The 72089-nt window shown below is 45.6% G+C and overlaps 2 protein-coding genes across 3 annotated transcripts in view; both read right to left on the reverse strand.

The window, feature by feature from the left end:
• Nucleotides 1-456: 456 nt before the first annotated feature.
• LOC112235044 (multifunctional procollagen lysine hydroxylase and glycosyltransferase LH3) lies at nt 457-41653 on the reverse strand (the record flags this gene model as incomplete). Its single annotated transcript, XM_042314199.1, is given in 18 exon segments — nt 457-582; nt 2084-2214; nt 2217-2229; nt 2329-2505; nt 3399-3512; nt 4843-4984; nt 6719-6844; nt 13253-13357; nt 13513-13634; nt 15837-15939; nt 20211-20338; nt 23332-23429; nt 23599-23662; nt 27641-27753; nt 30162-30325; nt 32280-32416; nt 33174-33265; nt 41294-41653. Coding segments are annotated over 18 exon segments (2046 nt in total), but the record flags the coding sequence as incomplete, so codon positions are not given.
• A 15553-nt stretch (nt 41654-57206) lies between these two features.
• Nucleotides 57207-72089, reverse strand: part of LOC112235042 — a 21031-nt gene continuing 6148 nt past the window's right edge. For both annotated transcript variants that reach the window (XM_042314198.1, XM_042314197.1), the window contains exons 4-7: nt 70463-70509; nt 59867-60187; nt 59056-59220; nt 57207-57793 (exon numbers count right to left, since the gene is read on the reverse strand). In XM_042314198.1, coding sequence (XP_042170132.1) covers nt 57669-57793; nt 59056-59220; nt 59867-60187; nt 70463-70509 — 658 coding nt within the window. In that variant the 3' untranslated portion in view covers nt 57207-57668. The remainder of the gene's footprint in view (nt 57794-59055; nt 59221-59866; nt 60188-70462; nt 70510-72089) is intronic.

The raw sequence follows: 72089 nt of genomic DNA on the forward strand, positions 1-72089 counted from the left end.
ACATTAACCTGTTCCTGAGTAATATACTTTTATTAGTATGCTGTTACATAATACTTTGGTAATTGCATCTTAATAACTACATAATTATGCCATGAAGACATTTCCAAAGTCCTATGTATCAACTATGTTGCTATGGTAATAATGAAGTGACGAGACATGTAAAGCTGTTCTTAATGGGTTGTTTACTCAGTGTATATCTAGACTAATTCAACTGTTTTAGTTCTCATCAAATATTTGGCAACCATCAAATAAATATATATTTGTTTTGAAATAACTTGCATACCTTCAAAATACTTCCAAATATGATTTGTTTCTCTGAGACCTGTATTCGATATCAATAGAAACGTGAGTTGCCTTTAAGTGTAAACTCTATTAGATTACTTGAGTATTTGAAAATGTGGTATTTTCAAATAAACCCCAAACTACAACAATTCCCAGTCCAGGCCTGGTGTGTACCTGGTAATCCATTCCCTTGCTGTTGAGTGCTACGTTGATGGTGAAGGTGGAGGAGTCGTGATGCGGACGGAGAGACGGCTGTTCATCTGGACGATACCGGACTACAAAATTCATCACCGCCTGGGCCTGGGGGGGGTGTTATTCATACAAGAACCTGTACATACATGACAGTCTCGGAGGAAGCTGGTTAAATGTATTTGTGATATTTCAAAATGTTGGTAACCTGTTCGCCCTTGTCATGAACATACTGGTGAAGTCAGCTGCGGTGGAATGCAGAGGCCCGCTGACCAAGTCTGGTGTGCGACAACCTCCTATCAGAGCCTTCATGGACAACCTGACTGTGACAACATCCGTCCCAGGGAGTAGGTGGATTTTGAAGGGGCTGGAGAAGCTTGCCACCTGGGCACGGATGAGTTTCAAGTCAGCGAAGTCTAAAGCTTTAGATGGGGAAGACTGTGGACAAGTTCCGCTCGCCATTCGAGACACACAGATCCCATCCGTCGCAGAGAAACCGCTGAAGAGTCTGTTTGACAGCAGCCGAGGGATACAGCATTCATCAAGACAATCAACCAAGAGCTGGTGGTCAGCTGCAGTGGACAAGGCAAGTTCAAGGTCTGGATGACACCAACACTCCCACTGATTCTCTGGATCCTCCTTGTCTACGAGGCCCTGATCTCTACAGTCCAGAGACAACAGCTACCTCAGAAAATGGCTGGGAATACCTCAAAGCAGCATCACCCTGTTCTGTCAGAAGAACAAACTGAAGATACCCATCAGCTGCCTGAATGATGAATTCATGGTAAGCCGTACAATATGGTCGTGCGACAATACTGGGAGTCAAGGGACCAGAAAGTCTCCTAGGCCGGGATAGAGGGGAGGACAGGAAGCAAGTGGAGCAGGCTGAGTCACGGTTACGGCACAGCGTGTTGGTGGGCATTACAACGCCACGCTACGACAAGGTCCAAGGGAAAGACCGACGGAAGCTGATACAGGAGGAAGTTCCAGCAGCAGTCGAGGAGGAGCAAGCCGGCAGGATGGTCGGAATGAGGCAACAAGGAGCAAGATGGGAGCAAGCGGTGGAGCGTAAGGTCATATGGACAGAGCTTTGGAAAGCCTCAGCGCATACATTTTTTGATCCAGGCAGTCTACAATGTTCTACCAAGCCCATCTTACCCGTTCTGCTGGGGCAAGGTCGATTCACCATCATGCCCTCTGTGCCTGAAGAGAGGAACCCTTGAGCACAGCCCCAGGTGAGAGTCGCTACCGCTGGTGCCACGACCAGGTGACTAAAGCCATTGTGGAAACAGCAAATCAAAGCGGGCAATCGTCAGAGCCAGGGGACAGGGACAGCCAATACCACCTACCAGAACCTCCACAAGTCTTCTCACAACAGCTGAAGACTGGGAGCTGAAAGTCAACCTGGGAAAGGAGCACATTGAGGGGGCCAACGAAAGGAAGAGGGCGAAGTACGAGGAGCCACAGGAGATCAAGGTACGAGTCATTACTGACGATATGTCTCAGGGCATCGCAAGACTTCCTTTTTTAAAGGAAAAACAAGTCTTCTTTACTGTTATGTGATTTGTGGATTCAGATAAAGTATTTAACATGTGTCTGTGATTGCGTGTACCTTGGGGAAGTAGCCTGGGTAGAGTTTCTCAGTAACAGGGCTGATGTATTCTTTTAGGAACTTGAGCCACTCCTTCTCAAAGCCAATCTGGTTCATATGAATATCTACAGTAGGGACGTTCTCATAGCCCCTGCAAGACGCTCATCCTGGAAAACACACAGAAGAAAACAGTTGACCAAAGAGACATAGTAGTCACAGATGCACTCTCTCTCCCTCTCATAGGTCCTCCTCCTCCTCCTCCGTACCGTATGTCTTCCTCCACTCCATTCTCCAAAGTCTTCCATGGTTTCCACCAGGTCATCACACATCCTGTCTGTAAAGGATGGGAACCAGTACACATCAGGACACGGCTGCTCCACGATGGTCTGGTTGTCTTCAAAGATCTTAGAGTAGTTTTCATGGATATACTTCTCCTTCCAGTCCTAAAACACATATATAACATATATTACCATGGTTAAACTTCTCCTTCCAGTCCTATAACATATATTACCATGGTGTGTGTGATGGTGTGTGTGTGTGTGATGGTGTGTGTGTGTCTGTGATGTTGCGTGTGTGTGTGTGATGTTGCGTGTGTGTGTGTGTGTGTGTGTGTGTGATGTTGCGTGTGTGTGTGTGATGTTGCGTGTGTGTGTGATGTTGCGTGTGTGTGTGATGTTGCGTGTGTGATGTTGCGTGTGTGTGTGTGATGTTGCGTGTGTGTGTGTGTGATGTTGCGTGTGTGTGTGTGTGATGTTGCGTGTGTGTGTGTGTGTGATGTTGCGTGTGTGTGTGTGTGTGATGTTGCGCGTGTGTGTGTGTGTGTGATGTTGCGCGTGTGTGTGTGTGTGTGATGTTTGCGCGTGTGTGTGTGTGTGTGATGTTGCGCGTGTGTGTGTGTGTGTGATGTTGCGCGTGTGTGTGTGTGTGTGATGTTGCGCGTGTGTGTGTGTGTGTGATGTTGCGCGTGTGTGTGTGTGATGTTGCGCGTGTGTGTGTGTGTGGTGTGTTGCGCGTGTGTGTGTGTGTGTGTGTGTGATGTTGCGTGTGTGTGATGTTGCGTGTGTGTGATGTTGCGTGTGTGTGATGTTGCGTGTGTGTGATATTTGCGTGTGTGTGATGTTGCGTGTGTGTGATGTTGCGTGTGTGTGATGTGCGTGTGTGTGATGTTGCGTGTGTGTGATGTTGCGTGTGTGTGATGTTGCGTGTGTGTGATGTTGCGTGTGTGTGATGTTGCGTGTGTGTGATGTTGCGTGTGTGTGATGTTGCGCGTGTGTGTGTGTGTGATGTTGCGTGTGTGTGTGTGTGTGTGTGATGTTGTGTGTGTGTGTGCTCTCACCAGAGGGTTGTCAAAGATCTGCCACATGTCCGGATGAAGTCTGCTGGTGTTGTAGTTGGAGGAGGAGACCAGACGACCAAACTCATCACGATTAGACACAAACATAAACACTCCCTGTAACACAACATAGGAAATATAGACTTTCATATATACAGTGTATATATATAAATATATAAATATATATATATAAATAAATAAATAAATAAATAAATATATATATATATAAATTAAATTAAATATTCTCACTAGAGACCCAGTGAGACTCTCAGCGACCCAGTGAGACTCTCAGCTCCTAGAGACCCAGTGAGACTCTCAGCTCTTAGAGACCCAGTGAGACTCTCAGCTCTTAGAGACCTAGTGAGACTCAAGAGTAGAAGTGTAGCTGCTGCCTATTCATTTTTATTCATTGAAAAAAATGTCAAAATACATAATTCCACAGGCCTGATCAACTTTATGTGAAGGAGATGTGTAAACTGTATGAGGCAAATGGTGGTCACACCAGATACTGACTGGTTCTCTGATCCAAACCCCTAAGATACCCCTTTAAGGTATCTGTGACCAACAGATTAATATCTGTATTCCCAGTCATGTGAAATCCATAGATTAGGGACTTTATTTCACTGATTTCCGTATATGAACTGTAACTCATAAAACCTTTGACATGAATGCGTTTATATTGTTGTTCAATATGTACAGCACCAGTCAAAAGTTTGGACACCTACTCATTCCAGGGTTTTTCTTTATTTTTATTGTTTCTACATTGTAGAATAATGGTGAAGACATCAAAACTATGAAACAACACATATGGAATCAGGTAGTAACCAAAAAAGTGTTAAACAAATCAACATATATTTTATATTTAAGATTTTTCAAAAGTAGCCACACCTTTCCCTTGATGACAGCTTTGCACACTCTTGGCATTCTCTCAACCAGCTTCATGAGGTAGTCACCTGGAATGCATTTAATTTACCCATCTACCAATATGTGACATTCTTTGCGAGACATTATATATTTTTTTGATTTTTACCTTTATTTAACTAGGCAAGTCAGTTAAGAACCAATTCTATTTTCAATGACGGCCTAGGAACAGTGGGTTAGATTTTTACCTTGTCAGCTTGGGAATTCGATCTTGCAACCTTTCTGTTACTAAGTGTGCAAAGCTGTCAAGGCAAAGGGTGGCTACTTTGAAGAATCTAAAATCTACAATGATTTGTTCAACACTTTTCTGGTTACTACATGACTCCATATGTGTTATTTCATAGCGTTAATGTTTTCACTTTTTTTTTACAATGTTGAAAACAGTTAAAATAAAGAAATACCAGAAAATGAGTAGGTGCCCAAACTTTTGACTGGTACTGTATATATAAACAAATCTCCCAGCAGACACCATATCAGGGTCCATATCATAATATAGCATATATAACATTACATATATAATATATACCTGGTCTCGTACGGCCCTGCAGAACACCATATCTGGGTCCATCCCCTCCTGACTGTACAGACTGACCTGAGACAGTCTACCTCTCAAGACTGACCCCTTTATCATGTAGACCTGAGTTATATAGGGAACGTTCCATAGACCACTACAGAGATAGAGAACATATAGAATATATAGGGTTATATAGAGAACATATAGAATATATAGGGTTATATAGAGAACATATAGAATATATAGGGTTATACAGAGAACATATATAATATATAGGGTTATATAGATAACATATAGAATATATAGGGTTATATAGTACAAAGTACAAATTCTCTGTTTTAGGTCAGTTAGGATCACCACTTTATTTTAAGAATGTGAAATGTCAGAATAATAGTAGAGAGAATGATTTATTTCAGCTTTTATTTCTTTCGTCACATTCCCAGTGGGTCAGAAGTTCACAAACACTCAATTAGTATTTGGTAGCATTGCCTTTAAATTGTTTAACTTGGGTCAAATGTTTCGGGTAGCCTTCCACAAGCTTCCCACAATTTGTTGGGTGAATTTTGGTCCATTCCTCTTGAGAGAGCTGATGTAACTGAGTCAGGTTTGTAGGCCTTCTTGCTCACACACGCTTTTTCAGTTCTGCCCACACATTTTCTATAGAATTGAAGTGGCCACTCCAATATCTTGACTTTGTTGTCCTTAAACAATTTTGTCACAACTTTGGAAGTATGCTTGGTGTCATTTTTCATTTGGAAGACCCTTTTGCGACCAAGCTTTAACTGATGTGTTGAGATGTTGCTTCAATATATCCACACAATTTCCCTTCCTCATGAAGCCATCTATTTTGTGAAGTGCACCAGTCCCTCCTGCAGCAGAGCACCCCACAACATGATGCTGCCACCCCGTGCTTCACGGTTGGGATGGTGTTCTTCGGCTTTCAAGCTTCCCCTTTTCCTCCAAACATAACGATGGTCATTATGGCCAAACAGTTATATTTTTGTTTCATCAGACCAGAAGACATTTCTCCAAAAAGTACCATCTTTGTCCCCATGTACAGTTGTAAACCGTAGTCTGTATTTTTTATGGCGGTTTTGGAGCAGTGGCTTCTTCCTTGCTGAGCGGCCTTTAAGGTTATGTCGATATAGGACTTGTTTTACTGTGGATATAGATACGTTTGTACCTGTTTCCTCCATCATCTTCACAAGTTCCTTTGCTGTTGTTCTGGGATTGATTTGCACTTTTCGCACCAAAGTACGTTCATCTCTAGGAGACAGAACGCGTCTCCTTCCTGAGCGGTATGACGGCTGTGTGGTCCCATGGTGTTTATACTTGCGTACTACTATACAGATGAACATGGTACCTTCAGGCATTTGGAAATTGCTCCCAAGGATGAACCAGACTTGTGGAGGTCCACCATTTTTTTCTGAGGTCTTGGCTTATTTCTTTTGATTTTCCCATGATGTCAAGCAAAGAGGCACTGAGTTTGAAGGTTGGCCTTGAAATACATCCACAGGTACACCTCTGATTGACTCAAATGATGTCAATTAGCCTATCAGAAGGTTCAAAAGCCATGACATCGTATTCTGGAATTTTCCAAGTTTTTTAAAGGCACAGTCAACTTAGTGTATGTAAACTTCTGACTCACAGGAATTGTGATACAGTGAATTATAAGTGAAATAATCTGTCTGTAAACAATTGTTGGAAAAATTACTTGTGTCATGCACAAAGTAGATGTCCTAACCGACTTGCCAAAACTACTGTTAGTTAACAAGACATTTGTGGAGTGGTTTAAAAAACTAGTTTTAATGACTCCAACCTAAGTGTATGTAAAGTTCCTACTTTAACTATATATAGGGTTATATAGTGTGTGTGTTTGTGTACTCACGCTCTCTTGCCCTGTACAATATCGATGTAGTCTTCAGATCGAGAGTAGAACCCCTCAGGACTCAGAGCTCCCCAGAAATTAGACCACAGTTTGCCATGTCTGGACAACATGGGGGCTATCACTGACCTGGAGACAGACAGAACATGTTTAGGGTGTAGTGTGTTAGACCACACTATCACTGACCTGTGGATAAAGAGAGGGTTAGGATATTGGGTTCAGTATTTTAGATATAATCAGGTAATTGTTTATATTTACCTTTCTTTAACTAGGAAAGTCAGTTAAGAACAAATTTGTTTTTAATGACGAAGGCCTAAGAACAGCGGGTTAACTGCCTGACGTCAAAAACTACAGACCCTGTATCCCTTCTCTCTATAAAACTACAGACCTGTATCCCATCTTCTTATAAAACTACAGACCCTGTATCCCATCTTCCTATAAAACTACAGACCTGTATCCCTTCTTCCTATAAAACTACAGACCTGTATCCCATCTTCCTATAAAACTACAGACCCTGTATCCCTTCTCTCTATAAAACTACAGACCTGTATCCCTTCTTCCTATAAAACTACAGACCTGTATCCCTTCTCTATAAAACTACAGACCCTGTATCCCTTCTTCCTATAAAACTACAGACCCTGTATCCCTTCTTCCTACAAAACTACAGACCCTGTATCCCTTCTTCCTATAAAACCATGACCCTTAGGCTCTTCACAGTAAAACCATGGTGCTTAGGCTATACACAGTAGCGAGGCTATACACAGTAGCGAGGCTATACACAGTAGCGAGGCTATACACAGTAGCGAGGCTATACACAGTAGAGAGGCTATATACAGTAGAGAGGCTATATACAGTAGAGAGGCTATACACAGTAGAGGCTATACACAGTAGAGAGGCTATATACAGTAGAGAGGCTATATACAGTAGAGAGGCTATATCCCATCTTCCTATAAAACTACAGACCCTGTATCCCTTCTCTCTATAAAACTACAGACCCTGTATCCCATCTTCTTATAAAACTAGACCCTGTATCCCATCTTCCTATAAAACTACAGACCCTGTATCAGTTCTTCCTATAAAACTACAGACCTGTATCCCTTCTCTCTATAAAACTACAGACCCTGTCTACCTTCTTCCTATAAAACCATGGTGCTTAGGCTATACACAGTAGCGAGGCTATACACAGTAGCGAGGCTATACACAGTAGAGAGGCTTTATACAGCAGAGAAGCTATAACAGTAGAGGCTATATACCTTAGAGAGTATATCTACAGTAGAGAGGCTATATACAGTAGCGAGGCTATATACAGTAGAGAGTATATCTACAGTAGAGAGGCTATAAACAGTAGAGAGGCTATATACAGTAGAGAGGCTATATACAGGCACCGGTTAGTCGGGCTAATTGAGGTAGTATGTACATGTAGATATGGTTAAAGTGACTATGCATATATGATGAACAGAGAGTAGCAGTAGCGTAAAAGAGGGGATGGCGGTTGGTGGGTGGCGGGACACAATGCAGATCGTCGGGTAGCCATTTGGTTACCTATTCAGGAGTGTTATTTCTTGGGGGTAAAAACTGTTGAGAAGCCTTTTTGTCCTAGACTTGGCACTCCGGTACCATTTGCCATGCGGTAGTAGAGAGAACAGTCTATGACTGAGGTGGCTGGGGTCTTTGACAATACTATGACTGTGATATGTGGTTGTCCCACCTAGCTATCTGAAGATGAATGTCCTGACTATGACTGGTCTACCTAGCTATCTGAAGATGAATGTCCTGACTATGACTGGTCCACCTAGCTATCTGGAGATGAATGTCCTGACTATGACTGGTCCACCTAGCTATCTGGAGATGAATGCACTGACTGTAATTCTCCCTGGATAAGAGCATCTGCTAAATGACTAAAATGTTATGGAAAACCTAAAAGGTCCAGAGTAAAAATGTGCTTAACAAGTCACATAATAATCTCATGATAAACTGTAGACTATCTACCTAGAGAGTTTATCTGTATAGCTGTCTTCATACCACCACAGACCGATGCAGGCACTAAGACCACACTCAATGAGCTGGATACGGTCATAAGAAAACAGGAAAACGCTCATCCAGAGGCGGCGCTCCTAGTGGCCGGGGACTTTAATGCAGGGAAACTTAAATCAGTTTTACCAAATTTCTATCAGCATGTTAAATGTGGAAAAAAACTCTGGACCACCTTTACTCAACACACAGAAACACGTACAAAGCTCTCCCTCACTCTCCATTTGGCAAATCTGACCATAATTCTATCCTCCTGATTTTTGCTTACAAGAAAAAATTAAAGCAGGAAGCACCAGTGACTCGATCTATAAAAAAGTGGTCAGATACTAAACTACAGGACTGTTTTTCTATTAGACTGGAACATGTTCGGGATTCTTCCGATGGCATTGAGGAGTACACCACATCAGTCACTGGCTTTATCAATAAGTGCATCGATGACGTCGTACCCACAGTGACCGTACGTACATACCCCAACCAGAAGCAATGGATTACAGGCAACAGTCGCACTGAGCTCAAGGGTAGAGCTGCCGCTTTCAAGGAGCGGGACTCTAACCCAGAAGCTTATAAGAAATCCCGCTATGCCCTCCGACGAACCATCAAACAGGCAAAGTGTCAAGACAGGACTAATATCGTATCATACTACACCGGCTCTGGCGCTCGTCAGATGTGGAAGGGCTTGCAAACTATTACAGACTACGAAGGCAAGCACCGCCATGAACTGCCCAGTGACACGAACCCTCCAGACGAGCTAAATTACTTCTATGCTCGCTTCAAGGCAAGTAACACTGAAACATGCATGAGAGCACCAGCTGTTCCGGACGACTGTGTGATCATGCTCTCCATAGCCGATGTGATTGAGACCTTCAAACAGGTCAACATTCACAAGGCCACATAGCCAGACGGATTACCAGGACGTGTGCTCTGGGCATGTGCTGACCAACAGGCAAATGTCTTCATTGACAAACTCTCTGTCTGAGTCTGTAATACCGACACGTTTCAAGCAGACCACCATAGTCCCTGGCCCAAGAACACTAAGGTAACCTGCCTAAATAAATACTGACCCGTAGCACTCACATCTGTAGCCATGAAGTGCTTTGAAAGGCTGGTCATGGCTCACAACACCATTATCCCAGAAACCCTAAACCCTAAACCCACTTCAATTTAAATACCGCACCAACAGATCCACAGATGATGCAATCTCTATTCACTCCACACTGCCCTTTCCCACCTGGACAAAAGGAACACCTATGTGAGAATGCTATTCATTGACTACAGCTCAGCATTCAACACTATATTGCCCTCAAAGCTCATAACTAAGCTAAGGACCCTGGGACTAAACACCTCCCTCCTCAATTGGATCCTGGACTTCCTGAAATGCCGCCCCCAGTTGGTAAGGTTAGGTAACAACACATCCGCCACGCTGATCCTCAACACAGGGGCCCTCAGGGATGCGTGCTCAGTCCCCTCCTGTACTCCCTGTTCACCCATGACTGCACGGCCAGGCACGACTCCAACACCATCATTAAGTTTGCCGATGACACAACAGTGGTAGGCCTGATCACCGACAAGACAGCCTATACGGAGGTGGTCAGAGATCTGGTCATGTGGTGCCAGGACAACAAACTCTCCCTCAACGTGATGAAGACAAAGGAGATGATTATGGACTACAGCAAAAGGAGGACCGAGCACACCCCCATTCTCATCAACAGGGCTGCAGTGGAGCAGGTTGAAAGCTTCAAGTTCCTTGGCGTCCACATCACCAACAAACGATCATGGTCCAAACACACTAAGACAGTTGTGAAGAGGGCACAACAACGCCTGTTCTCCCTCAGGAGACAAAATATTTGCCATGGGTCCTCAGATCCTCAAAAGGTTCTACAGCTGCACCATCAATAGCATTGCATCACTGCCTGGTACGGAAACTACTCAGTCTTCGACCGCAAGGCACTACAGAGGGTATTGCAAACGGCCCAGTACATCAGTGGGGCCAAGCTTCCTGCCATCCAGGACCTCTATATAATGAAAAATCAGATAAGGGGCCTACAAATTGCCAAAGACTCCAGCCACCCCAGTCATAGACTGTTGTCTCTGCTTCTTAACAGCTTCTACCCCCAAGCCATAAGACTCTTGAATAGCTAATCAAAGTCACTTTAACTCTACCTACATGTACATATTACCTCAACTAACCGGTGCCCCTGCACATTGACTCTGTACCGTAACACCCTGTATATAGCCTCCACATTGACTCTGTACCGTAACACCCTGTATATAGCCTCCACATTGACTCTGTACCGTAACACCCTGTATATAGCCTCCACATTGACTCTGTACCGTAACACCCTGTATATAGCCTCCACATTGACTCTGTACCGTAACACCCTGTATATAGCCTCCACATTGACTCTGTACCGTAACACCCTGTATATAGCCTCCACATTGACTCTGTACCGTAACACCCTGTATATATAGCCTCCACATTGACTCTGTACCGTAACACCCTGTATATAGCCTCCACATTGACTCTGTACCGTAACACCCTGTATATAGCCTCCACATTGACTCTGTACCAGTACCCCTGTATATTGCCTCCACATTGACTCTGTACCAGTACCCCCTGTATATAGCCTCCACATTGACTCTGTACCGTAACACCCTGTATATAGCCTCCACATTGACTCTGACTAACACCCTGTATATAGCCTCCACATTGACTCTGTACCGTAACACCCTGTATATAGCCTCCACATTGACTCCGCACCGTAATACCCTGTATATAGCCTCCACATTGACTCTGTACCGTAACACCCTGTATATAGCCTCCACACACCGTAACACCCTGTATATAGCCTCCACATTGACTGTGTACCGGTACCCCCTGTATATAGCAACACCCTGTATATAGCCTCCACATTGACTCTGTACCGGTACCCCCTGTATATAGCAACACCCTGTATATAGCCTCCACATTGACTCTGTACCGTAACCCCCGCTATTGTTATTTTACTGCTACTGTTTAATTATTTGTTACTTTTATTTTCTACTTATCTATTTTTTACCTAACACTTATTTTTTTCTTAACTTCTTAATTGTTGGTTAAGGGCTGTTGTATTCGGCAGACGTGACAAATACATGAGATTTAATTTTATTTGAAAGACATCCTTCCTAACTCAGTTGCCGGAGAGGACAGAAACCGCTCAGGGATTTCACCATGAGACCAATGGTAACTTTAAAACAGTTACAGAGTTTAATGGCTGTGGTAGGAGAAAACTGAGGATGGATCCAGAACATTGTATTTACTCCACAATACTAACCTAAATGACAGAGTGAAAAGGAAGCCTGTACAGAATAAAAATATTCCAAAACACGCATCCTGTTTGCAACAAGGCACTAAAGTAAAACCGCAACAAAAAATGTAGCAAAGCAATTCACTTTGTGTCCTGAATACAAAGTGTTATGTTTGGAGAAGATACAACACATTACTGAGTACCACTCTTCATATTTTCAAGCATAGTAGTGGCTGCATCAAGCTTGTCATGCTTGTCATCGTTAAGGACTGGGGAGCTTTTCAGGATGAAAGACACTGGGAGATGAATTCACCTTTCAGCAGGACAATAACCTAAAACACCAGGCCAAATAAACACTGGAGTTGCTTACCAAGATGACAGTGAACGTTCCTGAATGGCCAAATTACAGTTTTGACTTAAATTTACTTTAAAATCTATGGCAATACCTGAAAAGGGATGTCTTGCAATGATCAACAACCAATTTGACAGAGTTAAAGAATTTTGAAAAAAATAATGGGCAAAGGTACAATCCAGGTGTGGCAAGCTCTTAGAGACACAGGTGCTGCGAAATGTGCCTGTACAATGTACTGACTCAGGGGTGTGCATACTTATGTAAATAAAGATATTTCTGTGTTTAATTTTCACAACATTTCTGAAAACATGTTTTCACTTGGTCATTATGGGGTATTGTATGTAAATGAGTGAGAAATCTATTTAATATCTATTAAAATTTATTTGAATTCAGGCTGTAACAACATGTGGAATAAGTCAAGGGGTAAGAATTCATTCTGTTGGGTGTTGGGTGTAGTCTGTAGGGTTTAGGGTGTAGTGTGTGGGCGTAGTGCGTAGTCTGTAGGGTTTAGGGTGTGGAATAAGTCAAGGGGTACGAATACTTTAGGAAGGCAAGATGACAACATCAGGTGTAGTCTGTAGTCTGTAGGGTGTAGTCTGTAGGGTGTAGTCTGTAGGGTGTACGGTGTCATCTGTAGGGTGTAGTCTGTACGGTGTAGGGTGTAGTCTGTATGGTGTAGTGTGTGGTGTGTAGTCTGTAGGGTGTACGGTGTAATCTGTAGGGTGTACGGTGTTATCTGTAGGGTGTAGTCTGTACGGTGTAGTGTGTGGTGTGTAATCTGTAGGGTGTACGGTGTCATCTGTAGGGTGTAGTCTGTATAGTGTAGTCTGTACGGTGTAGGGTGTAGTCTGTAGGGTGAAGGATTCTTACTTGTTCTCTTCTATAAGGATACGGAGAACATCAGGGTTGACGATGACAACATCAGCATCGATACTGAAGTAGTAATCACACTGACTGTCCTTCTTACACGCCTCCCTACACACACACACACACACACACACACACACACACACACACATTACATGAATGGTTATGCAGGTATGGGACATGTTCTAAGCAGCTCATTGTTACAATAACAGTGTTCAGGGTTCCCTCATGTTCTAAGGAATAGTTCTAGGTGTAATCCTCACACAGCCATGGTTCTAGCCTGGTCCTGTTGTAGGTTCTCCTCCGGTCCGACCAGCCTGGCGTCAGGGAACAGAACACGATGCTTCTCCCAGAAGCGCTGAATGTTCTGCTCATGATACACCACCTAACACGCACAGCATGACACAGCATTAAACACAATCCCACAGCATGACACACAATCTCACACCATCTCACACCATCTCACACGGTTAAAACCTTTAAAAGTCTAAGCCGTGGGAGGGGGTTGCTAAACTGACAGGTGGAATTGTTTGAAGAAGGTCACAGATCATTTAACAATGCGATGTTGAATTGTAAGACCCCTTTAGGTATCGACAAACTATTTAAATTCATGATTTGATAACATATTGAATTGGTTCTTTCCTACTATAGCCCATAGAAACACATTGAATAACACATCCAGAAATGGCAAAAAAAGGACAGACAAATAACCATATGAAACAAGGTGTTGACGTGTTTGAAATGTCAGGAATTGTGAAAAACTGAGTTTAAATGCATTTGGCTAAGGTGTATGTAAACTTCCTGTATATCTCCATACTACCATTCATTTGTATGGGTTACCTTCAGATGAAGGTTAAATATCTATATACACTGCTCAAAACATAAAGGGAACACTTAAACAACACAATGTAACTCCAAGTCAATCACAATTCTGTGAAATCAAACTGTCCACTTAGGAAGCAACACTGATTGACAATAAATTTCACATGCTGTTGTGCAAATGGAATAGACAACAGGTGGAAATTATATGCAATTAGCAAGACACCCACAATAAAGCAGTGGTTCTGCAGGTGGTGACCACAGACCACTTCTCAGTTCCTATGCTTCCTGGCTGATGTTTTGGTCACTTTTGAATGCTGGCGGTGCTTTCACTCTAGTGGTAGCATGAGACGGAGTCTACAACCCACACAAGTGGCTCAGGTAGTGCAGCTCATCCAGGATGGCACATCAATGCGAGCTGTGGCAAGAAGGTTTGCTGTGTCTGTCAGCGTAGTGTCCAGAGCATGGAGGCACTACCAGGAGACAGGCCAGTACATCAGGAGACATGGAGGAGGCCGTAGGAGGGCAACAACCCAGCAGCAGGACCGCTACCTCCACCTTTGTGCAAGGAGGAGCAGGAGGAGCACTGCCAGAGCCCTGCAAAATGACCTCCAGCAGGCCACAAATGTGCATGTGTCTGCTCAAATGGTCAGAAACAGACTCCATCAGGGTGGTATGAGGGCCCGACGTCCACAGGTGGGGGTTGTGCTTACAGCCCAACACCGTGCAGGACGTTTGGCATTTGCCAGAGAACACCAAGATTGGCAAATTCGCCACTGGCGCCCTGTGCTCTTCACAGATGAAAGCAGGTTCACACTGAGCACATGTGACAGACGTGACAGTCTGGAGACGCTGTGGAGAACGTTCTGCTGCCTGCAACATCCTCCAGCATGACCGGTTTTGCGGTGGGTCAGTCATGGTGTGGGGTGGCATTTATTTGGGGGACCGCACAGGCCTCCATGTACTCGCCAGAGGTTGCCTGACTGCCATTAGATACCGAGATGAGATCCTCAGAACCCTTGTGAGACCATATGCTGGTGCGGTTGGCCCTGGGTTCCTCCTAATACAAGACAATACTGGAACTCATGTGGCTGGAGTGTGTCAGCAGTTCCTGCAAGAGGAAGGCATGGATGCTATGGACTGGCCCGCCAGTTCCCCAGACCTGAATCCAATTGAGCACATCTGGGACATCATGTCTCGCTCCATCCACCAACGCCACATTGCACCACAGACTGCCCAGGAGTTGGCGGATGCTTTAGTCCAGGTCTGGGAGGAGATCCCTCAGGAGACCATCCGCCACCTCATCAGGAGCATGCCCAGGCGTTGTAGGGAGGTCATACAGGCACGTGGAGGCCACACACACACTACTGAGCCTCATTTTGACTTGTTTTAAGGACATTACATCAAAGTTGGATTAGCCTGTAGTGTGGTTTTACACTTTAATTTTGAGTGTGACTCCAAATCCAGACCTCCATGGGTTGATACATTTGATTTCCATCGATAATTTTTGTGTGATTTTGTTGTCAGCACATTCAACTATGTAAAGAAAAAAGTATTTCATAAGAATATTTCATTCATTCAGATCTAGGATGTGTTATTTTAGTGTTCCCTTTATTTTTTTGAGCAGTGTATATCTCCATACTACCATTAATTTGTATGGGTTACCTTCAGACGAGTCCTGTGACACTTGTAGGATGGTGTGATGTGTCTGTTTTGGCGTGTGTGTGTGTGTGTGTGCGATGGTGTGTGTGTGTGTGTGTGTACTAACGTTGTTGTGTATAAACAGTCTGATGCGGCTGGTTGGGTAGTTGAGGGTGGTCAGTCTCTCTAGAAACTCTTCCAGGAAGGGAGTCGGCTATGAAACAGTCTGTCTTCATCCTACACAGAGACGGAACACAGAGACACACACCAGGGGGTTACACAGAGACACACCAGGGCGTGTCTTCATTACACAGAGACACACCAGGGGGTGTCTTCATCCTACACAGAGACACACCAGGGGCGTGTCTTCATCTACACAGAGACAACCACTCTTCCAGGAAGGGGCGTGTCTTCATCCTACACAGAGACACACCAGGGCGTGTCTTCATCCTACACAGAGACACACCAGGGCGTGTCTTCATCCTACACAGAGACACAGACACACACCAGGGGCCTGTCTTCATCCTACACAGAGACAGATACACACACCAGGGGCATGTCTTCATCCTACACAGAGACACACACCAGGGGCCTGTCTTCATCCTACACAGAGACACACCAGGGGCATGAACACAGAGACACACCAGGGGCATGTCTTCATCCTACACAGAGACAGGGGCATGAGAGACACACCAGGGGCACATCCTACACAGAGAACACCAGGGGCATGATCCTACACAGAGACACACCAGGGGCATGTCTTCATCCTACACAGAGACACACCAGGGGCATGTCTTCATCCTACACAGAGACACACCAGGGGCATGTCTTCATCCTACACAGAGACACACCAGGGGCGTGTCTTCATCCTGCACAGAGACAGAGACACACCAGGGGCGTGACACAGACACACACACCAGGGGCGTGTCTTCATCCTGCACAGAGACAGAGACACACCAGGGCGTGTCTTCATCCTACACAGAGACACACACACCAGGGCGTGTCTTCATCCTACACAGAGACAGAGACACACCAGGGACGTGTCTTCATCCTACACAGAGACAGAGACACACCAGGGCGTGTCTTCATCCTACACAGAGACAGAGACACACCAGGGGCGTGTCTTCATCCTACACAGAGACAGAGACCAGGGGCGTGTCTTCATCCTACACAGAGACAGAGACCAGGGGCGTGTCTTCATCCTACACAGAGACACACACCAGGGGCGTGTCTTCATCCTACACAGAGACACACACCAGGGGCGTGTCTTCATCCTACACAGAGACACACACCAGGGGCGTGTCTTCATCCTACACAGAGACACACACCAGGGCGTGTCTTCATCCTACACAGAGACACACAACAGGGCGTGTCTTCATCCTACACAGAGACACACACCAGGGGCGTGTCTTCATCCTACACAGAGACACACACCAGGGGCGTGTCTTCATCCTACACAGAGACACACACCAGGGGCGTGTCTTCATCCTACACAGAGACACACACCAGGGGCGTGTCTTCATCCTACACAGAGACACACCAGGGGCGTGTCTTCATCCTACACAGAGACACACACCAGGGGCGTGTCTTCATCCTACACAGAGACACACCAGGGGCGTGTCTTCATCCTACACAGAGACACACACCAGGGCGTGTCTTCATCCTACACAGAGACACACACCAGGGGCGTGTCTTCATCCTACACAGAGACACACCAGTGGAGACACACACCAGGGGCGTGTCTTCATCCTACACAGAGACACACACCAGGGGCGTGTCTTCATCCTACACAGAGACAGAGACACACCAGGGACGTGTCTTCATCCTACACAGAGACAGAGACACACCAGGGACGTGTCTTCATCCTACACAGAGACAGAGACACACCAGGGGCGTGTCTTCATCCTACACAGAGACAGAGACCAGGGGCGTGTCTTCATCCTACACAGAGACAGAGACCAGGGGCGTGTCTTCATCCTACACAGAGACACACACCAGGGGCGTGTCTTCATCCTACACAGAGACAGGGCGTGTCTTCATCCTACACAGAGACACACACCAGGGGCGTGTCTTCATCCTACACAGAGACACACACCAGGGGCGTGACAGAGACACACCAGGGGCGTGTCTTCATACACAGAGACACACACCAGGGGCGTGTCTTCATCCTACACAGAGACAGGGCGTGTCTTCATCCTACACAGAGACACACCAGGGCGTGTCTTCATCCTACACAGAGACACACACCAGGGGCGTGTCTTCATCCTACACAGAGACACACACCAGGGGCGTGTCTTCATCCTACACAGAGACACACACCAGGGGCGTGTCTTCATCCTACACAGAGACACACACCAGGGGCGTGTCTTCATCCTACACAGAGACACACACCAGGGGCGTGTCTTCATCCTACACAGAGACACACACCAGGGGCGTGTCTTCATCCTACACAGAGACACACACCAGGGGCGTGTCTTCATCCTACACAGAGACACACACCAGGGGCGTGTCTTCATCCTACACAGAGACACACACCAGGGGCGTGTCTTCATCCTACACAGAGACACACACCAGGGGCGTGTCTTCATCCTACACAGAGACACACACCAGGGGCATGTCTTCATCCTACACAGAGACACACACCAGGGGCATGTCTTCATCCTACACAGAGACACACCAGGGGCATGTCTTCATCCTACACAGAGACACACCAGGGGCATGTCTTCATCCTGCACAGAGACACACCAGGGGCATGTCTTCATCCTGCACAGAGACACACACCAGGGGCGTGTCTTCATCCTGCACAGAGACAGAGACACACCAGGGGCGTGTCTTCATCCTGCACAGAGACAGACACACACACCAGGGGCATGTCTTCATCCTACACAGAGACAGAGACACACCAGGGGCGTGTCTTCATCCTACACAGAGACACACCAGGGGCATGTCTTCATCCTACACAGAGACACACCAGGGGCATGTCTTCATCCTACACAGAGACAGAGACACACCAGGGGCATGTCTTCATCCTACACAGAGACAGAGACACACCAGGGGCGTGTCTTCATCCTACACAGAGACAGAGACACACCAGGGGCGTGACAGAGAGAGACACACCAGGGGCGTGTCTTCATCCTACACAGAGACACACACCAGGGGCGTGTCTTCATCCTACACAGAGACACACACCAGGGGCGTGTCTTCATCCTACACAGAGACACACACCAGGGGCATGTCTTCATCCTACACAGAGACACACACCAGGGGCATGTCTTCATCCTACACAGAGACACACACCAGGGGCATGTCTTCATCCTACACAGAGACACACACCAGGGGCATGTCTTCATCCTACACAGAGACACACACCAGGGGCATGTCTTCATCCTACACAGAGACACACACCAGGGGCATGTCTTCATCCTACACAGAGACACACACCAGGGGCATGTCTTCATCCTACACAGAGACACACACCAGGGGCATGTCTTCATCCTACACAGAGACACACACCAGGGGCATGTCTTCATCCTACACAGAGACACACCAGGGGCATGGGACACACACCAGGGGCATGTCTTCATCCTACACAGAGACACACACCAGGGGCATGTCTTCATCCTACACAGAGACACACCAGGGGCATGTCTTCATCCTACACAGAGACACACCAGGGGCATGTCTTCATCCTGCACAGAGACACACCAGGGGCATGTCTTCATCCTGCACAGAGACAGAGACACACCAGGGGCGTGTCTTCATCCTGCACAGAGACAGAGACACACCAGGGGCGTGTCTTCATCCTACACAGACAGACACACCAGGGGCATGTCTTCATCCTACACAGAGACACACCAGGGGCATGTCTTCATCCTACACAGAGACACACCAGGGGCATGTCTTCATCCTACACAGAGACAGAGACACACCAGGGGCATGTCTTCATCCTACACAGAGACAGAGACACACCAGGGGCGTGTCTTCATCCTACACAGAGACAGAGACACACCAGGGGCGTGTCTTCATCTTACACAGAGAGAGACACACCAGGGGCGTGTCTTCATCCTACACAGAGACACACACCAGGGGCGTGTCTTCATCCTACACAGAGACACACACCAGGGGCATGTCTTCATCCTACACAGAGACACACACCAGGGGCATGTCTTCATCCTACACAGAGACACACACCAGGGGCATGTCTTCATCCTACACAGAGACACACACCAGGGGCATGTCTTCATCCTACACAGAGACACACACCAGGGGCATGTCTTCATCCTACACAGAGACACACACCAGGGGCATGTCTTCATCCTACACAGAGACACACACCAGGGGCATGTCTTCATCCTACACAGAGACACACACCAGGGGCATGTCTTCATCCTACACAGAGACACACACCAGGGGCATGTCTTCATCCTACACAGAGACACACACCAGGGGCATGTCTTCATCCTACACAGAGACACACACCAGGTGCATGTCTTCATCCTACACAGAGACAGAGACACAGGTACGTACAGGCGTGTCGTTGAGGTATATCAGGTCGTCGTCACAGATCCCACAGCCGGTCTCGTGAGTCCAGGCAGTCGGGACATAGTTACCCAGGTAGTTCAACTGGAGCTGGGGGAGGGGGCCATGGGGGGGGGGTGTTGGATAATAAATGGAAATGAGCACAAAGTGTCAAAATAATAGTAATATAACTCCTCCTCTCAGTCTGTCTCTGACCCTAATATAACCCTTCCTCTCAGTCTGTCTCTGACCCTAATATAACCCTTCCTCTATCTGTCTCTGACCCTAATATAATTCCTCCTCTATCTGTCTCTGACCCGAATATAACCCCTCCTCTATCTGTCTCTGACCCTAATATAACCCTCTTTTACACAGGTAATGACCCTACATACTACATATATAGTCCACTACCCAACCCTACATATATAGTCCACTACCCAACCCTCCATATATAGTCCACTACCCAACCCTCCATATATAGTCCACTACCCAACCCTCCAAGTCCACTACCCAACCCTCCATATATAGTCCACTACCCAACCCTCCATATATAGTCCACTACCCAACCCTCCATATATAGTCCACTACCCAACCCTCCATATATAGTCCACTACCCAACCCTCCATATATAGTCCACTACCCAACCCTCCATATATAGTCCACTACCCAACCCTACATATATAGTCCACTACCCAACCCTACATATATAGTCCACTACCCAACCCTACATATATAGTCCACTACCCAACCCTACATATATAGTCCACTACCCAACCCTACATATATAGTCCACTACCCAACCCTACATATATAGTCCACTACCCAACCCTACATATATAGTCCACTACCCAACCCTACATATATAGTCCACTACCCAACCCTACATATATAGTCCACTACCCAACCCTACATATATAGTCCACTACCCAACCCTACATATATAGTCCACTACCCAACCCTACATATATAGTCCACTACCCAACCCTCCATATATAGTCCACTACCCAACCCTCCATATATAGTCCACTACCCAACCCTCCAACCCTACCCAACCCTCCATATATAGTCCACTACCCAACCCTCCATATATAGTCCACTACCCAACCCTCCATATATAGTCCACTACCCAACCCTCCATATATAGTCCACTACCCAACCCTCCATATATAGTCCACTACCCAACCCTCCATATATAGTCCACTACCCAACCCTCCATATATAGTCCACTACCCAACCCTCCATATATAGTCCACTACCCAACCCTCCATATATAGTCCACTACCCAACCCTACATATATAGTCCACTACCCAACCCTACATATATAGTCCACTACCCAACCCTACATATATAGTCCACTACCCAACCCTACATATATAGTCCACTACCCAACCCTACATATATAGTCCACTACCCAACCCTACATATATAGTCCACTACCCAACCCTACATATACAGTGGGGCAAAAAGTATTTAGTCAGCCACCAATTGTGAAAGTTCTCCCACTTAAAAAGATGAGAGGCCTGTAATTTTCATCATAGGTACACTTCAACTATGACAGACAAAATGAGAAAACAAATCCAGAAAAATCACATTGTAGGATTTTTAATGAATTTATTTGCAAATTATGGTTAAAAATAAGTATTTGGTCACCTACAAACAAGCAAATGTCTGGCTCTCACAGACCTGTAACTTCTTATTTAAGAGGCTCTTCTGTCCTCCACTCGTTACCTGTATTAATGGAACCTGTTTGAACTTGCTATCAGTATAAAAGACACCTGTCCACAACCTCAAACAGTCACACTCCAAACTCCACTATGGCCAAGACCAAAGAGCTGTCAAAGGACACCAGAAACAAAATTGTAGACCTGCACCAGGCTGGGAAGACTGAATCTGCAATAGGTAAGCAGCTTGGTTTGAAGAAATCAACTGTGGGAGCAATTATTAGGAAATGGAAGACATACAAGACCACTGATAATCTCCCTCGATCTGGGGCTCCACGCAAGATCTCACCCCGTGGGGTCAAAATGATCACAAGAATGGTGAGCAAAAATCCCAGAACCACACAGGGGGACCTAGTGAATGACTTGCAGAGAGCTGGGACCAAAGTAACAAAGCCTACCATCAGTAACACACTACGCTGCCAGGGACTCAAATCCTGCATTGCCAGACGTGTCAACCTGCTTAAGCCAGTACATGTCCAGGCCCGTCTGAAGTTTGCTAGAGAGCATTTGGATGATCCAGAAGAAGATTGGGAGAATGTCATATGGTCAGATGAAACCAAAATATAACTTTTTGGTAAAAACTCAACTAATGTGTTTGGAGGACAAAGAATGTTGCATCCATAGAACACCATACCTACTGTGAAGCATGGGGGTGGAAACATCATGCTTTGGGGCTGTTTTTCTGCAAAGGGACCAGGACGACTGATCCGTGTAAAGGAAAAAATGAATGGGGCCAGGTATCGTGAGATTTAGAGTAAAAACTTCCATCCATCAGCAAGGGCATTGAAGACAAAATGTGGCTGGGTCTTTCAGCATGACAATGATCCCAAACACACCGCCCGGGCAACGAAGGAGTGGCTTCGTAAGAAGCATTTCAAGGTCCTGGAGTGGCCTAGCCAGTCTCCAGATCTCAACCCCATAGAAAATCTTTGGAGGGAGTTGAAAGTCCGTGTTGCCCAGCAACAGCACCAAAACATCACTGCTCTAGAGGAGATCTGCATGGAGGAATGGGCCAAAATACCAGCAACAGTGTGTGAAAACCTTGTGAAGACTTATAGAAAACATTTGACCTCTGTCATTGCCAACAAAGGGTATATAACAAAGTATTGAGATAAAGTATTTGGTCAATAACAAAAGTTTTTTTCCACCATAATTTGCAAATAAATTCATTAAAAAATCCTAAAATGTGATTTTCTGAATTTTTCTTCTCATTTTGTCTGTCATAGTTGAAGTGTACCTATGATGAAAATTACAGGCCTCTCATCTTTTTAAGTGGGAGAACTTACACACAATTGGTGGCTGACTAAATACTTTTGCCCCACTGTATATAGTACACTACCCAGAATGACCCAAAGTTCTGATGCTGTGCCGGGATTGGTTACCTTGGTGGGTCCGTTGCCATGGATAATAACAGGAAGTGTGTCATAGGCCACGTTCCTCGCACGGACACGAGCCTTCTCAAACTTCAGCACCACCTCCTCTCTGTGTGTGTGTGTGTGTGTGTGTGTGTATGTGTATGTTTAGGTGTGTGTAGGGAGAAAATACCATGTAGGTTAGTTAAACACACTTCAGACAACACAGAGAAGATGGAGGCAGAATTGGGGTTCTAAGCAGTGGGAGTACTAGGTGTGTGTGTGTATGTATCTCACCGATGGCTCCGTTGAGGTTCTGGAAGATTCTAGAGCGATGGTCCAGAGTCATGTTGTACTTGGTCTGAAAGATAACATTACCACGTTACCACAACAACATTACAAGTTTACTACAACGTTGTTGAATGAGAACTTGTTCCCAACTAGCCTACCTGGTTAAATAAATAAATAAAAACAGTCTACTATACGCCACCAAAGCAAAGGCTACAGGTCAGGAGTTAAAGGTCAGGGGTTAGAGGCCAGGGGTCAGAAGGTTACTGTATCTCTCATAGATTTGTCCAAGTAAACACAAGTGGTAGCGTAGAATCTGTCTGGAAGGTGGATCTCCTCATTCCGGTCCCACTATTCGTCCTAGCAGGGTGGATCTCCTCATTCCGGTCCCACTATTCGTCCTAGCAGGGTGGATCTCCTCATTCCGGTCCCACTATTCGTCCTAGCAGGGTGGATCTCCTCATTCCGGTCCCACTATTCGTCCTAGCAGGGTGGATCTCCTCATTCCGGTCCCACTATTCGTCCTAGCAGGGTGGATCTCCTCATTCCGGTCCCACTATTCGTCCTAGCAGGGTGGATCTCCTCATTCCGGTCCCACTATTCGTCCTAGCAGGGTGGATCTCCTCATTCCGGTCCCACTATTCGTCCTAGCAGGGTGGATCTCCTCATTCCGGTCCCACTATTCGTCCTAGCAGGGTGGATCTCCTCATTCCGGTCCCACTATTCGTCCTAGCAGGGTGGATCTCCTCATTCCGGTCCCACTATTCTATTCCTAGCAGGGTGGATCTCCTCATTCCGGTCCCACTATTCGTCCTAGCAGGGTGGATCTCCTCATTCCGGTCCCACTATTCGTCCTAGCAGGGTGGATCTCCTCATTCCGGTCCCACTATTCGTCCTAGCAGGGTGGATCTCCTCATTCCGGTCCCACTATTCGTCCTAGCAGGGTGGAGCTCCTCATTCCGGTCCCACTATTCGTCCTAGCAGGGTGGAGCTCCTCATTCCGGTCCCACTATTCGTCCTAGCAGGGTGGAGCTCCTCATTCCGGTCCCACTATTCGTCCTAGCAGGGTGGAGCTCCTCATTCCGGTCCCACTATTCGTCCTAGCAGGGTGGAGCTCCTCATTCCGGTCCCACTATTCGTCCTAGCAGGGTGGAGCTCCTCATTCCGGTCCCACTATTCGTCCTAGCAGGGTGGAGCTCCTCATTCCGGTCCCACTATTCGTCCTAGCAGGGTGGAGCTCCTCATTCCGGTCCCACTATTCGTCCTAGCAGGGTGGAGCTCCTCATTCGGTCCCACTATTCGTCCTAGCAGGGTGGAGCTCCTCACAGGATGTTTTTGTGCTGGTCAAGGGCAGACAGGTCTGGAGTGAACCAAGGGCTATATCTGTTCCTAGTTCTACATTTTTTTTAAAGGGGCTTTTGAAACCAGACTAAACAATGCCACTTAATATAATGTTTACATACCCTACATTACTCATCTCATATGTATATACTGTACTCGATACCATCTACTGCATCTTGTCTATGTCGCTCTGTACCATCACTCATTCATATATTTTTATGTACATATTCTTCATCCCTTTACACTTGTGTGTATAAGGTAGTTGTTGTGAAATTGTTAGGTTAGATTACTCGTTGGTTATTACTGCATTGTCGGAACAAGAAGCACAAGCATTTCGCTACACTCGCATTAACATCTGCTAACCATGTGTATGTGACAAATAACATTTGGATTTGATATTTAAAATGGTGAGGAAATTACTTTTAAAGAACGACCAGGCGTCCTCAACTGACGGGATGAGGTCAATATCCTTCCAGGATACCCGGGGCAGGTCGATTAGAAAGGCCTGCTCGCAGAAGTGTTTTAGGGAGTGTTTGACAGTGATGAGGGGTGGTCGCTTGACCGCGGACCCATAGCAGATGCAGGCAATGAGGCAGTGATCGCTGAGATCCTGGTTGAAAACAGCAGAGGTGTATTTGGAGGGCAAGTTGGTCAGGATGACGTCTATGAGGGTGCCCGTGTTTATGGATTTAGGGTTGTACCTGGTGGGTTCCTTGATATTTTGTGTGAGATTGAGGGCATCTAGCTTAGATTGTAGGACTGCTGGGGTGTTAAGCATATCCCAGTTTAGGTCACCTAATATGTAGTTGGTAACAGCCTCCACTCTTATGGGAAGGCTTTCCACTAGATGATGGAACATTGCTGTGGGGACTTGCTTCCATTCAGCCACAAGAGCATTAGTGAGGTCGGACACTGATGTTGGGTGATTTGGCCTGGCTCGCAGTCTGCGTTCCAATTCATCCCACGGGTCCCAATAGGGTGTCCACATAATTTTGTATTTATAGTGTAAGAGGTTAGAGGTCATACTAACCAGTTGTACTTTGTCCAGGTACAGTTGAAGTCGGAAGTTTACATACACTTAGATTGGAGTCATTAAAACTCGTTATTCAACCACTACACAAGTTTCTTGTTAACAAACTATAGTTTTGGCAAGTTGGTTAGGACATCTACTTTGTGCATGACACAAGTCATTTTTCCAACAGATGTTTACAGACAGATTCATTCACAATTCCAGTGGGTCAGAAGTTTACATACACTAAGTTGACTGTGCCTTTAAACAGCTTGGAAAATTCCAGAAAATGATATCATGGCTTTTGAACCTTCTGATAGGCTAATTGACATAATTTGAGACAATTGGAGGTGTACCTGTGGATGTATTTCAAGGCCTACCGTCAAACTCAGTGTCTTTTTGCTTGCCCTCATGAGAAAATCAAAAGAAATCAGCCAAGACCTCAGAAAAGAATTGTAGACCTCCACAAGTCTGGTTCATCCTTGGGAGCAATTTCCAAATGACTGAAGGTACCACATTCATCTGTACAAACAATAGTACGCAAGTAGAAACACCACGGGACCACGCAGCCATCATACCGCTCAGGAAGGAGACACGTTCTGTCTCCTAGAGATGAACGTACTTTGGTGCGAAAAGTGCAAATCAATCCCAGAACAGCAGCAAAGGACCTTGTGAAGATGCTGGAGGAAACAGGAACAAAAGTATCTATATCCACAGTAAAACAAGTCCTATATCGACATAAGCTGAAAGGCCGCTCGGCAAGGAAGAAGCCACTGCTCCAAAACCACCATAAAAAAGCCGGACTACAGTTTGCAACTGCACATGGGGACAAAGATGGTACTTTTTGGAGAAATGTCCTCTGGTTTGATGAAACAAAAATGGAACAGTTTGGCCTTAATGACCATCATTATGAAAGGAGGAAAAAGGGGGAGGCTTGCAAGACGAAGAACACCACTCCAACCGTGAAGCACAGGGGTGGCAGCATCATGTTGTGGGTGTGCTTTGCTGCAGGAGGGACTGGTGCACTTCACAAAATAGATGGCATCATGAGGAAAGGAAATTTATGTGGATATATTGAAGCAACATCTCAAGACATCAGCCAGAAAGTTAAAGCTTGGTCGCAAATGGGTCTTCCAAATGGACAATGACCCCAAGCATACTTCCAAAGTTGTGACAAAATTGCTTAAGGACATTAAAGTCAAGATATTGGAGTGGCCATCACAAAGCCCTGACCTCAATCGTATAGAAAATGTGTGGGCATAACTGAAAAAGCATGTGTGAGCAAGGAGGCCTACAAACCTGACTCAGTTACATCAGCTCTCTCAGGGGGAATGGACCAAAATTCATCCAATTTATTGTGGGAAGCTTGTGGAAGCCTACCTGAAACTTTTGACCCAAGTTAAACAATTTAAAAGGCAATGCTACCAAATACTAATTGAGTGTATGTAAACTTCTGACCCACTGGGAATGTGATGAAAGAAATAAAAGCTGAAATAAATCATTCTCTCTACTATTATTCGGACATTTCACATTCTTAAAATAAAGTGGTGATCCTAACTGACCTAAAACAGAGAATTTTTACTGTGATTAAATGTCAGGAATAGTTCAATAGTGAGTTTAAATGTATTTGGCTAAGGTGTATGTGTAAACTTCCTACTTCAACTGTATATCTTATTGTAAAAGGTTAGAGGTCATACTAACCCGTTGTACTTTGTCCAGGTAGATCTTAGTGTAGAAGAGTTGGTCATCATCGTTGTCTTTAAGTTTCCACTGTTGAACAATCTCACTGAGCTCTGGAGCATACCCTATAAACCCTTCACACAAAGACAGACACACTCTAGGGTTAACACACTACAGCATACCCTAAAACTGATAAACCTGACTGATAAACCTAATGATGTGTCTGATAAACCTAATGATGCGTCTGATAAACCTAATGGTAACTGGTCCGGCAACAAATTTTCCTAAAGGAAACCATGGGTAGTGGTGTGTAGTAGTGTAGTGTGATAGTATGTAGTAGTGTAAATTGGGGCCGCATTGGTTGGCGCGTTGGACTAGTAACTGAAAGGTTGCTAGATGGAATCCCCCGAGCTGACAAGGTAAAAATCTGTCATTCTGCCCCTGAACAAGGAACCCACTGTTCCGAGGCCAGTTAACCCACTGTTCGAGGCCAGTTAACCCACTGTTCCGAGGCGTCATTGAAAATAAGAATTTGTTCCTTTTTTACCCCTTTTTTTCTCCCCAATTTCACAGTATCCAATTGGTAGTTAGTCTTGTCCCATTGCAGCAACTCCCGTACGGACTCTGGAGAGGCCAAGGTGAGAGCCATGCGTCCCACGAAACACAACCCAACCGCACTCCTTCTTGACACAACGCACATTCAACCCGGAAGCCAGCCGGGTTTTGTGCGTCGCCCCATTGACCTCGCGGCCGGCTGCGACAGAGCCTGGGCTCGAACCCAGAGTCTCTGGTGGCACAGCTAGCACTGTGCCACCCGGGAGGCCCAGAATTTGTTGTTAAATAATTGTAAAATAAATAAAATATATATTTTTTAAAGGGTGTGTATAGTAGTATAATTTTGTCTGTGTGTGTGTGTTTTACCTCCAGAGTTGGGGTATCTCTTCCCAGTGTGTAGTAATGTAATTGTGTGTGTGTGTGTTTTACCTCCAGAGTTGGGGTATCTCTTCCCAGTGTGTAGTAATGTAAGTGTGTGTGTGTGTTTTACCTCCAGAGTTGGGGTATCTCTTCCCAGTGTGTAGTAATGTAAGTGTGTGTGTGTGTTTTACCTCCAGAGTTGGGGTATCTCTTCCCAGTGTGTAGTAATGTAAGTGTGTGTGTGTGTTTTACCTCCAGAGTTGGGGTATCTCTTCCCAGTGTGTAGTAATGTAAGTGTGTGTGTGTGTTTTACCTCCAGAGTTGGGGTCTCTCTTCCCAGTGTGTAGTAATGTAAGTGTGTGTGTGTGTTTTACCTCCAGAGTTGGGGTCTCTCTTCCCAGTGTGTAGTAATGTAAGTGTGTGTGTGTGTGTTTTACCTCCAGAGTTGGGGTATCTCTTCCCAGTGTGTAGTAATGTAAGTGTGTGTGTGTGTTTTACCTCCAGAGTTGGGGTATCTCTTCCCAGTGTGTAGTAATGTAATTGTGTGTGTGTGTGTTTTACCTCCAGAGTTGGGGTCTCTCTTCCCAGTGTGTAGTAATATAATTGTGTGTGTTTTACCTCCAGAGTTGGGGTCTCTCTTCCCAGTGTGTAGTAATATAATTGTGTGTGTGTGTGTTTTACCTCCAGAGTTGGGGTCTCTCTTCCCAGTGTGTAGTAATGTAAGTGTGTGTGTGTGTTTTACCTCCAGAGTTGGGGTATCTCTTCCCAGTGTGTAGTAATGTAAGTGTGTGTGTGTGTTTTACCTCCAAGTTGGGGTATCTCTTCCCAGTGTGTAGTAATGTAAGTGTGTGTGTGTGTTTTACCTCCAGAGTTGGGGTCTCTCTTCCCAGTGTGTAGTAATGTAAGTGTGTGTGTGTGTTTTACCTCCAGAGTTGGGGTCTCTCTTCCCAGTGTGTAGTAATGTAAGTGTGTGTGTGTGTTTTACCTCCAGAGTTGGGGTATCTCTTCCCAGTGTGTAGTAATGTAATTGTGTGTGTGTGTGTTTTACCTCCAGAGTTGGGGTCTCTCTTCCCAGTGTGTAGTAATATAATTGTGTGTGTTTTACCTCCAGAGTTGGGGTCTCTCTTCCCAGTGTGTAGTAATGTAATTGTGTGTGTGTGTGTTTTACCTCCAGAGTTGGGGTATCTCTTCCCAGTGTGTAGTAATGTAATTGTGTGTGTGTGTGTTTTACCTCCAGAGTTGGGGTATCTCTTCCCAGTGTGTAGTAATGTAATTGTGTGTGTGTGTGTTTTACCTCCAGAGTTGGGGTATCTCTTCCCAGTGTGTAGTAATGTAATTGTGTGTGTTTTACCTCCAGAGTTGGGGTATCTCTTCCCGGTGTGTAGTAATGTAATTGTGTGTGTGTGTGTGTGTGTGTGTTTTACCTTCAGAGTTGAGGTATCTCTTCCCAGTGTGTAGTAATGTAATTGTGTGCGTGTGTATGTGTGTTTTACCTCCAGAGTTGAGGTATCTCTTCCCAGTGTGTAGTAGTGTGTGTGTGTGTATATATGTGTGTTTTACCTCCAGAGTTGAGGTATCTCTTCCCAGTGTGTAGTAGTGTGTGTGTGTGTATATATGTGTGTTTTACCTCCAGAGTTGAGGTATCTCTTCCCGGTGTGGACAGGGGGGTATTTGGGGGCTAGTTTCTGGTCAGGCCAACAGAAGCCCTCGGCAGAGAACACCAGCCGATGACCCAGTCTGGAAAACTTCCACAGCAACTCTTCTGGACCACTGGCTAGGATTACATCATAACTAACAGAGGAAGAGGAGGGAGCCTTCATCATCACCATCGTCATTCCAGGGCCCACCAGCCCACGTCATATTAGATCAAGCAGAGAGGGTGGGGCAACACCCAATCACAAACAGCTGATCAAACAGCCCCCTCCCCACAAAAACACACAGAGAGAGAGAGAGATAGCAGGGGTCTCAGGAGTGTGTGTGTCGGTAGGACAAAGAATCGTTTCAAAAGGGAGCGAGTGGAAGGAGGGAAGGCCAGAGGACAGGAAGAGAGGGAAGGCCCAGAAGAGGAGGGAAGGCCAGGAAGAGAGGGGAAGGCCAGGAAGAGAGGGGAAGGCCAGGAAGAGAGGGGAAGGCCAGGAAGAGAGGGGAAGGCCAGGAAGAGAGGGAAGGCCAGAGGACCGGAAGAGGGGGAAGGCCAGAGGACCGGAAGAGGAGGGAAGGCCAGAGGAGAAGAGGGGGAAGGCCAGAAGGACCGGAAGAAGGGGAAGGCCAGGAAGAGAGGGGAAGGCCAGGAAGAGAGGGGAAGGCCAGAGGACCGGAAGAGGAGGGAAGGCCAGAGGACCGAAAGAGGGGGAAGGCCAGGAAGAGGGGGAAGGCCAGGAAGAGAGGGGAAGGCCAGGAAGAGAGGGGAAGGCCAGGAAGAGAGGGGAAGGCCCAGAGGGGAAGGCCCGGAAAGAGGGAAGGCCCGGAAGAGAGGGGAGGCCAGGAAGAGAGGGGAAGGCCAGGAAGAGAGGGGAAGGCCAGGAAGAGAGGGGAAGGCCAGGAAGAGAGGGGAAGGCCAGGAAGAGAGGGGAAGGCCAGGAAGAGAGGGGAAGGCCAGGAAGAGAGGGGAAGGCCAGGACCGGAAGAGGGGAAGGCCAGGAAGAGAGGGGAAGGCCAGGAAGAGAGGGAAGGCCAGGAAGAGAGGGGAAGGCCAGGAAGAGAGGGGAAGGCCAGGAAGAGAGGGGAAGGCCAGGAAGAGAGGGGAAGGCCAGGAAGAGAGGGGAAGGCCAGGAACAGGGGGAAGGCCAGGAAGAGGAGGGAAGGGCCAGAGGACCGGAAGAGGAGGAAGAAGCTAGTTTAGACTTGCTAGTGTAGACGTGCTAGTGTAGACGTGCTAGTGTAGACAACACAAGCTAGTGTAGACGTGCTAGTGTAGACAACACGTGCTAGTGTAGACAACACGTGCTAGTGTAGACAACACAAGCTAGTGTAGACAACACAAGCTAGTGTAGACGTGCTAGTGTAGACACAAGCTAGTGTAGACGTGCTAGTGTAGACACAAGCTAGTGTAGACGTGCTAGTGTAGACACAAGCTAGTGTAGACGTGCTAGTGTAGACACAAGCTAGTGTAGACGTGCTAGTGTAGACACAAGCTAGTGTAGACGTGCTAGTGTAGACACAAGCTAGTGTAGACGTGCTAGTGGAGACGTGCTAGTGGAGACGTGCTAGTGTAGATGTGCTAGTGTAGACAACACAAGCTAGTGTAGACAACACAGTGTAGACAACACAAGCTAGTGTAGACGTGCTAGTGGAGACGTGCTAGTGGAGACGTGCTAGTGGAGACGTGCTAGTGGAGACGACACAAGCTAGTGGAGACGTGCTAGTGGAGACGTGCTAGTGGAGACGTGCTAGTGGAGACGTGCTAGTGTAGACAACACAAGCTAGTGTAGACGTGCTAGTGGAGACGACACAAGCTAGTGTAGACGTGCTAGTGGAGACGACACAAGCTAGTGTAGACGTGCTAGTGGAGACGACACAAGCTAGTGTAGACGTGCTAGTGGAGGAGAGTGTAGACGTGCTAGTGGAGATGTGCTAGTGGAGACGTGCTAGTGGAGACGTGCTAGTGTAGACAACATGTGTTGCAGACCCACCTGTCCACAAACATAATGACCATGTCCTTCTAGTGTAGACTAGTGTAGACGAGTGTAGATGTGTTGCAGTAGACCCACCTAGTGTAGAATCGTGTAGACTAGTGTAGACCCACCTGTCCACAAACATAATGACCATGTCCTTCTTGGCAGAGTGTTTGAGGAGTTCTGTCTTCAGCCAGCGAACTTTCTGACCTCCTCCTACAGTACGAGCAACGTCTCCTCCCTTCCACTGTTCACCTAGACCCAGCACCTACACACACCGTATCACACACACACATATTTTCCAGTGAATGTGTGCGTGTGTGTGTGTAGGTGTGTGTAGGTGTGTGTAGGTGTGTGTAGGTGTGGGAGTGTGTCTAGGTGTGGGAGTGTGTCTAGGTGTGGGAGTGTGTCTAGGTGTGGGAGTGTGTCTAGGTGTGGGAGTGTGTCTAGGTGTGGGAGTGTGTCTAGGTGTGGGAGTGTGTCTAGGTGTGGGAGTGTGTCTAGGTGTGGGAGTGTGTCTAGGTGTGGGAGTGTGTCTAGGTGTGGGAGTGTGTCTAGGTGTGGGAGTGTGTCTAGGTGTGGGAGTGTGTCTAGGTGTGGGAGTGTGTCTAGGTGTGGGAGTGTGTCAGGTGTGTGTGTGTGTGCAGGAGGCTGTGTAGGTGTGGGAGGCTGTGTAGGTGTGGGAGTGTGTGTAGGTGTGGGAGTGTGTCTAGGTGCGGGAGTGTGTCTAGGTGCGGGAGTGTGTCTAGGTGCGGGAGTGTGTCTAGGTGTGTGTAGGTGTGATCGTGTGTGTGTAGGTGTGGGAGTGTGTCTAGGTGCGGGAGTGTGTCTAGGTGCGGGAGTGTGTCTAGGTGTGTGTAGGTGTGATCGTGTGTGTGTAGGTGTGATCGTGTGTAGGTGTGTGTAGGTGTGTGTAGGTGTGTGATGGTGTGTGTAGGTGTTTAGGTGTGTGATGGTGTGTGGAGGGGTGTGTAGGTGTGGAGGGGTGTGTGTAGGTGTGTTGGTGTGATGGTGTGTGTGTGTACCTTAACAGTATAGTTGAACTCTTTGCTGGTTCTCATAAAGCGGGTGAAGCCATCAGTGTCCTCTGTAGCTACTGTTATTACCAAGAGATTCTCTATAGGAGAGGAGAGGGGGGAGAGGGGAGAGGAGAGGGGAGAGAGGGGGGGGAGAGGGGGAGAGAGAGAGAGAGGGGAGGAGAGAGAGGGGGGGAGAGGAGAGAGAGAGAGAGAGAGAGGGAGAGAGAGAGAGGGGGAGAGAGAGAGGGGAGAGAGAGGGGAGAGAGAGAGGAGAGAGAGAGAGGGAGAGAGAGAGAGGGAGAGAGGGGAGAGAGAGGAGAGAGAGAGAGAGGGGAGAGAGAGGGGAGAGAGGGAGGGGGAGAGAGAGGAGAGAGAGGGGAGAGAGGGGGAGGGAGGGAGAGGGAGAGGGAGGGAGAGAGAGGGAGGGAGGGAAAAGCAACACAATTAGACCCAACCAAATCATGAGAAAACAGTAAGATAATTACTTGAAACATTCGAAAGAATTGAACAAAAAACAGAGCAAACTAGAATGCTATTTGGCCCTAAACAGAGAGTACAGTGGCAGAATAACTGACCACTGTGACTGACCCAAAATTAAGGAAAGCTTTGACTATGTACAGACTCAGTGAGCATAGCCTTGCTATTGAGAAAGGCCGCCGTAGGCAGACATGGCTCTCAAGAGAAGACAGGCTATGTGCTCACTGCCCACAAAATGAGGTGGAAACTGAGCTGCACTTCCTAACGTCCTGCCAAATGTATGACCATATTAAAAGACACATATTTCCCTCAGATTACACAGATCCACAAAGAATTAGAAAACAGACCTGATCTTGATAAACTCCCATATCTACTGGATGAAATACCACAGTGTTCCATCACAGCAGCAAGATTTGTGACCTGTTGCCACGAGAAAAGGGCAACCAGTGAAGAACAAACACCGTTGTAAATACAACCCATATTTATGTTTATTTATTTTTCCCTTTTGTACTTTAACTATTTGCACATCGTTACAACACTGTATACAGACATAATATGATGTGTTACATCGTTACAACACTGTATACAGACATAATATAACATTTGAAATGTCTTTATTCTTTTGGAACTTCTGTGCGAGTAATATTTACTGTTAATTTTTAAACCAGGTGAGTGCTAACTCCCCCCCCCAGAAGACTAGGCTAACTCCCCCAGACAAAACTACCCCCAGAAGATGACTCCCCCCAGAAGACTAGGCTAACTCCCCCAGAAGATGACCAGAAGACTAGGCTAACTCCCCCCAGAGACCAGGCTACACTCCCCCAGAGACTAGGCTAACTCCCCCCAGAAGATGACTCCCCCCAGAAGACTAGGCACTCCCCCCAGAAGACTAGGCTAACTCCCCCCAGCTAACTCCCCCCAGAAGACAGGCTAACTCCCCCCGAAGACCAGGCTAACTCCCCCCAGAAGACTAGGCTAACTCCCCCCAGAAGATGACTCCCCCCCAGAAGACTAGGCTAACTCCCCCAGAAGACTAGGCTAACTCCCCCCAGAAGACACTAACCCCCAGAAGATGACCAGAAGACTAGGCTAACTAACCCCCCAGAAGATGACTCCCCCCAGAAGACTAGGCTAACTCCCCCCCCAGAAGACTAGGCTAACTCCCCCCCAGAAGACTAGGCTAACTCCCCCAGAAGACTAGGCTAACTCCCCCCAGAAGACTAGGCTAACTACTCCCCCCCCAGAAGACAGGCTAACTCCCCCAGAAGACTAGGCTAACTACCCCCCCCAGAAGACTAGGCTAACTCCCCCAGAAGACTAGGCTAACCCCCCCACCCAGAAGACTAGGCTAACTCCCCCCCCAGAAGACTAGGCTAACTCCCCCCCCCCCCCCAGAAGACTAGGCTAACTCCCCCCCCCCCACCCCCCAGAAGACTAGGCTAACCCCCCCCCCCCAGAAGACTAGGCTAACTCCCCCCCCACCCCCAGAAGACTAGGCTAACTCCCCCCCCCCCTAGGCTAACTCCCCCCAGAAGACTAGGCTAACTCCCCCCAGAAGACTAGGCTAACTCCCCCAGAAGACTAGGCTAACTCCCCCCAGAAGACTAGGCTAACTCCCCCCAGAAGACTAGGCTAACTCCCCCCCAGAAGACTAGGCTAACTCCCCCCAGAAGACTAGGCTAACTCCCCCCCAGAAGACTAGGCTAACTCCCCCCAGAAGACTAGGCTAACCCCCCCAGAAGACTAGGCTAACTCCCCCCAGAAGACTAGGCTAACTCCCCCCAGAAGACTAGGCTAACTCCCCCAGAAGACTAGGCTAACTCCCCCCCCAGAAGACTAGGCTAACTCCCCCCAGAAGACTAGGCTAACTCCCCCCAGAAGACTAGGCTAACTCCCCCCAGAAGACTAGGCTAACTCCCCCCCCAGAAGACTAGGCTAACTCCCCCCAGAAGACTAGGCTAACTCCCCCAGAAGACTAGGCTAACTCCCCCAGAAGACTAGGCTAACTCCCCCCAGAAGACTAGGCTAACTCCCCCCAGAAGACTAGGCTAACTCCCCCCCACCCAGAAGACTAGGCTAACTCCCCCCACCCAGAAGACTAGACTAGGCTAACCCCCCCCCACCCAGAAGACTAGGCTAACTCCCCCCACCCAGAAGACTAGGCTAACTCCCCCCCCCCAGAAGACTAGGCTAACTCCCCCCCCCAGAAGACTAGGCTAACTCCCCCCCACCCAGAAGACTAGGCTAACTCCCCCACCCAGAAGACTAGGCTAACTCCCCCCACCCAGAAGACTAGGCTAACTCCCCCCCCCCACCCAGAAGACTAGGCTAACTCCCCCCCCCCACCCAGAAGACTAGGCTAACTCCCCCCCCCACCCAGAAGACTAGGCTAACTCCCCCCACCCCTAGGCTAACTCCCCCCCACCCAGAAGACTAGGCTAACTCCCCCCACCCAGAAGACTAGGCTAACTCCCCCCCCCCACCCAGAAGACTAGGCTAACTCCCCCCCACCCAGAAGACTAGGCTAACTCCCCCACCCAGAAGACTAGGCTAACTCCCCCACCACCCCCAGAAGACTAGGCTAACTCCCCCACCCAGAAGACTAGGCTAACTCCCCCCACCCAGAAGACTAGGCTAACTCCCCCCCCACCCAGAAGACTAGGCTAACTCCCCCCACCCAGAAGACTAGGCTAACTCCCCCACCCAGAAGACTAGGCTAACTCCCCCCCCACCCAGAAGACTAGGCTAACTCCCCCCCCCCCCCAGAAGACTAGGCTAACTCCCCCCCCCCCCAGAAGACTAGGCTAACTCCCCCCCACCCAGAAGACCACTCCCCCCCCCCCCAGAAGACTAGGCTAACTCCCCCCCACCCAGAAGACAGCTAACTCCCCCCCCACCCAGAAGACTAGGCTAACACCCCCCCCCCACCCAGAAGACTAGGCTAACCCCCCACCCAGAAGACTAGGCTAACTCCCCCCCCCCACCCAGAAGACTAGGCTAACTCCCCCCACCCAGAAGACTAGGCTAACTCCCCCCCCACCCAGAAGAAGACCCCCCCACCCCCCCCACCCAGAAGACTAGGCTAACTCCCCCCACCCAGAAGACTAGGCTAACTCCCCCCCACCCAGAAGACTAGGCTAACTCCCCCCCCACCCAGAAGACTAGGCTAACTCCCCCCACCCAGAAGACTAGGCTAACTCCCCCCCACCCAGAAGACTAGGCTAACTCCCCCCACCCAGAAGACTAGGCTAACTCCCCCCACCCAGAAGACTAGGCTAACTCCCCCTACCCCCCCCCACCCAGAAGACTAGGCTAACTCCCCCACCCAGACAACTAGGCTAACTTCCCCACCCAGACGACTAGGCTAACTCCCCCACCCAGACGACTTGGCTATCGAGAGGAGGGGTGAAGGGGATAAGAAGGGGGAGAGGAGAGAGGAGGAAAGGGGTGAGAGAGAGGGGGGGTGAAGGGGAGAGAGGAGGAGGAAAGGGGATAAGAAGGGGGAGAGGAGAGAGGAGGAGGAAAGGGGATAAGAAGGCGGAGAGGAGAGAGGGCAGAAAGGTGGGAATCACAAACCCTCCCTTGTCTCTCCAGCCAGCTGGTCAGAGGATATTCCACACGTAGCCTCCATATGCTGCTGTATGTGCTAAGAGACATGGAGTGGCGTGTGTGTGGGGGGGTTAGGGGGTGCAGAAGGTTCTTTAACACCTCTCTCTCCACATCAGCTGAGTTGTCTCCGAGTGATGATTGACTCTCAGTAACATGCGAAGTAACACAGTTACATCAAACAGACCCAGTTTCAAACTGGAACGCTTTGTACTAATGTTAGCTAGTTACATGTAAATATCATGGTATCATCAGGACAGTTTACAAAGAGTAGTTTATGTTAACAACACACAGCACCAATACTATAATACAGCACATAGCTACTAGCTTCTAATTTCAAGGGCTCCTAGCTCCTAGCTTCTAATTTCAAGATCTCCTAGCTTCTAGCTCCTAGCTTCTAATTTCAAGAGCTTCTAGCTCCTAGCTCTTAGCTCTCCTAGCTTCTCAAGAGCTTCTAGCTCCTAGCTCCTAGCTTCTAATTTCAAGAGCTTCTAGCTCCTAGCTTCTAGCTCCTAGCTTCTAGCTCTAATTTCAAGAGCTTCTAGCTCCTAGCTCCTAGCTCCTAGCTTCTAGCTCCTAGCTCCTAGCTCTAGCTTCTAGCTTCTAATTTCAAGAGCTTCTAGCTCCTAGCGCCTAGCTCCTAGCTTCTAGCTTCTAATTTCAAGAGCTAGCTCCTAGCTCCTAGCTTCTAGCTCCTAGCTCCTAGCTAGCTTCTAATTTCAAGAGCTTCTAGCTCCTAGCTCCTAGCGCCTAGCTTCTAGCTCCTAGCTTCTAGCGCCTAGCTTCTAATTTCAAGAGCTTCTAGCTCCTAGCTTCTGCTCCTAGCTTCTAGCTCCTAGCACCCATCTACACTACTGTTCAAGTTTGGGGTCACTTAGAAATGTCCTTGTTTTTAAAGAAAAACACATTTTTTGGTCCATTAAAATAACATCAAATTGATCAGATATACAGTAGACATTGTTAATGTTTAATGTTGTAAATGACTGTTGTTGCTGGAAATGGCTGATTTTTTATGGAATATCTACATAGACATACATAGGCCCATTATCAGCTACCATCACTCCTGTGATCCAATGGCACATTGTGTTAACTAATCCAAGTTTATCATTTTAAAAGGCTAATTGATCATTAGAAATTACTTTTGCAATTATGTTAGCACAGCTGAAAACTGTTGTCCTGATTAAAGAAGCAATAAAACTGACCTCCTTTAGACTGGTTGAGTATCTGGAGCATCAGCATTTGTGGGTTTGATTACAGGCTCAAAATGGCCAGAAACAAAGACCTTTCTTCCGAAATTCATCAGTCTATTCTTGTTCTGAGAAATGAAGGCTATGCCATGTGAGAAATTGCCAAGACAGTCAAGATCTTGTACAACGATGTGTACTACTCCCTTCACAGAACAACGCAAACTGTCTCTAACCAGAATAGAAAGAGGAGTGGGAGGCCCCTGTTACACAACTGAGCAAGTGGATAAGTACATTAGAGTGTCTAGTTTGAGAAACAGACGCCTCATAAGTCCTCAACTGGCAGCTTCATTAAATAGTACCCGCAACGTCAACAGTGAAGAGGTGAGTCCAGGATGCTGCCCTTCTAGGCAGAGTTCCTCCGTCCAGTCTCACCGTCAACAGTGAAGAGGTGACTCCGGGATGCTGCCCTTCTAGTCAGAGTTCCTCTGTCCAGTGTATGTGTTCTTTTGCTCATCTTAATCTTTTATTTTTATTGGCCAGTCTGAGATATGGCGTTTTCTTGGCAACTCTGCCTAGAAGGGCAGCATCCCGGAGTCGCAAGGACATTTCTAAGTGACACAAAACTTTTGAACGGGAGTGTATCTCTATCCTCGGCCCAGTAAAAGTCAACAGCTGCATCTTTGATTGTGTCAACACATCCAGCTGCTGAAGGCCTCCTTGGACCAAACATCACACATCAAATCTTATTAGTCACATGCGCTGAATACAACAGAATACAACCTTACCATGAAATGCTTACTTACAAGCCCACAACCAACAATGCAGTTCAAGAAATACAGTTAACAAAATATTTACGAAATAAACTAAAGTTAAAAACAAACAAAAAAGTTACACAATAAAATAACAATAATGAGGCTGTATACAGGGGATGCCAGTACTTCTGTAACTAGAGGCCGAGCCTCCTCCCAGAGCAAAACGTATTGTCATGAAACAGCAGGGAGCAGGTCTCGAACCTTCGACCTTCTAGCCCGAAGTCCGGTGCGCTATCGGCTATGCCGAGTCGTTACAATATTATATTTTACTAACATCAGTGCCACTCAATTTAGGACGTTACTTTACGTTAGGTTACATTTTGACCCGTTTAGTATGATATATTACGTCCAATAAGACAGTAGGTTACATTTTGACCCGTTTAGTATGATATATTACGTCCAATAAGACAGTAGGTTACATTTTGACCCGTTTAGTATGATATATTACGTCCAATAAGACAGTAGGTTACATTTTGACCCGTTTAGTATGATATATTAAGTCCAATAAGACAGTAGGTTACATTTTGACCCGTTTAGTATGATATATTACATCCAATAAGACAGTAGGTTACATTTTGACCCGTTTAGTATGATATATTACGTCCAATAAGACAGTAGGTTACATTTTGATCCGTTTAGTATTATATATTACGTCCAATAAGACAGTAGGTTACATTTTGACCTGTCGGGTATGATATATTACGTCCAATAAGACAGTAGGTTACATTTTGACCCGTCGAGTATGATATATTACGTCCAATAAGACAGTAGGTTACATTTTGTCCAGTTTAGTATGATATATTACGTCCAATAAGTCAGTAGGTTACTGCAAACCCGAAAGGAGGGTGGTTGGTGTGGAGAATAACTCTAACATCTAGCAACCCCAAAGGTTGCGTGTTTTCATCTCATCTACTTTTAGCTACTTAGCATGTTAGCTAACCCTTCCTCTAATCTTAACTGTTTAACCTAACCCTTAACCTAGGGCCTAGCCACCTAGCCACCTAGCTAACATTAGCCACAACACATTGAAATCAATCATATATTATACGTATTGCAAATTTGTTTCATATTGTACCAATTGCAATTCGTAACATACTATAATTGTCCAACAGCTATTACATTGGCAGTACGTTTTGCTCTGAGACCAGTTTGACCCTTACCATAATACCCATAATAACAGCTAGCGACCCCTATTCCTACCACCACGACGTTACCCTGAAGTTGCCCCGCTACCTTCCGCCACTACATAGCTGGCCCTCCTAACCCCGGTCCCTGCCTACCCGGCTGGCCCTCCTAACCCCGGTCCCTGCCTACCCGGCTGGCCCTCCTAACCCCGGTCCCTGCCTACCCGGCTGGCCCTGCTAACCCCGGTCCCTGCCTACCCGGCTGGCCCTCCTAACCCCGGTCCCTGCCTACCCGGCTGGCCCTCCTAACCCCGGTCCCTGCCTACCCGGCTGGCCCTCCTAACCCCGGTCCCTGCCTACCCGGCTGGCCCTCCTAAACCCGGTCCCTGCCTACCCGGCTGGCCCTGCTAACCCCGGTCCCTGCCTACCCGGCTGGCCCTCCTAACCCCGGTCCCTGCCTACCCGGCTGGCCCTCCTCCCCCCGGTCCCTGCCTACCCGGCTGGCCCTCCTAACCCCGGTCCCTGCCTACCCGGCTGGCCCTCCTAACCCCGGTCCCTGCCTACCCGGCTGGCCCTCCTAACCCCGGTCCCTGCCTACCCGGCTGGCCCTCCTAACCCCGGTCCCTGCCTACCCGGCTGGCCCTGCTAACCCCGGTCCCTGCCTACCCGGCTGGCCCTCCTAACCCCGGTCCCTGCCTACCCGGCTGGCCCTGCTAACCCCGGTCCCTGCCTACCCGGCTGGTTAGAGTTATACATGCAGGGTCTGATACATGGTCCCGCTACTTGCTGACCCAATTCACCACCGTCACTATCAGATAAAGTCAATATAACTGGATCGATACATTTAGCTAACGGAGTTTGAGCTAGCGGTGTGAGTGGGCTGTGTTGGACGGAAACGGGTGCTCCTAGAGCGGGTTTACCTGGAGGGATGACCCGCTGCTCCGCTCCAAGGCTGCTCTGCATCAAACCGAGTAGGAGCACACAGACCACGGCGATCCAATTCGACTCCATGGCCTTGGTGGTGAGACTTTCCGGGTGTAATTTGGCTACTGTAGACTACAGTATATAATATGTCTCTCTCTCTCTCTTTTAGTAACGAAGATGATTCGCCCTGCGCAGTAGGAATATTCTGTCAACATACCGTTACCCCGCCCCTTTCAACCGGGTTCGAGCAATGAGAAGCAGCAGAGAGGTGATCGATGGGATGACACCCAATCAAAACACCAGACGGACCGAGTGTGGACCAATGGGAGCAGGACAGATGGAAGTTAGAAGCGGTGATTTTCCTGCCTTGCGGCCACAGAAAGTTCTTGAAAAGAAGTGAAATGTGAATCTCTCTGCCACGTCGTTGGAATTCCTGGCCCAGACAGAAGAGGGGGAGGAGAGGATGGGAGAGACTCTCTCTCTTGACACCCCCCAGTAACGATGTTAGTTTATAGCTCATGTTTAGTTAGTTAGTAGATGGTATATAGTGTTTAGTTAGGAAGCTTTAATGTGTCATTATAATCTACTGTAACATACTCTACTCGGTTCCATTGATAGGAACGAATTCAATCACATTTATTAACAATTGATACAGACAAATGAATCATGTTAAAGGGCAATTCCACCACTTTTCAACCTCATTTTCATTATCCCCAGCACAATGCCAGTGTCTGTCGGTAATCATTAATATAAAAGTCAAATAATCAAATCAAAAGTGGCAGAATATGTAAGATAATCTTTACAGAACAGTCATTATTTCATGAATAAATAATAATGATACTATTATTCATATTATTAGGTATAGTTAATGGTGTGTTTTAGATGGGGCGGCAGGGTAGCCTAGTGGTTAGAGCATTGGAGGTTGCAAGTTCAAACCCCTGAGCTGACAAGGTACAAATCTGTTGTTCTGCCCCTGAACAGGCAGTTAACCCACTGTTCCTAGGCCGTCATTGAAAATAAGAATTTGTTCTTAACTGACTTGCCTGGTTAAATAAAGGTAAAATCATTTTAAAAATGAGTAGCATTAAGGGTTCTTCAACAACAGGAGACCTGACTGACCTCAGGGAGAGAGACATCTCCCTAAAGCTGGTGTCCCAATGTTGGTTTTACTGTTAGCTATAAATGCACTAACTGTAAGTCTCTATGGATAAGAGTGTCTGCTAAATGACTAACATGTAAATGTAAACACACTGTAAAAAGTCGTTAGTTCTGCGAAATCAATTTTTTGGTGGAAACATTAAGGGGGCTGAATAATTTTTCACACCCAATTTTTCAGTTTTGATTTTTTAAAAATGTTTGAAATATCCAATAAATGTCGTTCCACTTCATGATTGTCCCACTTGTTGTTGATTCTTCACAAAAAAATACAGTTTTATATCTTTATGTTTGAAGCCTGAAATGTGGCAAAAGGTCGCAAAGTTCAAGGGGGCCGAATACTTTCGCAAGGCACTGTATGTCAGTGCGTACGTCAGTGTTCAGTACTTATGTCAGTGTTCAGTACTTATGTCAGTACTTATGTCAGTGTTCAGTACTTATGTCCGTACTTATGTCATTGTTCAGTACTTATGTCAGTGTTCAGTACTTATGTCAGTGTTTCAAATCAAATCAAATTTTATTTGTCACATACACATGGTTAGCAGATGTTAATGCGAATGTAGAGAAATGCTTGTGCTTCTAGTTCCGACAATGCAGTAATAACCAACAAGTAATCTAACTAACAATTCCAAAACTACTGTCTTATACACAGTGTAAGGGGATAAAGAATATGTACATAAGGATATATGAATGAGTGATGGTACAGAGCAGCATAGGCAAGATACAGTAGATGGTATTGAGTACAGTATATACATATGAGATGAGTATGTAAACCAAGTGGCATAGTTAAAGTGGCTAGTGATACATGTATTACATAAGGATGCAGTCGATGATATAGAGTACAGTATGTACGTATGCATATGAGATGAATAATGTAGAGTAAGTAACATTAAATAAGGTAGCATTGTTTAAAGTGGCTAGTGATATATTTACATCATTTCCCATCAATTCCCATTATTAAAGTGGCTGGAGTTGAGTCAGTGTCAGTGTGTTGGCAGCAGCCACTCAATGTTAGTGGTGGCTGTTTAACAGTCTGATGGCCTTGAGATAGAAGCTGTTTTTCAGTCTCTCGGTCCCAGCTTTGATGCACCTGTACTGACCTCGCCTTCTGGATGATAGCGGGGTGAACAGGCAGTGGCTCGGGTGGTTGATGTCCTTGATGATCTTTATGGCCTTCCTGTAACATCGGGTGGTGTAGGTGTCCTGGAGGGCAGGTAGTTTGCCCCCGGTGATGCGTTGTGCAGACCTTACTACCCTCTGGAGAGCCTTACGGTTGAGGGCGGAGCAGTTGCCGTACCAGGCGGTGATACAGCCCGCCAGGATGCTCTCGATTGTGCATCTGTAGAAGTTTGTGAGTGCTTTTGGTGACAAGCCGAATTTCTTCAGCCTCCTGAGGTTGAAGAGGCGCTGCTGCGCCTTCTTCATGATGCTGTCTGTGTGAGTGGACCAATTCAGTTTGTCTGTGATGTGTATGCCGAGGAACTTAAAACTTGCTACCCTCTCCACTACTGTTCCATCGATGTGGATAGGGGGGTGTTCCCTCTGCTGTTTCCTGAAGTCCACAATCATCTCCTTAGTTTTGTTGACGTTGAGTGTGAGGTTATTTTCCTGACACCACACTCCGAGGGCCCTCACCTCCTCCCTGTAGGCCGTTTCGTCGTTATTGGTAATCAAGCCTACCACTGTTGTGTCGTCCGCAAACTTGATGATTGAGTTGGAGGCGTGCGTGGCCACGCAGTCGTGGGTGAATAGGGAGTACAGGAGAGGGCTCAGAACGCACCCTTGTGGGGCCCCAGTGTTGAGGATCAGCGGGGAGGAGATGTTGTTGCCTACCCTCACCACCTGGGGGCGGCCCGTCAGGAAGTCCAGTACCCAGTTGCACAGGGCGGGGTCGAGACCCAAGGTCTCGAGCTTGATGACGAGCTTGGAGGGTACTATGGTGTTGAATGCCGAGCTGTAGTCAATGAACAGCATTCTCACATAGGTATTCCGCTTGTCCAGATGGGTTAGGGCAGTGTGCAGTGTGGTTGAGATTGCATCGTCTGTGGACCTATTTGGGCGGTAAGCAAATTGGAGTGGGTCTAGGGTGTCAGGTAGGGTGGAGGTGATATGGTCCTTGACTAGTCTCTCAAAGCACTTCATGATGACGGAAGTGAGTGCTACGGGAAGGTAGTCGTTTAGCTCAGTTACCTTAGCTTTCTTGGGAACAGGAACAATGGTGGCCCTCTTGAAGCATGTGGGAACAGCAGACTGGTATAGGGATTGATTGAATATGTCCGTAAACACACCGGCCAGCTGGTCTGCGCATGCTCTGAGGGTGCGGCTGGGGATGCCGTCTGAGCCTGCAGCCTTGCGAGGGTTAACACGTATAAATGTCTTCCTCACCTCGGCTGCAGTGAAGGAGAGACCGCATGTTTTCGTTGCAGGCCGTGTCAGTGACACTGTATTGTCCTCAAAGCGGGCAAAAAGTTATTTAGTCTGCCTGGGAGCAAGACATCCTGGTCCGTGACTGGGCTGGATTTCTTCCTGTAGTCTGTGATTGACTGTAGACCCTGCCACATGCCTCTTGTGTCTGAGCCATTGAATTGAGATTCTACTTTGTCTCTGTACTGACGCTTAGCTTGTTTGATAGCCTTGCGGAGGGAATAGCTGCACTGTTTGTATTCGGTCATGTTACCACACACCTTGCCCTGATTAAAAGCAGTGGTTCGCGCTTTCAGTTTCACACGAATGCTGCCATCAATCCACGGTTTCTGGTTAGGGAATGTTTTAATCGTTGCTATGGGAACGACATCTTCAACGCACGTTCTAATGAACTCGCACACCGAATCAGCGTATTCATCAATATTGTTATCTGACGCAATACGAAACATCTCCCAGTCCACGTGATGGAAGCAGTCTTGGAGTGTGGAGTCAGCTTGGTCGGACCAGCGTTGGACAGTACTTATGTCAGTGTTCAGTACTTATGTCAGTACTTATGTCAGTGTTCAGTACTTATGTCAATACTTATGTCATTGTTCAGTACTTATGTCAGTGTTCAGTACTTATGTCAGTGTTCAGTACTTATGTCAGTGTTCAGTACTTATGTCAGTGTTCAGTACTTATGTCAGTACTTATGTCAGTGTTCAGTATTTATGTCAGTACTTATGTCAGTGTTCAGTACTTATGTCAGTACTTATGTCAGTGTTCAGTACTTATGTCAGTACTTATGTCAGTGTTCAGTACTTATGTCAGTACTTATGTCATTGTTCAGTACTTATGTCAGTGTTCAGTACTTATGTCAGTACTTATGTCAGTGTTCAGTACTTATGTCAGTACTTATGTCAGTGTTCAGTACTTATGTCAGTACTTATGTCAGTGTTCAGTACTTATGTCAGTGTTCAGTACTTATGTCAGTACTTATGTCAGTGTTCAGTACTTATGTCAGTGTTCTGTACTTACAGTAATTAAGTGACATTTCCATCTCTTTAAGGTCTAAATACTGAACTGTTTTGTGTTTTAAGAACTAAATTGCATTATATATTCTGAACAACATAAAAATGTAAGGTCCCTTTTACTTAAATTTTAAAATGATTAACTTTTATTATAATTTTTTGTCAAGTGTAAGTAGTTCTTATTTGTGATTTCCATTCATGCCTTAATGTTTAACATTGTTTCATGTGTTTTTACTATTTGTCATTTGAACCACATTATCAGGCTAATCTGTTCTCACCTACACTGTTTGATATTTTATTCGGATTATTAGCTCCATTAGCTGTTGCAAAAGCAGCAGCTACTCTTCCTGGGGTCCAACACAAAACATGACATAACACAGAACATTAATAGACACGGGGATTCTCTGCCTCTAACCCTGTTACAGAGGCTGAGCCACTGGCTTACTGGTGCTCTTCCATGCCGTCCCTAGGAGGGGTGAGCCACTGGCTTACTGGGGCTCTTTCATGCTGTCCCTAGGAGGGCTGAGCCACTGGCTTACTGGGGCTCTTCCATGCCGTCCCTAGGAGGGGTGAGCCACTGGCTTACTGGTGCTCTTCCATGCCGTCCCTAGGAGGGCTGAGCCACTGGCTTACTGGTGCTCTTCCATGCCGTCACTAGGAGGGCTGAGCCACTGGCTTACTGGGGCTCTTCCATGCCGTCCCTAGGAGGGCTGAGCCACTGGCTTACTGGTGCTCTTCCATGCCGTCACTAGGAGGGGTGCGTCACTGGCTTACTGGTGCTCTTCCATGCCGTCCCTAGGAGGGGTGCGTCACTGGCTTACTGGTGCTCTTCCATGCCGTCCCTAGGAGGGGTGAGCCACTGGCTTACTGGGGCTCTTCCATGCCGTCCCTAGGAGGGGTGCGTCACTGGCTTACTGGTGCTCTTCCATGCTGTCCCTAGGAGGGGTGCGTCACTGGCTTACTGGTGCTCTTCCATGCCGTCCCTAGGAGGGGTGAGCCACTGGCTTACTGGTGCTCTTCCATGCCGTCCCTAGGAGGGCTGAGCCACTGGCTTACTGGTGCTCTTCCATGCCGTCACTAGGAGGGGTGCGTCACTGGCTTACTGGTGCTCTTCCATGCCGTCCCTAGGAGGGGTGAGCCACTGGCTTACTGGTGCTCTTCCATGCCGTCACTAGGAGGGGTGAGCCACTGGCTTACTGGTGCTCTTTCATGCCGTCCCTAGGAGGGTGAGCCACTGGCTTACTGGTGCTCTTCCATGCCGTCACGAGGAGGGGTGAGCCACTGGCTTACTGGGGCTCTTCCATGCCGTCCCTAGGAGGGGTGCGTCACTGGCTTACTGGTGCTCTTCCATGCCGTCCCTAGGAGGGGTGCGTCACTGGCTTACTGGTGCTCTTCCATGCCGTCCCTAGGAGGGGTGCGTCACTGGCTTACTGGGGCTCTTTCATGCCGTCCCTAGGAGGGGTGAGCCACTGGCTTACTGGTGCTCTTCCATGCCGTCCCTAGGAGGGCTGAGCCACTGGCTTACTGGTGCTCTTCCATGCCGTCACTAGGAGGGGTGCGTCACTGGCTTACTGGTGCTCTTCCATGCCGTCACTAGGAGGGGTGAGCCACTGGCTTACTGGTGCTCTTTCATGCCGTCCCTAGGAGGGGTGAGCCACTGGCTTACTGGTGCTCTTCCATGCCGTCACGAGGAGGGGTGAGCCACTGGCTTACTGGGGCTCTTCCATGCCGTCCCTAGGAGGGGTGAGCCACTGGCTTACTGGGGCTCTTTCATGCTGTCCCTAGGAGGGGTGCCGGACGTGCTACCTGTCTTAGACCTGCTGTTTTAAACTCTCTAGAGACAGCAGGAGCGGAAGAGATACTTTGAATGATCGGCTATGAAAAGCCAACTGACATTTACTCCTGAGGTGCTGACCTGTTGCACCCTCTACAACCACTGTGATTATTATTATTTGACCCTGCTGGTCATTTATGAATGTTTGAACATCTTGGCCATGTTCTGTTATAATCTCCACCCGGCACAGCCAGAAGAGGACTGGCCACCCCACATAGCCTGCTTCCTCTCTAGGTTTCTTCCTAGGTTTTGGCCTTTCTAGGGAGTTTTCCTAGCCACCGTGCTTCTACATCTGCATTGTTTGCTGTTTGGGGTTTTAGGCTGGGTTTCTGTCCAGCACTTTGAGATATCAGCTGATGTACGAAGGGCTTTATAAATAAATTTGAAGAACAGAACTACAAACATTTTTTTTAAAGGCACACCGTAGCCTACATTAAACATTGAAGATGGAGCCAGAGCGGATGGCTGCAGTTTTGTTGGTTCTTAACCAGCTGTGCTATTGTGTTTGTTTTTTCACGTTGTTTGTAACTCATTGTGTACATAATGTTGCTGCTACCGTCTCTTATGACCGAAAAGAGCTTCTGGACATCAGAACAGCGATTACTCACCTTGAAATGGACGAAGAATTTTTCTTTTATGAGTCGGGCGAGAGGGATTTACTCCAGACACCTGACAAGGACCTCATCCCAATAATTCGCAGGAGAAAGAGACAGAGATATCGCGGACGGAGATTGGGGTGCCTGATAAGTTGCTGGCAACGAGTGGCTAATCTGCCTTTGCCATCGGTACTATTGGCCAACATACAATCACTGGATAATAAAGTGGACAAAACTACAAGCACGTATATCCTACCAACGGGACATTAAAAACTGTTATGTCTTATGTTTCACCAAGTCTCCTGGGTGTTCAACCACGGGGCAGGGGTTATTCCAGTACCTCGTTGACTGGGAGGGTTACGGCCTGGAGGAGAGGTGCTGGGTTCCCGCTAGAGATATCCTGGATCCAGCCCTCATCGCCGACTTCCACCGCCGACACCCCGGGCAACCAGGTATCAACCAGGTAGTGTCCCTAGAGAGGGGTACTGTCACACCCTGATCAGTTTCACCTGTCCTCGTTATTGTCTCCACCCCCTCCAGGTGTTGCTTGTTTTCCCCAGTATATTTATCCCTGTGTTTCCTGTCTCTCTGTACCAGTGTATTTATCCCTGTGTTTCCTTTCTCTCTGGTACCAGTGTATTTATCCCTGTGTTTCCTGTCTCTCTGCACCAGTGTATTTATCCCTGTGTTTCCTGTCTCTCTGCACCAGTGTATTTATCCCTGTGTTTCCTGTCTCTCTGTACCAGTGTATTTATCCCTGTGTTTCCTGTCTCTCTGTACCAGTGTATTTATCCCTGTGTTTCCTGTCTCTCTGTGCCAGTTCATCTTGTATGTTAGTCAAGTCAACCAACGTGTTTTCCCCGTACTCCTTTTCTATTCTCCTTTTGATAGTCTTCCTGGTTTTGGTTCCTGCCTGACTCTGGACTACTTTCCCACCTGCCTGATCATCCTGCCTGCCCTGACCTTGAATCTGCCTGCCTGATCATCCTGCCTGCCCTGACCTTGAATCTGCCTGCTTTTCAGTGCCTATTGGAATCTGGTTTTGACCTTCAGCCTGTACATGACCATTCTCTTGCCTGACCCCCTTTTTGGATGAATAAACATGGTAAGACTCCAACCATCTGCCTCCTGTGTCTGCATCTGGGTCTCACCTTGTGCCTTGATACAAACACTGTTTTTTCCAACCGTTTGCTAAGAGCTGGCAGCAAGCTGATAGGTCTGCTGTTAGAACCAGTAAAGGCCACTTTACCACTATCGGGTAGCGAAATGACTTTGGCTTCCCTCCAGGCCTGAGGACAAAAACTTTCCTCTAGGCTCAGATTAAAGATATGACAGATAGAAATAGAATAGTGGAGGCTGTTATAGCAGCAAAGGGGACCATCTCCATGTTAATACCCATGATTTTTGAATGAGATGAGCAGGTGTCCACATACTTTCGGTCATGTGGTGTAGTACTGTTCATTAACCCTACTAGATAGCAGTGGTGGAAAAATAACCAAAATGTCATACTTGAGTTAAAGAAAAGATAGCTTAATAGAAAATGACTGAAGTCAAAGTCACCCAGTTAAAACTTACTTGAGTAAAAGTCTAAAAGAATTTGCTTTGAAATATACGTAAGTATCAAAAGCAAATGTAATTGCAAAAATATACTTAAGTATCACAGTGTCCCCTGTGAATCCGTTGGTAGAGCATGGCACTTTGGGTTCAGTTGTTAGAGCATGGCATATTGGGTTCAGTTGGTAGAGCATGGCACTTTGGGTTCAGTTGGTAGAGCATGGCACTTTGGGTTCAGTTGGTAGAGCATGGCATCTTGGGTTAAGTTGGTAGAGCATGGCACCGCCAGGGTTCAGTTGGTAGAGCATGGCATCTTGGGTTAAGTTGGTAGAGCATTGCACCACCAGGATTCAGTTGGTAGAGCATGGCACTGCCAGGGTTCAGTTGGTAGAGCATGGCACTGCCAGGGTTCAGTTGGTAGAGCATGGCACTGCCAGGGTTCAGTTGGTAGAGCATAGCATCTTGGGTTCAGTTGGTAGAGCATGGCACCGCCAGGGTTCAGTTGGTAGAGCATAGCATCTTGGGTTCAGTTGGTAGAGCATGGCACCGCCAGGGTTCAGTTGGTAGAGCATGGCATCTTGGGTTAAGTTGGTAGAGCATTGCACCACCAGGATTCAGTTGGTAGAGCATGGCACTGCCAGGGTTCAGTTGGTAGAGCATGGCACTGCCAGGGTTCAGTTGGTAGAGCATGGCACTGCCAGGGTTCAGTTGGTAGAGCATAGCATCTTGGGTTCAGTTGGTAGAGCATGGCACCGCCAGGGTTCAGTTGGTAGAGCATGGCACCGCCAGGGTTCAGTTGGTAGAGCATGGCATCTTGGGTTCAGTTGGTAGAGCATGGCATATTGGGTTCAGTTGGTAGAGCATGGCACATTGGGTTCAGTTGGTAGAGCATGGCACTTTGGGTTCAGTTGGTAGAGCATGGCATCTTGGGTTCAGTTGGTAGAGCATGGCACTTTGGGTTCAGTTGGTAGAGCATGGCATCTTGGGTTCAGTTGGTAGAGCATGGCATCTTGGGTTCAGTTGGTAGAGCATGGCACCGCCAGGGTTCAGTTGGTAGAGCATGGCACCGCCAGGGTTCAGTTGGTAGAGCATGGCACCGCCAGGCTCAGTTGGTAGAGCATGGCACCGCCAGGGCTCAGTTGGTAGAGCATGGCACCGCCAGGGCTCAGTTGGTAGAGCATGGCACCGCCAGGGCTCAGTTGGTAGAGCATGGCACCGCCAGGGCTCAGTTGGTAGAGCATGGCACCGCCAGGGCTCAGTTGGTAGAGCATGGCACCGCCAGGGCTCAGTTGGTAGAGCATGGCACCGCCATGGTTGTGGGTTCTATAAACACGGGGACCAGTATGATAATGCTACTACACTACTGACAGTCACTCTGGATAAGAACATCTGATAAAATGTCAATAAAGTGAAAGCATAAATAATTTAGAATTACTTATATAAAGCAGATGGCAACATTTTATAATTTACAGATAGACAGGGGCCCACTCCAACACTCAGACATCATTACAGATAGACAGGGGCACACTCCAACACTCAGACATCATTACAGATAGACCGGGGCCCACTCCAACACTCAGACATCATTACAGATAGACAGGGGCCCACTCCAACACTCAGAGATCATTACAGATAGACCGGGGCACACTCCAACACTCAGAGATCATTACAGATAGACCGGGGCCCACTCCAACACTCAGAGATCATTACAGATAGACCGGGGCCCACTCCAACACTCAGACATCATTACAGATAGACAGGGGCCCACTCCAACACTCAGAGATCATGGTGATTCTCTGATACACTTCTGGCCCTTCTTTGGACACTGTGTTAACTAACCTCCAGACGAGCTTCAATACCATACAACTCTCCTTCTGTGGCCTCTAACTGCTCTTAAATGCAAGTAAAACTAAATGCATGCTCTTCAACCGATCACTGCCCGCCCGTTCAGCATCACTACTCTGAACGGTTCTGACTTAGAATATGTGGACAACTACAAATACCTAGGTGTCTGGTGAGACTGTAAACTCTCCTTCCAGACTCACATTAAGCATCTCTAATCCAAAATTAAATCTAGAATCAGCTTCCGATTTCGCAACAAAGCATCCTTGACTCATGCTGCCAAACATACCCTCATAAAACTGACTATCCTACCAATTCTCGACTTCGGAGATGTCATTTACAAAATAGCCAACACTCTACTCAGCAAATTGGATCACAGTGCTATCCGTTTTGTCACCAAAGCCCCATATACTACCCACCACTGTGACCTGTATGCTCTCGTTGGCTGGCCCGCTCTTCAAATTCGTCATCAAACCAAGTCATCTAAAAGTCTTTGCTAGGTAAAGCCACCTTATCTCAGCTCACTGGTCAACCATAGCAGCACCCACCCGTAGCATGCGCTCCAGCAGGTATATTTCACTGGTCACCATAGAAACTCCCACCCGTAGCGCTCTAGCAGGTATATTTCACTGGTCACCATAGAAACTCCCACCCGTAGCACGCGCCCCAGCAGGTATATTTCACTGGTCACCAAAGAAACTCCCACCCGTAGCACGCGCCCCAGCAGGTATATTTCACTGGTCATCCCCAAAGCCAATTCCAACTTTGGCCACCTTCCTTCCAGTTCTCTGCTGCCAATGACTGGAACGAACTGCAAAAATCACTGAAGCTGGAGACTCATATCTCCCTCACTAACTTTAAGCACCAGCTCACAGATCACTGCACCTGTTCAGAGCCCATCTGTAAACAGCCCATCCAACTACCTCATCCCCATACTGTAATCTATTTGATTTATTTTGCTCCTTTGCACCCCAGTATCTCTACTTGCACATTCATCTTCTGCACATCTATCCCTCCAGTGTTAAATTGCTAAATGGTAATTATTTTGCCACTATGGCCTATTTATTGCCTTACCTCCGTTATCCTACCTCATCTGCACACACTGCATAGACTTTTCTATTGTGTTATTGACTGTATGTTTGTTTATGTGTAACTCTGTGTTGTTGTTTGTGTCGCACTGCTTTGCTTTATCTTGGCCAGGTCACAGTTGTAAATGAGAACTTGTTCTCAACTAACCTACCTGGTGAAATAGAGGTGAAATAAAATGTAAAAATGTGTTTAGTGAGTCCGCCAGATCAGAGGCAGTCGGGATGTTCTCTTGATAAGTGCATGAGTTGAAGCATTTTCCTGTTAATAATAATGAACCCAACTGTTCATTAACCCTGTTAATAACCCTACTGTTTATTAACCCTGTTAGTAACCCTACTGTTTATTAACCCTGTTAGTAACCTAATACATAGTACTATTTATTAACCATGTTAGTAACCCTACCGTTTATTAACCCTGTTAATAACCCTACCGTTTATTAACCCTGTTAATAACCCTACCGTTCATTAACCCTGTTAGTAACCCCGCCGTTCATTAACCCTGTTAGTAACCCCGCCGTTCATTAACCCTGTTAGTAACCCCGCCGTTCATTAACCCTGTTAGTAACCCCGCCGTTCATTAACCCTGTTAGTAACCCCGCCGTTCATTGACCCTGTTAGTAACCCCGCCGTTCATTGACCCTGTTAGTAACCCCGCCGTTCATTGACCCTGTTAGTAACCCCGCCGTTCATTGACCCTGTTAGTATCCCCGCCGTTCATTGACCCTGTTAGTAACCCCGCCGTTCATTGACCCTGTTAGTAACCCCGCCGTTCATTGACCCTGTTAGTAACCCCGCCGTTCATTGACCCTGTTAGTATCCCCGCCGTTCATTGACCCTGTTAGTAACCCCGCCGTTCATTGACCCTGTTAGTAACCCCGCCGTTCATTGACCCTGTTAGTAACCCCGCCGTTCATTGACCCTGTTAGTAACCCCGCCGTTCATTGACCCTGTTAGCAACCCCGCCGTTCATTGACCCTGTTAGCAACCCCGCCCGTTCATTGACCCTGTTAGCAACCCCGCCCGTTCATTGACCCTGTTAGCAACCCCGCCGTTCATTGACCCTGTTAGCAACCCCGCCGTTCATTGACCCTGTTAGCAACCCCGCCGTTCATTGACCCTGTTAGCAACCCCGCCGTTCATTGACCCTGTTAGCAACCCCGCCGTTCATTGACCCTGTTAGCAACCCCGCCGTTCATTGACCCTGTTAGCAACCCCGCCGTTCATTGACCCTGTTAGCAACCCCGCCGTTCATTGACCCTGTTAGCAACCCCGCCGTTCATTGACCCTGTTAGCAACCCCGCCGTTCATTGACCCTGTTAGCAACCCCGCCGTTCATTGACCCTGTTAGCAACCCCGCCGTTCATTGACCCTGTTAGCAACCCCGCCGTTCATTGACCCTGTTAGCAACCCCGCCGTTCATTGACCCTGTTAGCAACCCCGCCGTTCATTGACCCTGTTAGCAACCCTGCCGTTCATTGACCCTGTTAGCAACCCTGCCGTTCATTGACCCTGTTAGCAACCCTGCCGTTCATTGACCCTGTTAGCAACCCTGCAGTTCATTGACCCTGTTAGCAACCCTGCCGTTCATTGACCCTGTTAGTAACCCTGCCGTGTATTGACCCTGTTAGTAACCCTGCCGTGTATTGACCCTGTTAGTAACCCTGCCGTGTATTGACCCTGTTAGTAACCCTGCCGTGTATTGACCCTGTTAGTAACCCTGCCGTGTATTGACCCTGTTAGTAACCCTGCCGTGTATTGACCCTGTTAGTAACCCTGCCGTGTATTGACCCTGTTAGTAACCCTACCGTGTATTGACCCTGTTAGTAACCCTACCGTGTATTAACCCTGTTAATAACCCTACCGTGTATTAACCCTGTTAATAACCCTACCGTGTATTAACCCTGTTAATAACCCTACCGTGTATTAACCCTGTTAATAACCCTACCGTGTATTAACCCTGTTAATAACCCTACCGTGTATTAACCCTGTTAATAACCCTACCGTGTATTAACCCTGTTAATAACCCTACCGTGTATTAACCCTGTTAGTAACCCTACCGTTTATTAACCCTGTTAGTAACCTTACTGTTTATTAACCCTGTTAGTAACCGTACTGTTTATTAACCCTGTTAGTAACCGTACTGTTTATTAACCCTGTTAGTAACCGTACTGTTCATTTACCCTGTTAGTAACCCTACTACATAGTACTGTTTATTAACCCTGTTCGTAACCCTACTGTTCATTAACCCTGTTAATAACCCTACTACATAGTACTGTTTATTAACCCTGTTAGTAACCCTGCTGTTTATTAACCCTGTTAGTAACCCTACCGTGTATTGACCCTGTTAGTAACCCTACCGTGTATTAACCCTGTTAATAACCCTACCGTGTATTAACCCTGTTAATAACCCTACCGTGTATTAACCCTGTTAATAACCCTACCGTGTATTAACCCTGTTAATAACCCTACCGTGTATTAACCCTGTTAATAACCCTACCGTGTATTAACCCTGTTAATAACCCTACCGTGTATTAACCCTGTTAATAACCCTACCGTGTATTAACCCTGTTAGTAACCCTACCGTGTATTAACCCTGTTAGTAACCCGACTGTTCATTAACCCTGTTAATAACCCGACTGTTTATTAACCCTGTTAATAACCCGACTGTTTATTAACCCTGTTAATAACCCGACTGTTTATTAACCCTGTTAATAACCCGACTGTTTATTAACCCTGTTAATAACCCGACTGTTTATTAACCCTGTTAATAACCCGACTGTTTATTACCCTGTTAATAACCCGACTGTTTATTAACCCTGTTAATAACCCGACTGTTTATTAACCCTGTTAATAACCCGACTGTTTATTAACCCTGTTAATAACCCGACTGTTTATTAACCCTGTTAATAACCCGACTGTTTATTAACCCTGTTAATAACCCGACTGTTTATTAACCCTGTTAATAACCCGACTGTTTATTAACCCTGTTAATAACCCGACTGTTTATTTATTAACCCTGTTAATAACCCGACTGTTTATTAACCCTGTTAATAACCCGACTGTTTATTAACCCTGTTAATAACCCGACTGTTTATTAACCCTGTTAATAACCCGACTGTTTATTAACCCTGTTAATAACCCGACTGTTTATTAACCCTGTTAATAACCCGACTGTTTATTAACCCTGTTAATAACCCGACTGTTTATTAACCCTGTTAATAACCCGACTGTTTATTAACCCTGTTAATAACCCGACTGTTTATTAACCCTGTTAATAACCCGACTGTTTATTAACCCTGTTAATAACCCTACTGTTTATTAACCCTGTTAATAACCCTACTGTTTATTAACCCTGTTAATAACCCTACTGTTTATTAACCCTGTTAATAACCCTACTGTTTATTAACCCTGTTAATAACCCTACTGTTTATTAACCCTGTTAATAACCCTACTGTTTATTAACCCTGTTAATAACCCTACTGTTTATTAACCCTGTTAATAACCCTACTGTTTATTAACCCTGTTAATAACCCTACTGTTTATTAACCCTGTTAATAACCCTACTGTTTATTAACCCTGTTAATAACCCTACTGTTTATTAACCCTGTTAATAACCCTACTGTTTATTAACCCTGTTAATAACCCTACTGTTTATTAACCCTGTTAATAACCCTACTGTTTATTAACCCTGTTAATAACCCTACTGTTTATTAACCCTGTTAATAACCCTACTGTTTATTAACCCTGTTAATAACCCTACTGTTTATTAACCCTGTTAATAACCCTACTGTTTATTAACCCTGTTAATAACCCTACTGTTTATTAACCCTGTTAATAACCCTACTGTTTATTAACCCTGTTAATAACCCTACTGTTTATTAACCCTGTTAATAACCCTACTGTTTATTAACCCTGTTAATAACCCTACTGTTTATTAACCCTGTTAATAACCCTACTGTTTATTAACCCTGTTAATAACCCTACTGTTTATTAACCCTGTTAATAACCCTACTGTTTATTAACCCTGTTAATAACCCTACTGTTTATTAACCCTAACCCTACTGTTTATTAACCCTAACCCTTTATTAACCCTGTTAATAACCCTACTGTTTATTAACCCTGTTAATAACCCTACTGTTTATTAACCCTGTTAATAACCCTACTGTTTATTAACCCTGTTAATAACCCTACTGTTTATTAACCCTGTTAATAACCCTACTGTTTATTAACCCTGTTAATAACCCTACTGTTTATTAACCCTGTTAATAACCCTACTGTTTATTAACCCTGTTAATAACCCTACTACATAGTGCTGATTATTAACCCTGTTAGTAACCCTACTGTTTATTAACCCTGTTAGTAACCCTACTACATAGTACTGTTTATTAACCCTGTTAGTAACCTAATACATAGTACTTACTTTATTAAGCCTTCACCTGTAAAACACAGTTTCAAACAACATAAAATAGCTGGCTTTACAATGCACAGTCAGGTGTGTGTGAGAGTGTGTGTGTGTCAGAGAAAGAAAGGGAGTGTGTGTGTGTGAGAGAGGGAAAGGAAGTGTGTTTCAGTCTTTTAGGAATGTCATTCCTCCTTCCTCTTTTCTCCTTCCATGGAAAGTCTCGTGAACAAAAGCCATCTTCACTCACCAATAGAAAAGTCAGGGAAAAATTCTGTCACCAATAGAAAATCAGCAAGAAAGGCTTCGCATTGGCTTTTCTTTAACCAATCATCTCCCACTCTGCACGTTTCTTGATTCGGAGCCACACCTTACAATCGTGTGATTCGCTAAGATCATATAATGCCAAACATTTAGTTGACTCCCACATACAGTAGATTATACTTGAATATGACGCATGATGAAGAGGTCAGTCTCTCAGAGGGAAGGCTCTACTCAGGACCACCTCCAATCTGTCTCCTCCCAGAAGACACAACTCCAGAACACACACCAGCCTCTGATTGGCCAGCTGGGAGGCCGTTGCGATCAGATCCGCTAGGATAGGACGAAAGAGGACAGTAATCATTATTTTGGTGTGTGTTATCAGGTGGAGGTGGAGGTGTGTGTTACCAGGTGGAGGTGTTTTTTACCAGGTGGAGGTGTGTGTTACCAGGTGGAGGTGTGTGTTACCAGGTGGAGGTGTGTGTTACCAGGTGGAGGTGTGTGTTATCAGGTGGAGGTGTGTGTTATCAGGTGGAGGTGTGTGTTATCAGGTGGAGGTGTGTGTTACCAGGTGGAGGTGTGTGTTACCAGGTGGAGGTGTGTGTTACCAGGTGGAGGTGTGTGTTACCAGGTGGAGGTGTGTGTTACCAGGTGGAGGTGTGTGTTACCAGGTGGAGGTGTGTGTTACCAGGTGGAGGTGTGTGTTACCAGGTGGAGGTGTGTGTTATCAGGTGGAGGTGTGTGTTATCAGGTGGAGGTGTGTGTTACCAGGTGGAGTGTGTGTTACCAGGTGGAGGTGTGTGTTACCAGGTGGAGGGGTGTGTGTTACCAGGTGGAGGTGTGTGTGTTACCCGGTGGAAGTGGAGGTGTGTGTTACCAGGTGGAGATGTGTGTTACCAGGTGGAGGTGGAGGTGTGTGTTATCCGGTGGAGGTGTGTGTTATCCGGTGGAGGTGTGTGTTACCAGGTGGAGGTGTGTGTTACCAGGTGGAGGTGCGTGTTACCAGGTGGAGGTGTAGGTGTGTGTTACCAGGTGGAGGTGTGTGTTATCAGGTGCAGGTGGAGGTGTGTGTGTTACCTGGTGCAGGTGGAGGTGTGTGTTACCAGGTGGAGGTGTGTGTTATCAGGTGCAGGTGGAGGTGTGTGTGTTACCTGGTGCAGGTGGAGGTGTGTGTGTTACCAGGTGGAGGTGGAGGTGTGTGTGTTACCTGGTGCAGGTGGAGGTGTGTGTGTTACCTGGTGCAGGTGGAGGTGTGTGTGTTATCAGGTGCAGGTGGAGGTGTGTGTGTTATCAGGTGCAGGTGGAGGTGTGTGTGTGTTATCAGGTGCAGGTGGAGGTGTGTGTGTTATCAGGTGCAGGTGGAGGTGTGTGTGTTATCAGGTGCAGGTGGAGGTGTGTGTGTTATCAGGTGCAGGTGGAGGTGTGTGTGTTATCAGGTGCAGGTGGAGGTGTGTGTGTTATCAGGTGGAGGTGTGTGTGTTACCTGGTGCAGGTGGAGGTGTGTGTGTTACCTGGTGCAGGTGGAGGTGTGTGTGTTACCTGGTGCAGGTGGAGGTGTGTGTGTTACCTGGTGCAGGTGGAGGTGTGTGTGTTACCTGGTGCAGGTGGAGGTGTGTGTGGGGAAAAGCCTCCGTGTGTCAGGATGGTGAACCAGTGGTCGGAGTGGGAGGGGCCATGTGGAGGGGAGGGGCCTGTAGGGGTGCTGGTAGCGGAGCTACCAGGTAGGAACACTGCATCGACCACCACCCCGTCAGATAAAGCTAGAGAGATGGAGGGATGGAGAGACAGACAGAGACAGAGAGATGGAGGGATGGAGAGACAGAGACAGAGGGATGGAGAGACAGAGACAGAGAGACAGAGAGATGGAGAGACAGAGACAGAGATGGAGAGACAGAGACAGAGAGATGGAGAGACAGAGACAGAGAGATGGAGAGACAGAGACAGAGAGATGGAGGGATGGAGAGACGGAGGGATGGAGAGACAGAGAGATGGAGGGATGGAGAGACAGAGACAGAGAGACAGAGAGATGGAGAGACAGAGACAGAGAGATGGAGAGACAGAGACAGAGAGATGGAGGGATGGAGAGAAGGAGGGATGGAGAGACAGAGATGGAGGGATGGAGAGACAGACAGAGAGACAGAGACAGATGGAGGGATGGAGATGGAGGGATGGAGAGACAGAGATGGAGAGACAGAGACAGATGGAGGGATGGAGAGACAGAGAGAGAGACAGAGAGACAGAGATGGAGGGATGGAGAGACAGCGACAGAGAGATGGAGCGATGGAGAGACAGAGGGAGGGAAGTTAGGAAGGTGTGAGGGATGAATCATTTAAACAGGGAAAGAAACCTATTTTGCAAGGGAGCAATTTAAATGTAAATGAATCAAAACCATGTACATGTGTGTACCTCTGAGTGTGAGTGTGTAGTGTCCAGTCTGGGTGTAGCTCACTGTAGGGCTGTAGCTCTCGAGACTTCTACAACACCGAAGGTTCTGGAACTCTCCTGTCTGCATCTCCACGGCAACCGCCTGTTCCTCCCTGGACGCCGGGCAGTACTGTAGGGGCACTGTCTCCATGGCAACGCGAGCTAGGCCCAGCCGACACCCACCCAACAACGAGACAGGAGAGGAGGGGGCCGTGAGGAAGGCCTGATCATCATCATCCTCATCCTCATCTTCATCATAGTTGGTCTCCAGGAACTCCATGGAAGCTGCCCACAGACTGCCCTCTGACAGAGAGATGTCACAACTACACTGTTACTACAGACTGCCCTCTGATACAGCCACCGTTTCACCTACATCACTCATTTAGTGGTTAATAGAGGCTACTCCATCACTCAATTAGTGGTTAAGAGGCTACTCCATCACTCATTTAGTGGTTAATAGAGGCTACTCCATCACTCATTTAGTGGTTAATAGTGACTACTCCATCACTCATTTAGTGATTAATAGTGGCTACTCCATCACTCATTTAGTGGTTAATAGTGGCTACTCCATCACTCATTTAGTGGTTAATAGTGACTACTCCATCACCCATTGTCACGCCCTGGTCGAAGTATTTTGTGTTTATCTTTATTTATTTGGTCAGGCCAGGGTGTGGCATGGGTTTTGTATGTGGTGTGTATATATGGGGGATTGTAGCTAGTGGGGTGTTCTAGATAAGTCTATGGCTGTCTGAAGTGGTTCTCAATCAGAGGCAGGTGTTTATCGTTGTCTCTGATTGGGAAACATATTTAGGCAGCCATATTCTTTGAGTTTGGTGTGGGTGATTGTCCTTAGTGTCTTTGTTCCTGTCGCTGTGTTAGTTGACACAAGTATAGGCTGTTTCGGTTTTCGTTACGTTTATTGTTTTGTAGTGTTTTGTGTGTATTCGTGTTACGTTTGTTTGATTAAACATGGATCGCAATCTATAACGCTGCATTTTGGTCCGATCCTTGCTACACCTCCTCGACCGAGGAGGAGATAGTAGAAAACCGTTACACCCATTTAGTGGTTAATAGTGGCTACTCCATCACTCATTTAGTGGTTAATAGTGTCTACTCCATCACTCATTTAGTGGTTAATAATGGTTAATAGGGTCTACTCCATCACTCATTTAGTGGTTAATAGTGGCTACTCCATCACTCATTTAGTGGTTAATAGTGGCTACTCCATCACCCATTTAGTGGTTAATAGTGGCTACTCCATCACTCATTTAGTGGTTAATAGTGACTACGCCATCACTCATTTAGTGGTTAATAGTGTCTACTCCATCACTCATTTAGTGGTTAATAGTGTCTACTCCATCACTCATTTAGTGGTTGATAGTGGTTACTCCATCACTCATTTAGTGGTTAATAGTGGCTACTCCATCACTCATTTAGTGGTTAATAGTGTCTACTCCATCACTCATTTAGTGGTTAATAGTGGCTACTCCATCACTCGAGGTGCTAAGTGGTTTTTAGTGGGCGTATATCTCTCCACGTGCCTTTTGTCATTTCTCTGCACCTTCCTGCTGCGTCAGAGGTGAAATGGACTGCTGTACCTAATTATTCTATATCAACATTTTTATGTGGTTATTGAGGGAAGTAATTACCTGTTATTACCTGTAATTACCTGTAATTATTGATATGGATTTATCGTCCAGCCCATTTATCGACTGCCCTTTGAAACATGTTACAACTACAACACTACTACAACCTTACTACAGACTGCCCTTTGAGACATGTTACAACAACAACGTTACTACAACCTTACTACAGACATGTTACAACTACACCCTTACTACAACACTACTACAACCTTACTACAGACTGCCATTTGAAACATGTTACAACTAGAACCTCTACTACAACCTTACTACTGACTGCCCTTTGAGACATGTTACAACTACAACCCTACTACAACCATGTTACAACTACAACATGAATACAACCTTACTACAGACTGCCCTTTGAGACCTGTTACAACTGCAATGTTACTACAACATTACTACAGACTGCCATTTGAGACATGTTACAACTGCAACCTTACTACAGACATGTTACAACTACAACCTTACTACAACCTTACTACAGACTGCCCTTTGAGACATGTTACAACTACAACGTTACTACAACCTTACTACAGACTGCCCTTTGAGACATGTTACAACTACAATGTTACTACAACACTACTACAACCTTACTACCGGGTTCTGTTCCTCTAAAATCAGTCTGACCTGTGTATTACTACATTACTAATCAGTCTGACCTGTGTATTACTACATTACTAATCAGTCTGACCTGTGTACTACTACATTACTAATCAGTCTGACCTGTGTATTACTACATTACTAATCAGTCTGACCTGTGTACTACTACATTACTAATCAGTCTGACATCTGTACTACTACATTACTAATCAGTCTGACCTGTGTACTACTACAATACTAATCAGTCTGACCTGTGTATTACTACATTACTAATCAGTCTGACCTGTGTACTACTACATTACTAATCAGTCTGACATGTGTACTACTGCATTACTAATCAGTCTGACCTGTGTATTACTACATTACTAATCAGCCTGACCTGTGTACTACTACATTACTAATCAGTCTGACATGTGTACTACTGCATTACTAATCAGTCTGACATGTGTACTACTACATTACTAATCCGTCTGACCTGTGTACTACTACATTACTAATCAGTCTGACCTGTGTACTACTGCATTACTAATCAGTCTGACCTGTGTATCACTACATTAATCAGTCTGACCTGTGTACTACTACATTACTAATCAGTCTGACCTGTGTACTACTACATTACTAATCAGTCTGACCTGTGTACTACTACATTACTAATCAGTCTGACATGTGTACTACTACATTACTAATCAGTCTGACATGTGTACTACTGCATTACTAATCAGTCTGACCTGTGTACTACTGCATTACTAATCAGTCTGACCTGTGTATTACTACATTACTAATCAGTCTGACCTGTGTACTACTACATTACAAATCAGTCTGACCTGTGTATTACTAATCCGTCTGACCTGTGTATTACTACATTACTAATCAGTCTGACCTGTGTACTACTACATTACTAATCAGTCTGACCTGTGTACTACTGCATTACTAATCAGTCTGACCTGTGTTTTACTACATTAATCAGTCTGACCTGTGTACTACTACATTACTAATCAGTCTGACCTGTGTACTTCTACATTACTAATCAGTCTGACCTGTGTACTTCTACATTACTAATCAGTCTGACCTGTGTACTACTGCATTACTAATCAGTCTGACATCTGTACTACTCCATTACTAATCAGTCTGACCTGTGTATTACTACATTAATCAGTCTGACCTGTGTATTACTAATCAGTCTGACCTGTGTAATACTACATTACAAATCAGCCTGACCTGTGTACTACTGCATTACTAATCAGTCTGACATCTGTACTACTGCATTACTAATCAGTCTGACCTGTGTACTACTACATTACTAATCAGCCTGACCTGTGTACTACTACATTACTAATCACACTGACCTGTGTACTACTACATTACTAATCAGTCTGACCTGTGTATTACTACATTACTAATCAGTCTGACCTGTGTACTACTACATTACTAATCAGCCTGACCTGTGTACTACTACATTACTAATCAGTCTGACCTATGTACTACTACATTACTAATCAGTCTGACCTGTGTACTACTACATTACTAATCAGTCCGACCTGTGTACTACTACATTACTAATCAGTCCAACCTGTGTACTACTGCATTACTAATCAGTCTGACATGTGTACTACTGCATTACTAATCAATTCGGCCTGTGTACTACTACATTAATAATCAGTCCGACCTGTGTACTACTGCATTACTAATCAGTCTGACGTGTACTACTGCATTACTAATCAGTCTGACCTGTGTACTTCTACATTACTAATCAGTCTGACATGTGTACTACTGCATTACTAATCAATTCGGCCTGTGTACTACTACATTAATAATCAGTCCGACCTGTGTACTACTACATTACTAATCAGTCTGACGTGTACTACTGCATTACTAATAAGTCTGACCTGTGTACTTCTACATTACTAATCAGTCTGACATGTGTACTACTGCATTACTAATCAGTCTGACCTGTGTATTACTACATTACTAATCAGTCTGACCTGTGTACTACTACATTACAAATCAGTCTGACCTGTGTATTACTAATCAGTCTGACCTGTGTATTACTACATCACTAATCAGTCTGACCTGTGTATTACTAATCGGTCTGTCCTGTGTATTACTACTCAGTCTGACCTGTGTACTACTACATTACTATTCAGTCTGACATTTGTATTACTACATTACTAATCAGTCTGACCTGTGTACTACTGCATTACTAATCAGTCTGACCTGTGTATTACTACATTAATCAGTCTGACCTGTGTACTACTAATCAGTCTGACCTGTGTATTACTACATTACTAATCAGTCTGACCTGTGTACTACTACATTACTAATCAGTCTGACCTGTGTACTACTGCATTACTAATCAGTCTGACATCTGTACTACTGCATTACTAATCAGTCTGACCTGTGTATTACTACATTAATCAGTCTGACCTGTGTACTACTACATTACTAATCAGTCTGACCTGTGTATTACTACATTACTAATCAGTCTGACCTGTGTACTACTACATTACAAATCAGTCTGACCTGTGTATTACTAATCAGTCTGACCTGTGTATTACTAATCAGTCTGACCTGTGTATTACTACATCACTAATCAGTCTGACCTGTGTATTACTACATTACTAATCAGTCTGACCTGTGTACTACTACATTACTAATCAGTCTGACATCTGTACTACTACATTACTAATCAGTCTGACCTGTGTACTACTACATTACTAATCAGTCTGACATGTGTACTACTGCATTACTAATCAGTCTGACCTGTGTATTACTACATTACTAATCAGTCTGACCTGTGTACTACTACATTACTAATCAGTCTGACATGTGTACTACTGCATTACTAATCAGTCTGACATGTGTACTACTACATTACTAATCCGTCTGACCTGTGTACTACTACATTACTAATCAGTCTGACCTGTGTACTACTGCATTACTAATCAGTCTGACCTGTGTATCACTACATTAATCAGTCTGACCTGTGTACTACTACATTACTAATCAGTCTGACCTGTGTACTACTACATTACTAATCAGTCTGACCTGTGTACTACTACATTACTAATCAGTCTGACATGTGTACTACTACATTACTAATCAGTCTGACATGTGTACTACTGCATTACTAATCAGTCTGACCTGTGTACTACTGCATTACTAATCAGTCTGACCTGTGTATTACTACATTACTAATCAGTCTGACCTGTGTACTACTACATTTCTAATCAGTCTGACCTGTGTACTACTACATTACAAATCAGTCTGACCTGTGTATTACTAATCCGTCTGACCTGTGTATTACTACATTACTAATCAGTCTGACCTGTGTACTACTACATTACTAATCAGTCTGACCTGTGTACTTCTACATTACTAATCAGTCTGACCTGTGTACTACTGCATTACTAATTAGTCTGACCTGTGTTTTACTACATTAATCAGTCTGGCCTGTGTACTACTACATTACTAATCAGTCTGACCTGTGTACTTCTACATTACTAATCAGTCTGACCTGTGTACTTCTACATTACTAATCAGTCTGACCTGTGTACTACTGCATTACTAATCAGTCTGACATCTGTACTACTACATTACTAATCAGTCTGACCTGTGTATTACTACATTAATCAGTCTGACCTGTGTATTACTAATCAGTCTGACCTGTGTACTACTACATTACTAATCAGTCTGACCTGTGTATTACTACATTACTAATCAGTCTGACCTGTGTACTACTACATTACTAATCAGTCTGACCTGTGTACTACTACATTACTAATCAGTCTGACCTGTGTACTACTACATTACTAATCAGTCTGACCTGTGTACTACTACATTACTAATCAGTCCGACCTGTGTACTACTACATTACTAATCAGTCCAACCTGTGTACTACTGCATTACTAATCAGTCTGACATGTGTACTACTGCATTACTAATCAATTCGGCCTGTGTACTACTACATTAATAATCAGTCCGACCTGTGTACTACTGCATTACTAATCAGTCTGACGTGTACTACTGCATTACTAATCAATTCGGCCTGTGTATTACTACATTACTAATCAGTCTGACCTGTGTATTACTACATTACTAATCAGTCTGACCTGTGTACTACTGCATTACTAATCAGTCTGACATGTGTACTACAACATTACTAATCAGTCTGACCTGTGTACTACAACATTACTAATCAGTCTGACCTGTGTACTACTGCATTACTAATCAGTCTGACATCTGTACTACTACATTACTAATCAGTCTGACCTGTGTATTACTACATTACTAATCAGTCTGACCTGTGTACTACTGCATTACTAATCAGTCTGACATCTGTACTACTGCATTACTAATCAGTCTGACCTGTGTACTACTACATTACTAATCAGCCTGACCTGTGTACTACTACATTACTAATCACACTGACCTGTGTACTACTACATTACTAATCAGTCTGACCTGTGTATTACTACATTACTAATCAGTCTGACCTGTGTACTACTACATTACTAATCAGTCTGACCTGTGTACTACTACATTACTAATCAGTCTGACCTATGTACTACTACATTACTAATCAGTCTGACCTGTGTACTACTACATTACTAATCAGTCCGACCTGTGTACTACTACATTACTAATCAGTCCAACCTGTGTACTACTGCATTACTAATCAGTCTGACATGTGTACTACTACATTACTATTCAGTCTGACATTTGTATTACTACATTACTAATCAGTCTGACCTGTGTACTACTGCATTACTAATCAGTCTGACCTGTGTATTACTACATTAATCAGTCTGACCTGTGTACTACTAATCAGTCTGACCTGTGTATTACTACATTACTAATCAGTCTGACCTGTGTACTACTACATTACTAATCAGTCTGACCTGTGTACTACTGCATTACTAATCAGTCTGACATGTGTACTACTGCATTACTAATCAATTCGGCCTGTGTACTACTACATTAATAATCAGTCCGACCTGTGTACTACTACATTACTAATCAGTCTGACGTGTACTACTGCATTACTAATAAGTCTGACCTGTGTACTTCTACATTACTAATCAGTCTGACATGTGTACTACTGCATTACTAATCAGTCTGACCTGTGTATTACTACATTACTAATCAGTCTGACCTGTGTACTACTACATTACAAATCAGTCTGACCTGTGTATTACTAATCAGTCTGACCTGTGTATTACTACATCACTAATCAGTCTGACCTGTGTATTACTAATCGGTCTGTCCTGTGTATTACTACTCAGTCTGACCTGTGTACTACTACATTACTAATCAGTCTGACATCTGTACTACTACATTCCTAATCAGTCTGACCTGTGTACTACTACATTACTATTCAGTCTGACATTTGTATTACTACATTACTAATCAGTCTGACCTGTGTACTACTGCATTACTAATCAGTCTGACCTGTGTATTACTACATTAATCAGTCTGACCTGTGTACTACTAATCAGTCTGACCTGTGTATTACTACATTACTAATCAGTCTGACCTGTGTACTACTACATTACTAATCAGTCTGACCTGTGTACTACTGCATTACTAATCAGTCTGACATCTGTACTACTGCATTACTAATCAGTCTGACCTGTGTATTACTACATTAATCAGTCTGACCTGTGTACTACTACATTACTAATCAGTCTGACCTGTGTATTACTACATTACTAATCAGTCTGACCTGTGTACTACTACATTACAAATCAGTCTGACCTGTGTATTACTAATCAGTCTGACCTGTGTATTACTAATCAGTCTGACCTGTGTATTACTACATCACTAATCAGTCTGACCTGTGTATTACTACATTACTAATCAGTCTGACCTGTGTACTACTACATTACTAATCAGTCTGACATCTGTACTACTACATTACTAATCAGTCTGACCTGTGTACTACTACATTACTAATCAGTCTGACATGTGTACTACTGCATTACTAATCAGTCTGACCTGTGTATTACTACATTACTAATCAGTCTGACCTGTGTACTACTACATTACTAATCAGTCTGACATGTGTACTACTGCATTACTAATCAGTCTGGCATGTGTACTACTACATTACTAATCCGTCTGACCTGTGTACTACTACATTACTAATCAGTCTGACCTGTGTACTACTGCATTACTAATCAGTCTGACCTGTGTATCACTACATTAATCAGTCTGACCTGTGTACTACTACATTACTAATCAGTCTGACCTGTGTACTAGTACATTACTAATCAGTCTGACCTGTGTACTACTACATTACTAATCAGTCTGACATGTGTACTACTACATTACTAATCAGTCTGACATGTGTACTACTGCATTACTAATCAGTCTGACCTGTGTACTACTGCATTACTAATCAGTCTGACCTGTGTATTACTACATTACTAATCAGTCTGACCTGTGTACTACTACATTTCTAATCAGTCTGACCTGTGTACTACTACATTATAAATCAGTCTGACCTGTGTATTACTAATCCGTCTGACCTGTGTATTACTACATTACTAATCAGTCTGACCTGTGTACTACTACATTACTAATCAGTCTGACCTGTGTACTTCTACATTACTAATCAGTCTGACCTGTGTACTACTGCATTACTAATCAGTCTGACCTGTGTTTTACTACATTAATCAGTCTGGCCTGTGTACTACTACATTACTAATCAGTCTGACCTGTGTACTTATACATTACTAATCAGTCTGACCTGTGTACTTCTACATTACTAATCAGTCTGACCTGTGTACTACTGCATTACTAATCAGTCTGACATCTGTACTACTACATTACTAATCAGTCTGACCTGTGTATTACTACATTAATCAGTCTGACCTGTGTATTACTAATCAGTCTGACCTGTGTAATACTACATTACTAATCAGCCTGACCTGTGTACTACTACATTACTAATCACACTGACCTGTGTACTACTGCATTACTAATCAGTCTGACATCTGTACTACTGCATTACTAATCAGTCTGACCTGTGTATTACTACATTAATCAGTCTGACCTGTGTACTACTACATTACTAATCAGTCTGACCTGTGTATTACTACATTACTAATCAGTCTGACCTGTGTACTACTACATTACTAATCAGTCTGACCTGTGTACTACTACATTACTAATCAGTCTGACCTGTGTACTACTACATTACTAATCAGTCTGACCTGTGTACTACTACATTACTAATCAGTCCGACCTGTGTACTACTACATTACTAATCAGTCCAACCTGTGTACTACTGCATTACTAATCAGTCTGACATGTGTACTACTGCATTACTAATCAATTCGGCCTGTGTACTACTACATTAATAATCAGTCCGACCTGTGTACTACTGCATTACTAATCAGTCTGACGTGTACTACTGCATTACTAATCAATTCGGCCTGTGTATTACTACATTACTAATCAGTCTGACCTGTGTATTACTACATTACTAATCAGTCTGACCTGTGTACTACTGCATTACTAATCAGTCTGACATATGTACTACTACATTACTAATCAGTCTGACCTGTGTATTACTACATTACTAATCAGTCTGACCTGTGTACTACTGCATTACTAATCAGTCTGACATGTGTACTACAACATTACTAATCAGTCTGACCTGTGTACTACTGCATTACTAATCAGTCTGACATCTGTACTACTACATTACTAATCAGTCTGACCTGTGTACTACTGCATTACTAATCAGTCTGACATGTGTACTACAACATTACTAATCAGTCTGACCTGTGTACTACAACATTACTAATCAGTCTGACCTGTGTACTACTGCATTACTAATCAGTCTGACATCTGTACTACTACATTACTAATCAGTCTGACCTGTGTATTACTACATTACTAATCAGTCTGACCTGTGTACTACTGCATTACTAATCAGTCTGACATGTGTACTACTACATTACTAATCAGTCTGACCTGTGTACTACTGCATTACTAATCAGTCTGACATCTGTACTACTACATTACTAATCAGTCTGACCTGTGTACTACTGCATTACTAATCAGTCTGACATGTGTACTACAACATTACTAATCAGTCTGACCTGTGTACTACAACATTACTAATCAGTCTGACCTGTGTACTACTGCATTACTAATCAGTCTGACATCTGTACTACTACATTACTAATCAGTCTGACCTGTGTATTACTACATTACTAATCAGTCTGACCTGTGTACTACTGCATTACTAATCAGTCTGACATCTGTACTACTACATTACTAATCAGTCTGACCTGTGTATTACTACATTACTAATCAGTCTAACCTGTTCCTGTGTCGGTCTCCTCCTCTGGATGGGTCCCTAGAGTCAGTCTGCAGAAAACAACAGAGAACAGGTGAGACACACACACATTATATACACACACACACACACACACACACACACACACACACACACACACACACACACACACACACAAAATACATACACACTGCATTAGAAAAGTATTCATATCCCTTGACTTATTCCACATTTTGTTCTGTTACAGCCTTATTCTAAAACCGATTTTAAATGTTTTCCCTCATCAATCTACATAAAATACCCCTAAATAACAAAATAAACACAGAAATACCTTATTTACATAAGTATTCAGATCCTTTGCTATGAGATTTGATGTTTCTGCAACTTGATTGGAGTCCACCTGTGGTAAATTCAATTGATTGGACATGATTTGAAAAGGCACACACCTGTCCATATAAGGTCCCACAGTTGACAGTCATGTCAGAGCAAAAACCAAGACATGAGGTCGAAGGAATTGTCTGTAGAGGTCCGAGACAGGATTGTGTTGAGGCACAGATCTGGAGACGGGTACCAAACAATGTCTGCAGCATTGAAGGTCCCCAAGAACACAGTGGCCTCCATCATTCTTAAATGGAAGAAGTTTGGAAACACCAAGACTCTTCCTAGAGCTGGCCGCCAGGCCAAACTGAGCAACCGGGGAGAAGAGAAGGGGCTTGGTCTGAGCGAGAACCCTTGCTCCAGAGTTCCTCTGTGGAGTTAGGAGAACGTTCCAGAAGGACAAACCATCCAGAATGCCAAGTGTCACATCTGGAGGAAACCTGGCACCATCCCTACGGTGAAGCATGGTGGTGGCAGCATTATGCTGTGGGTATGTTTTTAAGCAGCAGGGACTGGGAGACTAGTCAGGATCGATGGAAAGATGAACGGAGAAAAGTACAGGGAGATCCTTGATGAAAACCTGCTCCAGTGTGCTCAGGACCTCAGACTGGGGCGAAGGTTCACCTTCCAAAAGGACAACAACCCTAAGCACATTGTAATCACTGCCAGAGGTGCTTCAACAAAGCACGCGTCACGTGATGTATTTTTGTCTCTACCTTCTTGCCCTTTGTGCTGGTGTCTGTGCCCAATAATATTTGTGCCATGTTGTTCTTGCTACTATGCTGTGTTGTCATGTGTTGCTGCCTTGCTGTGTTGTTGTCTTATATGTAGTGTTGTGATGTGTGTTTTGCCCTTTATTTATATCTATATTTTTAATGCCCCGTCCCCGTAGGAGGTCTTTCTCCTTTTGGTAGGCTGTCATTGTAAATAAGAATTTGTTCTTAACTGACTTAGTGACATAAAATAAAAACTGAAATAAAATAAAAACGTAAATGTGATGTTTCAGTTTTTTATTTTTAATACATATGCAAAACAATCTGAAAACCTGTTTTTGCTTTTTGGGGTATTGTGATGTCATTATGGGGTATTGTGATGTCATTATGGGGTATTGTGATGTCATTATGGGGTATTGTGATGTCATTATGGGGTATTGTGTGTAGATTGATGAGGAACAAAAACAATTTAATCCATTTTAGAATAAGGCTGTAAAGTAACAAAATGTAGAAAAAGTCAAGTGGTCTGAATACTTTCCGAATGCCCTGAACACCAGTCT

This window comes from Oncorhynchus tshawytscha, unplaced genomic scaffold (assembly GCF_018296145.1).
Source record: "Oncorhynchus tshawytscha isolate Ot180627B unplaced genomic scaffold, Otsh_v2.0 Un_contig_9827_pilon_pilon, whole genome shotgun sequence".
NCBI classification, from domain to species: Eukaryota; Metazoa; Chordata; class Actinopteri; order Salmoniformes; family Salmonidae; genus Oncorhynchus; species Oncorhynchus tshawytscha.